The sequence below is a fragment of the Triticum aestivum genome, chromosome 4B, assembly GCF_018294505.1.
Source record: "Triticum aestivum cultivar Chinese Spring chromosome 4B, IWGSC CS RefSeq v2.1, whole genome shotgun sequence".
Lineage (NCBI taxonomy): Eukaryota > Viridiplantae > Streptophyta > Magnoliopsida > Poales > Poaceae > Triticum > Triticum aestivum.
Window position 1 is genome coordinate 229572758 of NC_057804.1, and position 72089 is coordinate 229644846.

The window sequence follows — 72089 nt, forward strand, 5'->3', positions numbered from 1 at the left end:
AGCAGGAAAATGAATGCTCCCTATGGTACCTTGTGCAATATCCCTGGATTCTCCCACAGTAATACTAGCAACGAAATCTCTAAATTCAGATTTGTGGGGATCATTAATATTTCCCCACTACGGAAGTTTGCAAGCAGTTGTAAATTCCTCTAAGTCCATGGTATAAGATGTATCATAGATATCAAATAGGACACTAGGAGAATTATGTGTACAGTTATATTTGAACCTCCGCACAAAGGAATCAGTCAATTGATAGTACTGAGGACACTTATCTTGTAAGAAGTCCTCCAGATCCGCATTACGCACATATGCGTCAAATTCCTCCTTAAAGCTTGCTTCAACCATAAATTCCTCCTTATATTCCTCCTTTGTCTTGGATGGTTTAGGAGGAAAGGGCATGGGTTTCTGAACCCATGGTTCTCTTTCTCTACCGTGCTTCCTAGCAACAAAATCTCTCTTATCATAACGTTGATTCTTTGATTGTGGTTTATCAAGATCAACAGTAGGTTCAATCGCTACTTCGTTGTTTTTGCTAGGTTGAGCATCAACATGAACATTATCATTAACATTATCACTAGGTTCATGTTCATCACCTGATTGTGTTTCAGCATCAGAGATAGAAATATCATTTGGATTCTCATGTGTGTCTGCAATAGGTTCACTAGAAGCATGCAAAGTTCTATCATTTTTCTTTTTCTTCTTTTTAGAAGAACTAGGTGCCTCTAAATTGTTTCTCTGAGAATCTTGCTCGATTCTCTTAGGGTGGCCTTCAGGATACAACGGTTCATGAGTCATTCTACCAGTTCTAGTAGCCACTCTAACAGAAAAGTCATTTTTATTATTTAATTCATCAAGCAAATCATTTTGAGCTTTAAGTACTTGCTCAGCTTGAGTAGCAACCATAGAAGCATATTTGCTAACGAGTTTGAGTTCACCTTTAACTCTAGCCATATAAGTGCTCACGCATCCTATCTTGAAAGTATTATTCTTTAACTCTCTACCAACATAAGCATTAAAACTTTCTTGTCTAGCCATAAAGTCATCGAATTCATCTAAGCATGGGCTATGAAATTTAGTAGAGGGAATTTCAACTTTATCATATCTATAGAGAGAATTTACCTTTACTACCTGTGTCGGGTTATCAAGACAATGTGGTTCTTTAACAGGCGGTGTATTAAGACCATGTATTTCTTCAATAGGAGGTAAATTCTTAACATCCTCAGCTTTAATACCTTTTTCTTTCATTGATTTCTTTGCCTCTTGGATATCTTCAGGACTGAGAAATAAAACACCTCTCTTTTTCTGAGTGGGTTTAGAAATAGGCTCGGGAATTGGCTCAATTGGTTTAGGAATTGCCTCAGGAATTGGCTCAGGAAGAGTCCAATTATTTTCATTATTCAACATATTATTCAATAGTAATTCAGTTTCATCGACTGTTCTTTCCCTGGAAACACAACCAGCACAACTACCCTAGTAGTCCTTGGAAGCATCGTTTAGTCCATTATAAAAGATATCAAGTATTTCATTTTTCTAGCATTAAGAGACTGTTGCTTCCGTTTAACTAATAATTTCTTAAGATCATATCTATCTTTAAAAGCAAAGATAGCTCTAGCAGCTTCCTCTTCCATAACATAACCCTCAGGAACAGCAGGCAATTCATAATCATTGGGAGAACTTTCATCATCACTATCATCAATAATAGCATCTTCAATAATTTCATTCTCTCTAGCCATAGCAAGTTGTTCATCAAGAAATTCACCTAATGGCAAAGTAGTATCACGCACAGAAGTATTTTCATCATAAGTATCATGCATAGCAGAAGTGGCATCAGCAATAACATGCGACATATCAGAATTCATGGTAGTAGCAGGTTTTGGTCTCGCAAGCTTACTCAAAATGGAAGGAGAATCTAGTGCAGAGCTAGATGGCAGTTTCTTACCTCCCGTCGTAGTTGAGGGAAAAATCTTGGTTCTTTCGTCTTTCAAGTTCCTCATAGTGATCAACAGATATAAATCCCAAGTGACTCAAAGAATAGAGCTATGCTCCCCAGCAACGGTGCCAGAAATTAGTCTTGATAACCCACAAGTGTAGGGGATTGCAACAGCTTTCGAGGGTAAAAGTAGTCAACCCAATTTTATTGATTCGACACAAGGGGGGCCAAATAATATTACTGAGTATTAGCAGTTGAGTTGTCAATTCAACCACACCTGGATAACTTAGTATCTGCAACAAAGTATTTAGTAGCAAAGTAGTATGATAATAAAGGTAACAATAGCAAAAGTAATATTTTTGGGTTTTGTAGTGATTGTAACCGTAGCAACGGAAAAGTAAATAGGCGAAGCAGAAGATGTGAAAAGCTCGTAGGCATTGGATCAGTGATGGATAATTATGTCGGATGCGATTCCTCACGTAATAGTTATAACATAGGGTGACATAGAACTAGCTCCAATTCATCAATGTAATGTAGGCATGTATTCCGTAAATAGTCATACGTGCTTATGAAAAAGAACTTGCATGACATCTTTTGTCCTACCCTCCCGTGGCAGTGGGGTCCTAGTGGAAACTAAGGGATATTAAGGCCTCCTTTTAATAGAGAACCAGAACAAAGCATTAGCACATAGTGATTACATGAACTCCTCAAACTACGGTCATCACCGAGAAGTATCCCGATTATTGTCACTTCGGGGTTGTCGGATCATAACACATAATAGGTGACTATAGACTTGCAAGATAGGATAAAGAACATCAGATTTGAAATCATGGCACTCGGGCCCTAGTGACAAGCATTAAGCATAGCAAAGTCATAGCAACATCAATCTCAGAACATAGTGGATGCTAGGGATCAAACCCTAACAAAGCTAACTTGATTACATGGTAAATCTCATCCAACCGATCACCGTCCAGCAAACCTATGATGGAATTACTCACGCAAGGCGGTCAGCATCATGAAATTTGTGATGGAGGATGGTTGATGATGACGACAGCGACGAATCCCCCTTTCTGGAGTCCCGAACGGACTCCAGATCAGCCCCCCTGAGAGAGATTAGGGCTTGGCGGCAGCTCCGTGTCGTAAAACATGTTGAAACTTTCTTTCTGATTTTTTTCTCCGCGAGGCGGAATATATGGAGTTGGTCTTGAGGTCGACGAAGCCTCAGGGGGCCCACGAGACAGGGGGGCGCGCCCCCACCCTCGTGGACAGGGTGTGGGCTCCTTGGTCTTGGTTCTTTCGCCAGTATTGTTTATATTTTCCAAAAAGTGCCTCCTTGGATTTTCAGGACATTCCGAAAACTTCCGTTTTCTACACATAAAACTACATCATGGCAGTTCTGCTGATAACAGCGTCAGTCCGGGTTAGTTTCATTCAAATCATGCAAGTTAGAGTCCTTAACAAGGGCAAAAGTGTTTGGAAAAGTAGATACGTTGGAGACGTATCAATGTGTCCTTCTTCACCACATGAATAACACGTCTTGGGGCAGGGTTTAATGGTTCCTCTTCGGGTGTGTCCTCCACCTCTACCTTCATCACAGGTTCTTCTAAAATTTCCATGAGGTCTCCTTTCATTGTTTCTTTCTTCTGCTGGATGGTTCTTTTTACCATGGGGTAAATGTGACACTGAGCAGGGTAGTGGGTAGTTCCTTCACACTAGAAACAAGTAATCTGCCTAGTTGGGCATTCTTCAGCTGGGTGACTTCCTTCACAATTAGGGCATTCATCCTTGTGTTCTTTATTGTTATGTCCTATTTCTCCACAAAGCTTGCATGCACATAGTTTCTTCATATCCTTTCCATAAGGTTTCAATTTCTGGGACATAAACCGAGACTTTGGCAAAGTCGAATTAAATTCTTTCCAATTGGTTACACCTTGCCATCCATTGATGTTTTGGTACATCCTCCACCAAGTAGGAACTCCTCTTTCAATGCACTGAAGAGCATGCTGAGTCATATCCGTTCTGGCTATAGTGTTATTCTTCATATGATCTTCCATGTTCTGAATCCATCGGTCTGTCTCCAATTGACTCATCGGTCCAGAAAATATAAGCTCATCTGCATTCATCCTCTATTTGGTCCATGGGTTTGGGGTGAGATAAAAGAGATAGAGAGGGATGCACACAATACAAACAAAAGTTTTTAAAAGACAGAATTTATCTTGTGGCTGTCGGAAAACAACAAACAAATGACAGCTCACAATCGTCGCATCTAACGTAGGTATATAACAGGGGTTTTGGTCTCCTAGAAGTCAATAAATCTTCAAAGTCGAAAACTCTTCAAGTCTTGTTTATGTCTCTGATGGCTTCTTCCGATCGTGCTTGTCCTTCTCATGTTCTTATGCCAGATCATCTATTGACACGAAGTCTCTAGTGACATCCTTTAATATTTCCGGAGTGGCATTCCAAACTTCTGGGTTTCAACATCCTTGGCAGGAGTCATGGTCCTACTGTCCTCTAGTTCCTTACAAATCTTCGGTATCTCGTGGTTTTAGCTCTTCCAGCTTGGCTACATTCAGCTTCTGGTTCCTGAGTTCTTCACGAATTGCCTCCTGATCAAATATGACTTCCTAAAGGTCCCTCTAAAATTCTTCATGTAATACTCCAAATCCTGGAGATACACCAGCTAAGGTTAAAACTTCATCTTTTGCTGATAGATGCTCCATCAGCCTTCTACCATCCAATCCTTCCAAAAAAATGCATGCTTAACTCAACACGATGACAATAGCATAAGCGGGCGATAACATCATGGATATCCATATTTCTGCCCTGGTCATTGACATGAACTATTATTCCATATTTGATATCTCCTACCTTAGGGTTTTCTTGACAAAACTTTGAGTTTTTTTAACTCTCCTTGTTCCGGTCTTTCTCCAACACCTTAATCTCAGGTATTGACAGCTTCAATAGTCTGCCAAGTTCCATAAGGGTAGCCTTCCTAGGTCATACTAATCTGGAAATTCTTCCAAACCTTCAAATTCTCCTTGTTTTCGGAGTTTCAACCGTTGTAGTTTCCATCATTGTAATGCACGGTAAAATCCTATTCATTCCGAAGTGGTCTTAGTTGTCCGATATCTTGTACTTCTTGGAGTGATCTCATCCGTCGAATCTCCGAGTGGTCAAAAGGGAAAAGGGGTATGGTCTCACTAAAAGGGAATATTTGAATAAGCTCAGAAGAGACGAGAGGTAACAGATCTTTTTGAAAAGAAAGTTATAGAGAAACTCTTTCCTATGGGCTTTCCAATTTCTAGGGGTCACGTCCTACAGTCAACATGTGCTCGGATACCATCTTGTAGCAACCCGACCAGAATGGATTGAAGTCTCTGTGCTTTAGTATCATCCCTGGATCGGTATGCTGACACACACAGTACTCGAGGATTTATAACAGAGGTAAATCACATGTATAGTGTAACATAAATACTATTACCTCAATCCAAATAGCGGAAGTAACAACAAGGTTGTGGATTCCCATCAACACCAACGGCAAAGTTGAGTGTAGAAATCGCAATTCTAGTGTATCACTTACTCATCATAGGAATCCTGCAACATGAGACGTTGCAGGCACAAAGTGTCAGTACATTGAATGTACTGGCAAATGCACACCATAGGATAATGATGAATAATGGCTATTACTACATGCATATATGGCTGGTGGAGGCTCTATGGTTATAAGGTTTTTGCGAAAAGCTAATTTTTCCCTACTACAAAGGAATATATTTTATTAACTACAAAGTTTGTTGAAAAACATTGAGAATGGTAAACCCCATCTCAATCCCAATTAAAAAGTAATTAACCCCAATCAAATTAATTAAGTAAGGTGTTGAGATCAACATGATAATCCAAGAACTAGATACTCAAAACATCCATAACTGGGGACACGGCTAACCATGATTAGTTTGTACACTCTGTAGAGGTTTGCGCACTTTTCCCCACAAGACTCGATCTCCTCCATTGGATTTCTCACACTACATGGTGTTTGAGAAATGGATGACCGAGACACAGTCTTTCAGAAGCGTTAGCACCTTATGATGGGTAGACAGTTACACCTACTTTCCCCTACATCTGCTAGTCTACCATAATAGCTTGTGGCTGCACACGGAAGTTTCTAGCATGAATAATCTTATGATCCCTTTGAGCCTGGGTGGCAGTTCAAAGGAGAATCACACGGTACCCCGGGATTTCCAAAAATACAAGCAACACTGGGTTCCCCAGGTGCCTCAATCCACCCAAATGTGTATTAATGTTGCCACCTTAAGTTGAACCATTGATAACAATCTCACATCTGTCATGGATACACTCAAACCCAATCCATGTCTACTAGCATAGCATAGCAATATAAGCAACATAGAAATAACTCCCAAGGTTTGAATGCAGGACAATAGGTTCCTACCTCATCAACCACTTCCCAATACCCACATGTTAATCAGATCCTATTCATGCAATTGTTTGAGGATGAAACTAATGCATAAAAACTGGGTATGAAAGGGATATGATCAAAGTGTGAACTTGCCTTGTACTGTTGATGAAGATGATTCACACTCATAACTCCTAATAGTTCTACTCGTCACACTCCGGTCAATCTATCGTAAGCAAGCAATAGTAACCACACATAAGCAATCACTCAAAAGATCAGAAAGAACGAAGAAAACAATTTGGAAAGCATAAAAAACCAAGCAAATAACTCTTGCAACATAATTTTTTTTTTCACAGTACCAAAATTATGTGTATTTCGACTTATCAGAAAGTTTAGGTCAAGAGCTTTAATTTGCAAAAAGAATCAACTGAATCGGAGTTATAAAACTCAAGTTACGATCAAACGAAGTTCAAATACAAAACGGTTTGAATTCAAAATTTAAAACTTTCAAAAACATGTTTAAGTTGTTTTACTGGATAGAGGGGATCATAACGAAGAAGAGGGTGTTGCTTTCGTCTAATTCACACAAATGAGCAAAACGTTGTGCTAGTCCGAAGAACAGGGACTGTTTTGTAAATAAACTAATTGCAAACGGGTCCCTAGCAGAAATAAAAAAAGAAAAGGAAAAATCCAATCTAACGAACGTTCGCTACAGAACGCTAACAAACGAATCCATTCGCTATGAAGACCTAACCAGTGAACTTCTCTAACTAACTAGGTTAAAAAGAAGAAACCATTTTTAAATGAAAAACCGAGAAAAACCAGGAAACTGATCTAGGGTATGGTTATACCGGTCCACGGAAAAGATCGGCGGGTCAGCGGAGCGGGTCGGGCGGACCGGGGTGGCGGAGGTCCGGCAAGTCGTGGCTCTGACGGCGGCGGGGCGAAGTGGCTCCGGTGGCGGCGAGGCACGGTGGCGGCGATAGAGTAGCTGGGGAGGGGCGGCATGGCGCGACGGTGAGGTGGGTGGTGGCTGCGGGGGTCGGGGAGTTGAGGGGCGACGGCGAGGAAAGTCGGCGGCGGCGACAACTCCGGCACGGCGGCGGCAGATCCGGTGAGGGGCGGCGGAGGGATACAGGGCGGCGAAGAGGAGAAACGGGGCCGAGGCGGCGGCTTTTATAGGAGGGAGGAGGTGCGACGGCCTTGGGGAAGGGGGCACGGAGGAAGGGGCGGACACGGCGCCGGCGAGCCGTGGCGGCGGTGGACTCCCGCCAGGAGTCAGTCACGCGGGGATGACGAGAGCGGCGCGCTGGGCTGGGCTAGCCTGGCGGCTAGGTGGGCCGGCCCAATTCGGCAGCGGGGAATTAAAAAAAAGATTTTTACAGATAGCTAAATAAATAAAAGCGAAAAAGCTAAGAATAAAACATTGGCATATTATATATCAAAATTTTCAGAAAAACATTTCTACAACACAAACATCATTCTAGCTCCAAATAAAATCCAGAAAAATTCAAATGAAACAAAGAGTGCTACTGCTCTACTAAAATCCAATTAAAATGTATTTAAAAATACTAAAATTAATTCAAATTTATTGCTCTCCAATTTTTTGATGTAGGGAATCATTTTACCCTATTTTCTGTATATTTTATTTTTAGATAAAAATAATTTGAATTAAAACCCAGATAACTCCAAATTATAAAATAATTTCAAAGGGACTTTGAATTTGATCCTTTTAAACTTTCAACTCATATTTCATATGTTTTGAAGAAGTCAGTTTATCTTCTCTCATGAAAATCATTGAGTTGCTTGAAGTTTCTGAATTTGAAAATATGTCCAAATAAAATTCAAATATTTTCGAAACCCTTTTCATTTATTTAAATGGAAGAAGTCATGTCATCTTCTCTCCAGGGTTTTGTGGTGAAAAGAATTTGAATTTATAAATGTAAAAATGAAAGTTTGGGAAAGTCCTTTTATTCCCTCTCATTTAACTTTTCAAATATTTTCGAATTTCACTCAATTTCACACAAGCAACCACACCACAATCAAACAATCAATCAAATCTATCTATTTAATATAACATTCCAAAATTTAGAATTTTGGGATGTTACAATTGAATGCCCTCGACCGTCGCCACATACATAGTTTCACGGAATTATCGCATGTAGTACAAAAGTACAGTGCAATGGAAAGCAGATGGAGGGCCCGGAAAACTCAACTGGAGCCTGCCACCTCGACACAGTGTGCGTCCCGGGCTAAAAGAATATATCCCTGCGGGTCAAACGACCACCGAGCTATAGGCAGGAAGAACAAACCCTTCACGGGACACAGGTCCGTTCTTGACGAACTATTTGACAAGCCCTGCCGGACCAGTAGCCTCCGCACACAGTCCCAACCCATAACCTCCGGGCATGCTGGGTACTCCGAGAAGTAGCAAAAAGTGGAGAGGCCATCCTAACTCCAGAAGTATACTCACCGGAGAAGGACAACTTTAAAGTCCTAACAGTCTTCGAGAGTTTCTCTTCTAACAACCGACGCAAACAGGCGCTCTGCGACCTCGCTGAAGCCCATCAAGTTACCGCACTAAGCCCATGGAACGACACGGCGGTAAACTTTACGGCCGAAGATGAACCAAAGGTTCGGTTAGTCCGAGCACCCGCTGCCTTAGTGCTAAAGCCCATCGTTGATTGTTTTTGGCTTACTAAAGTGCTTTTGGACGGCGGTAGTGGACTTAACCTCATCTATGAGGACATGCTCGACAAAATGCATATGGATAGGTCACGCATCGAGCAAAGCAACACCACCTTTCGAGGTATTATCCCAAGTCGAGAGGCATACTGCTCGGAAAAATAAAACTGGATGTGGTGTCCGGCACGCCTAAGAACTATAGATCCAAAGAGTTGCTCCTTCATGTGGTCCCCTTCAATAGTTGGTATCACGCTATCCTCGGCCGGTACGCTTTCTCACGCTTTCAAGCTATACCCCATTATGGGTATATGAAGCTCAAAATGCCCGGCCCTAATGGAATCATCACAACCTCGAGAGAGCCGGACAAAGCCCTTCGTGTCGAAAAAAAATTGCATCCTTGGCCCTTGAGGCACTATCCGAAGCCCTAGCGGTAGAAATTAACCACCTTATGAGCTACGGTGGATAGGGATGATGTGATCCTTGATAAGATATCCAAGGCCACCTCTTTCAAGCCAGCTGAAGAAATAGTGAAATTCCAAGTGCACCCGACGGACCCTAATAAAACAGCATCTATCGAAGCACAGCTGGATCCGGCACTAGACGCCGCCCTACACGCATATCTGCGTGAGAATTGTGATATGTTTTCTTGGAACCCCTTAGACATGCCCGGTATCCCCCGAAGACTGGCCGAACACAGTCTCAGCATAAGGAAAGGATTCAAACCCATAAAGCAGACACTACGGCGATTCTCCGAACCCATGCGTTAAGCCATGGGAGAAGAGCTATCCAAGTTATTAGAGGCTGGGTTTATTAGGGAAATCAAACATCCGGATTGGTTAGTCAACCTGGTTATGTGTCAGGACCCCGACTCAATGCCACATCGATCTAGCATGTAACACCTCATATCACTTTGCGGCCTCACGCACGGTATTCCCACGGGTGTCGCCTTACCTTTACCCGGGACCGTTTGCGCCTTTTGGCACACGTATATGACAGTGTCGCTAGCATCCATATGATAAGGAGCCCGGGCTGACATGGCTAGTCGTAAACCCAAAGTGGCACAAACTTACAGGGACAGGCATCCATGACCCAGCATCGAACGTGTCGGTCATCAGCGAGTGAATCCAGGCTGTAGCACTGGGCTAGCAGGACTCCGGTGAACCGGGCTGTAGCGGGCTAACAGGACTCCGGTATTCATCGCGTGACATTTCCCCCAAGGGACAGACACAGGAACAAAGAAGGACACATGCTGGCCAGCCTAAGTGTTCCGGAGCAGTAGCAAGCTACCATGGCTCGGTGGAAACACTAGGAGACATTTCCCGGTAAGAGAGGCTACTAAAGATAAACAACTAGATAGTCAGATCCCACACATACCAAGCATTTCAATAACATACACACAATATGCTCGATATGTGCAATACAACATGGCATCACAAAATGACTCTACGACTCAAGTAGTTTATTCAATAGGCTCCGAGGAGCGAGATATTACAAACATGGGTCTCATGACCCAGCATTCAGAGCATACAAATCAAAACACAAGCGGAAGCTATCATGTCTGAGTACAGACATCTATAAATGAAAAAGGCTGAGAAGCCTGACTATCTACCAGATCCTGCCGAGGGCACAAGATCGTAGCTGAGGTAACAAGCTAAACGTCGAAGTCCACGCGGAACTACTAGCGAGACCGAAGTCTCTCTGCAAAAACATAAATTAAGCAACGTGAGTACAAATGTACCCAGCAAGACTTACATCAGAACTAACTACATATGCATCATTATCAACAAAGGGGATGGTGGGGTTTAACTGCAGCAAGCCAGCTTTGACTCGGTGGCTATCCTGAACTACGACTGCAAGTAACTCTTTTGAGGTGGCGCACACGAGTCCACATATTCACCATATCAATACACCACTATGGATCCGCTCCCGTCTCCCTACGAGAACGCCATCCATAGCACTCACACTTATCTTGCGTATTTTAGAGTATCCACTTTCACTTGTCTATGAACTGATATAAGCAACCCAGAAGTCCTTTACCGCGGACACGGCTATTCGAATAGATGATATTAACCCTGCAGGGGTGTACTTCTTCATACATGTTTCCACCACTTAGCGTCTGCACACGACATGTGCTCGGCAGACTTCAAGCGAAAGCCGACGTGGGTGTAGACCACGACCTACCTAAACACTCAAGTCTCTAGTCTAGGTTTATCGCCTATCCGGGTTCCATCCATGAGGAGATCCGGCTGGAGTTTCGCTCATAGCCCCAAATGATGTGAACAGGGTTCCGTGACACCAAACGGGCGCCCGGTATACCCGGCCACGTGCCTACCGCATCACAGCCCACCCCTCCGGTCAGCGCTGCCCACGGCCTCCAGCATACTACAAACACCAGAAACTACTTGCAACTCCTGGACAGAGGACAAGGGTGATTAAGAAGTCGAGCGGGGTCATATTTCAGGGCCCAATGTATGGTAGTAGCTGAGTCATGGATCACAAACACGGAACTCAGTTCCTAAGGACGGCTTCAATGAGACAACCCACCATGTACTCCTACATGGCCTCTCACCGCTACCTTTACCAAATCATGTTCACACACTTAGCTCTCAATGGTAGGACATGTTCACACACCTCTGATTCATTCCCGATGAATCAGACCTGACACAACTCTAAGCAGTAGCAGGCATGACAAACAAGCAAGAATGAGTAGGCACAACAGGGCTCAAACAACTCCTACTCATGCTAGTGGGTTTCATCTATTCACTGTGGAATGACAGGTCATGCAGAGGATAAAGGGGTTCAGCTACCGCAGCAGGTAACAGATGAATCGTTGTTGTCCTAATGCAGTAAAAGAGAGCAGGAGCAAGAGAGTCGGTTTGTATCGGAATGAACAAGGGGGTTTTGCTTTCCTGGCACTTCTGAAGATAACATTGAGTCTTCATTAGTGTCAACGGTCACATCATCGAAACATCGTCTACTGGGAGGGAACAGATACCGGCAACAAAGAAGAAATGCAATCAATGCAATGCACAATATGATGCATGCTCATGACATGGCAATATGAATGTGTTTTGAGCTAATGCAACTAGCAACAGATTAAATGAAGTTGGTTTGAATACAAGATTCAAATTCAAACTCCATATGTGATTATTCAAATGCCATTTAATTGATTTGTGCTAAACAGCAGCTATAAGTTGTTCTAACATGCATGAAAATGGTACAGATGGATTCCTTGAATTTTTCTGATAATTTTTCATATATAATTTGTTTAATTTGGAGTTACGGTTGAATTTCTATGAATTTTAGAAGTTTATACAATTTTCTGGAATTTTCTGAATAAAAATAAATCCAGAAAACCTATTACTACGTCAGCATGACTTCACGGTGACGTCAGCAAGTCAACGGGCGTTGTCCAGGTAAAATCTGACCTGTGGGACCCATATGTCAGTGTCACAGTTAGTTAACAGGGGGTTATCTGCTTAATTAAAGGATTAAGGGGGTCGGGGCCCACTGGTCAGTGCTAGTGGATAATTAGGTTTAGTTAATATTTAACTAAAGTTAGCAGGGCCTGGCCCCACTAGTCAGCGACCCTGGGGGTCAAACCCCAGGTCGATCAGGTCAAACCTGCCGGCGACTTGTCGCCGGCGACGACAGAAACGGCGGGGCGGCTCGGGATTGCGATACAGGGAACCATTCGAGGCGCCGTTGGGCTCTACGGAAAGCTGGCGATCCCGCGCATCCAACGGTGCAACCGGGGCGAGCTGGGGTGGCCGGAGCTCAGTGGAATGAAGCTCACGGTGGCGCCGGCGTTCGGGTGAACTGGGTTTCGGGGTTAGGGAGCACGACAGGAGGCAAAGAGGGGTGTTACGACCTCCTGGGGTTGCACTGAGCACGGCCGCGTGCTCGGTTGCAGCTCTAGGCAACGGTGGCTACGGCGGCGACATGGCCGGCGGCGAAGAGCTCTCGGCTCCGGTGGATATTGGCGTTAGTGGGAGAAAACGTGCCAGGGGAGGGAGGGGATCGACGCAGCAGCTCACAGCGGATCGAACGAAGGGGTTGGTGAGCTTGGGGGCGTCCTCGTTGCTGCGAATCGAGCGGCGACCATCGGCGGCGGTCGAGGATGAAGACGACAGCGTGGAGGCGATGCAGAGCTTCCTGAGGGGCTTGGCTTGGTGGGGAGGAAGAGGGGGTCGAGGCGGAGCTCCTGGGCTGCTCAAGGGGACGAAGGAGGGGCCATGGCCGCGGTGGTGCAAGTCAGCGGCGGCTGGCGCGTTCGGTGATAAGAGGGCGGAAGAGCAGAGGAGGGGAATGAGCTCGGTGGGAGAGGGGAGAGGCACCAGAGGGTTTGGGGGAGTGAGGGGGAAGGTGCTGGGCGTCTCCGTGGTGCGGATTAGGACGAAGGGCGGCCTCCAGCGCGAAGCAGGAGGTGGCCGGGGCTCTCGGGCGCGCGCCACGCCTCGGTCCTTCTGGCGAGGAGGAAGACGACAGGGGGGGGAGTGGAGATGGGCTGGGCCGGTTTCTGCAGCAGGCCGCACAGGTAGGCGCCAGGTAAGTGGCTGGGCTTCTCTCTTTTTTTTTTATATATCTGTTCTGTTTTCTATTTAATTGCCACTGTATTCAAATTCAAACAAATTTGAAAACAGTGCCAAAACTCCCCTGGATAATTTTATGTCACTTAAGGTCTACTCCTCATAAACATAAAATATCTCAAGGCATTTGAAAATATATTCATTATATATTATGAATATAATTCCAAATTCAAATAAAATATTGATTTAAAATCAGAGCCCAAATAATTCCTTAGAAATGTCCCAAAATTTTGGTTTGATTTATAACTCTTGCCAAAATTGTCAGAGCTATTTCTAGGGCATTTTGGATTTACTGATTGCAATTTTAGGGTTTCTTGCCCCTTTATTAAAATGATTTCCAAGGGTTTCAATTTCCTCATTTCAACTTTCGGAATATAGACATGATGCACACATGAAGCTAGCCTAGAGCATTACCAGAAGCTAGGGATGTGACAACTCACCCCCACTAAACAAGAATCTCGTCTCGAGATTCAAGCGTAGGGTAAGATGAAGGGGAAACGCAAACTAACATAATCTTCACGATCCAGGGTGCACTTCAAATGAACGTTGATTCGATCACCATCATTGTCTCGAATCTTGCTGTGAGAACTCCAGCTAACACGACCACGAGAGGAGAAGGAGACTCTAGAAGGATCGATCTTCTTGAAGCTCGAACAACTTAGGATCAACTCACAGAATGAGGCATAGTAACACCACTTGAGCTAAGACACAAAACACACATCTAGAGGGATGGAGTGGAACAAATGACGAGGGTTCACTAGGTAGATAACAATTCCACGCTAAAAAGGGTGGTGAATGGTTGTCAACATAGAGAGGAGTTGAGTTTCCATGATACCATAACGATGCACCTTAGGGAAGGTGACTCGTAGAAATATCCCCTTAAGTGGCAAAAAGAATTACCTTTGATTCAGAGATCATTGAAACTCTTTAAACCAGCCTAAGGCCATTCTCGAGCGATCGTTTGGAGGGGGTCGGTAGAATGGCATACTCGGACTTGGATGATGTGGATTACCTTGTTGAAGACAACGTAATGAATGAATTTGCTTACCACCGGAAATGGAAGAGACCCATGGAACAATGGCACAGTGGCGGTGCAAGCTGGGAACAAAATGCAAATGCTGGGAATGATTCTGGTAACTGGGGAAGAACCCAACAACAGAGAGTGAATTCACTATTTGAAGGTTATAGCATAATCGAGGAAACTGAGAGCAATCCCAGTTAGTGCCGATGATAACACCTAGCGCTTGCGCGTGCTCTCAAGAACTTGTGCATTTCCATATTCATCAAGGTTTTACCAACATCCGTGTCAAGGATCCTGGCAACACAACTTACTACCATGATGAATACCGGTGGAAGATGTAGATGCAAAGGAAGATAACACCTTCTCAGATTTCACCTTAGCGAGGCCAAGGAAACAAAATCTGGATGATCGACCGAGAGACATTTAGCACTCCGCTTCTAATGTTCTCCTTGATGTGCTAGCGTAATCCATAGATAATTATGGTTTGATATCTAGAACATCAAGTAAAAGGTCGGACTTCGGGAGCACAAGAATCCATAAGGAACAACTACTAGAATAAGTTCTACGAGATCCTTATGGGGAGGTGGCCAACTTCTCCAATCAAGATACTACAATATTAGGTCTCCCGGCGGGGTGTGTTGGCCACGACATCCACTTTACCGGTTTCCGAGGGACCGATATTATAGTTCTTGGGAAATGTTCCAACCATCATATCTGCCTGAGATTCAGATCTGGTTGGTGTCAGGATATTCCAGACTCATCGAGTCTAGGAAGAAAAATGAAAGTTTGCAACACAAATTAACTAAACGATGTTGCGAGAATCTCGGGGAATGAACTACGGCAGTAAGCTCCAAGACATGAGCTGGTTCTGCTACAACATGTGAACACGTTGTCCCAGACAAACATGATCCCATGGTAGTCTTACAATAAAACACTACCGAGTTCAAGTTGGGAACCATCAATGAGGGTATCGAAGTCCTTACATAAGTCCGGATTAGCTCTTATGAAGGAACTCCTTCTCCTTGAACAAATCAATCAGTGGCTTGGTGTGCTAGGGATACATATAGATTGAAGGTTGCAAGTCTTCAAACCACAGAATTCTTCGCACGTGTGCATGACTGATTTGGAATGATTCCAAAGAAAGCAACATTGACTTTCTCGAATCCACGGCGGCAACTTGCATCAGATGCACATGAATTAAAGGAAGTCACTACCTTCATCCAAACATATGCTTCATGAACGAAACACGAAGAAATGCTTACACAAGTTTCCAACACTAGGTTGATGTTCAACATGACTCATGGGAGAGACAAAATGCTGCTGATGGTCTCAACAACAACTCATCGAGATTTCCATGTAAATGGAATTCCATAATTATGTGAACAAGTGATAGCATTGGTCAGACCCAAAAGATATAATGGTGTATGCTCGAGGGATCAACCACGAGTAAGACAACATTACGAGCATCGTTGGTACTGATTTGACTTGACGATAGCCCACACTCAAATCAAAGGATTGATAAGACAATAGGTCCAGCAACTGATCACAGGGACCAATCGATGAAGATATCATCTTTCTTCAACACACACTACACAAGAATATCCCTTTAGAACGAACTAAGTCAGGAAAGCTTTTATCTTCCAACTCTCCAAGTTGTTGTCTAGCTTAACCAACTAGCTCAGGGATATCTATCACCGATCTTGGAGAGAGGGTGGTTCACAAGAAACCAACTTGATCACGAGCTCAGCACAGCGGTCAGGTGACAACCTGGTAATACTTCCGAGAAGTTCTTCGGAAAATCACGAACCACCGCTATGTTGCTAAGCTCGAGAACAATCTTGCTTTCCAGGGCAAGACGATATGATCAAATAAGCAAGGATTGGCACTATCCTAACTCACTAATCGGAGAGTGCACCAGAAATAAGAACTAGGTAGCACAATCAACCTTAGGGTGACGATTCAATAATCAACACGCTAAGAATGAGGTTATCGTCCATTTAACTACCAAGCAATGGAGTTGCTAGCAGTATTGATTTCACACACCACGATTCACTTGTCGGCATTCCGGTTACGAAAACACAGGAACCGAGGAATGAACAATGATGGCAAGAAGTATCACTGTACCAAGAGTTCATAGGATGGTGTGCAATTCCTATAACAATCCCGATATAAAGATGGTAATACTCCAAGGTAGAGCAGAGCAAAAGCAAGATTAGCAATTTGATCTGTGGAGTACGACTTCTTTGACCCAATCCTGGAAATGGAAGTGGTACTGGAGTTTGTTTCTCCTAGTCATTCCGGATAGAATGGCTTGACGGACCACAAGAATAATAGGCATCGATGAACGAACGCACACATACTCTTGACTATCAATTGATAGACGAAGGTCAGTAGACAACTAAAGAGGGACAACTCAAAGGAACATATAACTTTCTGAGTTGTGGATGCATAGATTAGTATGTCGAACCATGTTCAACATAATTCTTCCGGATAACCCATGCAGAAAGGTTGAGCTGGCAGAGTCACAATATAGCATGGAGAACTCATCGAGAGCACTCTTGTTGTCATCTTTTGGTTCAGAAGAACTCCTGCCAAGAATGGTTCATGGTAATTGGAAGAAGGATGTACCACGAACCTCGAGGACTATCGCAAAGGTTACTAATATCCTAAAGGAACTAGCAAACCCTATCAACATGAAGTAAGTAGAGTGAATCTCGGGTTCAGAACCCAGGAGTAGAATGCCTACTACTAAGTAGCACCACGGGATGCTTTCGAGAATGATGGCCAGAATCTTCACACTGGGAACACAAAACATTGCTAGATTACTAGGTGACTCCCTAAAACACCTAGAGTCATAATAATAACTCCAACATAAATGTCAAGGCAATAGAATACCTCCACTCAACAATTAGTGTGATTGAGCTGGCATAAAGGAACACCGAAACCAGAGGGAAAGGATTTTGCAAATGCATCAGACTATTTAGAAACCTGGGATGACTCGGACAGCATAACGGCTATAAATGCTCAGAAAAGATTTGAGACATTCACAAAAATGGTGGCATAACCACTCAGAAGCACAATATCAAGGTTTCGAGATCAATAATTAACATAAAGAGGTAGAAACTGAACTGAGTCTTAAATCCAACAATCTTACAAGTCTACAGATTAGTAACACGTGATCCTGATAGAAAGAGGAGAAAGCCTAGTTCTTAACCCCCATAGAAGAGAAGATGATGACTCAGATCAGAAGGCCATGAGGTATAAGGAGTAAAAGAGCCTTACGTTCCATCCACAATCAATTCCCCTACATAACTAAAGAATTTCTAGACTCAACTTCGACCAGTTTGGCTTGGTAATCCTACAGGCAGTCAAGCTCTGATACCAACGCTGTCAGGACCCCGACTCAATGCCACATCGATCTAGCATGTAACACCTCATATCACTTTGCGGCCTCACGCACGGTATTCCCACGGGTGTCGCCTTACCTTTACCCGGGACCGTTTGCGCCTTTTGGCACACGTATATGACAGTGTTGCTAGCATCCATATGATAAGGAGCCCGGGCTGACATGGCTAGTCGTAAACCCAAAGTGGCACAAACTTACAGGGACAGGCATCCATGACCCAACATAGAACGTGTCGGTCATCAGCGAGTGAATCCAGGCTGTAGCACTGGGCTAGCAGGACTCCGGTGAACCGGGCTGTAGCGGGCTAACAGGACTCCGGTATTCATCGCGTGACATTTCCCCCAAGGGACAGACACAGGAACGAAGAAGGACACATGCCGGCTAGCCTAAGTGTTCCGGAGCAGTAGCAAGCTACCATGGCTCGGTGGAAACACTAGGAGACATTTCCCAGTAAGAGAGGCTACTAAAGATAAACAACTAGATAGTCAGATCCCACACATACCAAGCATTTCTATAACATACACACAATATGCTCGATATGTGCAGTACAACATGGCATCACAAAATGACTCTACGACTCAAGTAGTTTATTCAATAGGCTCCGAGGAGCGAGATATTACAAACATGGGTCTCATGACCCAACATTCAGAGCATACAAATCAAAACACAACCGGAAGCTATCATGTCTGAGTACAGACATCTATAAATGAAAAAGGCTGAGAAGCCTGACTATCTACCAGATCCTGCCGAGGGCACAAGATCGTAGCTGAGGTAACAAGCTAAACGTCGAAGTCCACGCGGAACTACTAGCGAGACCGAAGTCTCTCTGCAAAAACATAAATTAAGCAATGTGAGTACAAATGTACCCAGCAAGACTTACATCAGAACTAACTACATATGCATCATTATCAACAAAGGGGATGGTGGGGTTTAACTGCAGCAAGCCAGCTTTGACTCGGTGGCTATCCTGAACTACGACTGCAAGTAACTCTTTTGAGGTGGCGCACACGAGTCCACATATTCACCATATCAATACACCACTATGGATCCGCTCCCGTCTCCCTACGAGAACGCTATCCATAGCACTCACACTTATCTTGCGTATTTTAGAGTATCCACTTTCACTTGTCTATGAACTGATATAAGCAACCCAGAAGTCCTTTACCGCGGACACGGCTATTCGAACAGATGATATTAACCCTGCAGGGGTGTACTTCTTCATACATGTTTCCACCACTTAGCGTCTGCACACGACATGTGCTCGGCAGACTTCAAGCGAAAGCCGACGTGGGTGTAGACCACTACCTACCTAAACACTCAAGTCTCTAGTCCAGGTTTATCACCTATTCGGGTTCCATCCATGAGGAGATCCGGCCGGAGTTTCGCTCACAGCCCCAAACGATATGAACAGGGTTCCATGACACCAAACGAGCGCCCGGTATACCCGGCCACGTGCCTACCTGTCAGGACCCCGACTCGATGTCACATCGATCTAGCCGGTAACACTTCATATCACTTTGCGGCCTCACGCACGGTGTTCCCACGGGTGTCACCTTACCTTTGCCCGGGACCGTTTGCGCCTTTTGGCTCACATATATGATAGTGTCGCTAGCATCCATATGATAAAGAGCCCGGGCTGACATGACTAGTCGTAAACCCAAAGTGGCACAGACTTACAGGGACAGGCATCCATGACCCAGCTTCGAACGTGTCGGTCATCAGCAAGTGGGTCCGGGCTGTAGCACTGGGCTAGCAGGACTCCGGTAAACCGGGCTGTAGCGGGCTAACAGGACTCCGGTACTCAAAGCGTGACATTTCCCCGAAGGGACAGACACAGGAACGAAGAAGGACACATGCCGGCCAGCCTAAGTGTTCCAGAGCAGTAGCAAGCTACCATGGCTCAGCGGTAACACTAGGAGACATTTCCCGGTAAGAGAGGCTACTAAAGATAAACAACTAGATAGTCAGATCCCACACATACCAAGCATTTCAATAACATGCACACAATATGCTCGATATGTGCAATACAACATGGCATCACAAAATGACTCTACGACTCAAGTATTTTATTCAATAGGCTCCGAGGAGCGCGATATTACAAACATGGGTCTCATGACCCAACACTCAGAGCATACAAATCAAAGCACAAGCGGAAGCTATCATGTCTGAGTACAGACATCTATAAATGAAAAAGGCTGAGAAGCCTGACTATCTATCAGATCCTGCCGGGGCACAAGATCGTAGCTGAGGTATCAAGCTAAACGTCGAAGTCCACGTGAAACTACTAGCGAGACCGAAGTCTCTCTGCAAAAACATAAAATAGGCAAACGTGAGTACAAATGTACCCAGCAAGACTTACATCAGAACTATCTACATATGCATCATTATCAACAAAGGGGTGGTGGGGTTTAACTGCAGCAAGCCAGCTTTGACTCGGTGGCTATCCTAAACTACGACTGCAATGTAACTCTTTTGAGGTGGCGCACACGAGTCCACATATTCACCATATCAATACACCACTATGGATCCGCTCACGTCTCCCTACGAGAACGCCATCCATAGCACTCACGCTTATCTTGCGTATTTTAGAGTATCCACTTTCACTTGTCTATGAACTGATATAAGCAACCCAGAAGTCCTTTTCCGCGGACACGGCTATTCGAATAGATGATGTTAACCCTGCAGGGGTGTACTTCTTCATACATGTTTCCACCACTTAGCGTCTGCACACGACATGTGCTCGGCAGACTTCAAGCGAAAGCCGACGTGGGTGTAGACCACGACCTACCTAAACACTCAAGTCTCTAGTCCAGGTTTATCGCCTATTCGGGTTCCATCCATGAGGAGATCCGGCCGGAGTTTCGCTCACAGCCCCAAACGATGTGAACAGGGTTCCGTGACACCAAACGGGCGCCCGGGTTACCCGGCCACGTGCCTACCGCATCACAGCCCACCCCTACGGTCAGCGCTGTCCACGGCCTCCAGCATACTACAAACACCAGAAACTACTTGCAACTCCTGGACAGAGGACTAGGGTGAATAAGAAGTCGAGCGGGGTCATATTTCAGGGCCCAATGTATGGTAGTAGCTGAATCATGGATCACAAACACAGAACTCAGTTCCTGGGGACGGCTGCAATGAGACAACCCACCATGTACTCCTACATGGCCTCTCACCGCTACCTTTACCAAATCGTGTTCACACACTTAGCTCACACACAGTAGGACATGTTCACACGCCTCTGATTCATCCCCGATGAATCAGACCTGACTCAACTCTAAGCAGTAGCAGGCATGACAAACAAGCATGAATGAGTAGGCATAACAGGGCTCAAACAACTCCTACTCATACTAGTGGGTTTCATCTATTTACTGTGGAATGACAGGTCATGCAAAGGATAAAGGGGTTCAGCTACCGCAGCAAGTAACAGATGAATCGGTGTTGTCCTAATGCAGTAAAAGAGAGCAGGAGCGAGAGGGTAGGATTGTATCGGAATGAACAAGGGGGTTTTGCTTGCCTGGCCCTTCTGAAGATAACATTGAGTCTTCATCAGTGTCAACGATCACATCGTCGGTATCGCGTCTATCGAGAGGGGACAAATACCGGCAACACAGAGAAAACAATCAATGCAATGCACAATATGATGCATGATCATGACATGGCAAAATGAATGTGTTTTGAGCTAATGCAACTAGCAACAGATTAAATGAAGTTGGTTTGAATACAAGATTCAAATTCAAACTCCATATGTGATTATTTAAATGCCCTTTATATGATTTGTGCTAAACAGCACCTATAAGTTGTTCTAACATGCATGAAAATGGTACAGATGGATTCCTTGAATTTTTCTGATAATTTTTCATATATAATTTATTTAATTTGGAGTTACGGTTAATTTTCTATGAATTATTAAAGTTTTAGGCATTTTCTGGAATTTTCTGATTATTTAGAATTAAGATAATTCCAGAAAATGAATTATGGCGTCAGCATGACATCACCTTGACGTCAGCAGGTCAACAGGGCGCCCCCAGGTCAAACCTGACCTGTGGGACCCATATGTCAGCGTCACAGGTTAACAGGGGGGTTTATTTAGTTTAATTAAAAAGGTTAGGGGGGGGTCGGGCCCACTGGTCAGCGTCAGGGGGGGGGGTTTATTTTAGTTTAATTAAGGATTAGGACAAAAGGGCCCACATGTCATTGTCCGCAGGGGGGTTATTTAATTAAACTAAACTAACTAATTAACAGGGGGCTGGCCCCACCTGTCATCGACCCAGGGGGGGTTACGCCGTGGTCAAGTGGTCAACCCCACCGGCGGCTTGACGCCGGCGAGGCCAGCCGCGGTGGTGAGCCTCGGGTTTTGCCCACAGGGCTCAGTTTGGCGCGCGGAGCACAGCTTCGGGATGCGGACGCTCGTCCGCATCCAACTGTGGTGGTGGCGCGGCCGGGGAGTGGCCGGAGTGGTGCCGGCGACGAGCTCGGCGGCGGCCGAAGCTCGGGTGCAAGTGGGGATGGGGCTGCGGTGCGCAAACGAGCGCGGCGAGGTTTCACGGAGGCTCTACGCGATGCGGGGAGCGCGTTGGGCGCATGCCCGGGACCAAATGGTCACCGGAGCTACGCCGACGTTGAGCTCAGGCGGCGGCGCGTTTCGGCCATAAAGGGGGCGACGGCTACGGCGATCAAATGAAGCGGGGAAGAGGGGGAAAGGGTGGAGGAGCTCACAGCGATCACGAAGAGGGGCTCGGCTTGCTCGGGGACGGCCGGAGTTCCACGAATTTGGGCGACGGCGACCGGCGGGTCTGAGGTAGGAGATGAGCTCGGGGAGGATGTTCGGGGCTTCTGGAGGGGCGTGGCTCGGTGGAAGAGGAGGAGGGGGTCGAGGCGAAGCTCGAGGGCGTGTCGGAGAGGCTGCGGGATGGCTGCGGCCGCGGTAGCGGCGTCGGCGGCGACGAGCTCCGCTCGGTCGCGGGAGGGAGAGGGAGCAGAGGAGAGGATGGGGACGAGAGAGTGAGCGACGGGTTCCAGGAGGGGTGCGTGGCGTCGCTAGAGAGGCCGGGGGGAAGCAGGAGGTGGCCGGAAGCAGGAGGTGGCCGGGGCGCGTGGCCGCGCGCGCCGGGCGCGTGCCCGTCCTCCTGGCAGAGGAGGAAGGCGACAGGGGAGGCGCTGGTGGGCTGGGCCGGCCAGGGGGGGGGGAGCTGGGCCGGCTCGTGGCGCCAGGTAAGCTGGGCTTCTCTCTCTCCTTTTTTTCTATTTACTGTTCTGTTTTATTTTTTTTTCTATTTCTGCAATTTGTTTTTGATTTGTTTTAATATCAAATCATTTTATAAAATCCTGGAAATAATTGTGGGTGCTTTCTGAATTATTCCAGTGACCCTTATCAATTTCCAACATTTATTTGAGCATTTAAATTATTTATAATATTTAAATGCCCAAGTCAAATACAATATGATTTAATTCAGTGACCAAATATGCCCTGCAAAAATATAAACCATTTTTGGTAGATGCTTCCACCTCAAACCAGAAATGTTGAACATTTTTAGAGGACATTTTGAGTTCAATGAAAAGGGTTTTATTTTGACCCTAGTTGAATTCATTTGGTGTTAGGGCTTAGTCCATCCCCATCTCAGGTTTAATGAAATTTAAACATGATGTAACACCCTAATGCATGCACTAGACATTGTCAGAACTAGGGATGTGACAACTCACCCCCACTAAACAAGAATCTCGTCTCGAGATTCAAGCGTAGGGTAAGGTGAAGGGGTAACGCAGACTAGTATAATCTTCACGATCCAGGGTGCACTTCAATTGAACGTTGATTCGATCACCATCATTGTCTTGAAGTCTTGCTCTGAGAAATCCTGTCAACATGACATGGAGGGAAGAAGGAGACTTTAGAAGGGTCGATCTTCTTGAAGATCGAACAACTCACGGAATGAGACATAGGACCATCTCTCGGGTTGAGACACGAGATACACATCAAGAGGGGTGGAAAGAAACGGATGACGAAGGTTCACTAGGTGGACAACAATTTCACGCTTAAGAGTGTGGTAATCGGTTGTCAACGTAGCGAGGAGTTGAGTTGCCATGATACCATAACGATACACCTTAGGGAAGGTGACTCGTAGAGATATCCCCTTAAGTGGCAAAAAGAATTACTTTTGATTCAAAGATCATTGAAACTCTTTAAACCAGCCTAAGACAATTCTCGAGCGATCGTTTGGAGGGGGTCGGTAGAATGGCATACTCAAACTTGGATGATGTGGATTACCTTGTTGAAGACAACGTAATGGATGAATTTGCTTATCACCAGAAATGGAAGAGACCCATAGTAGAATGACACATTGGCGGTGCCAGCTGGGAACAAAATGCAAATGCTGGGAATGATTCTGGTAACTGGGGAAGAACCCAACAATAGAGAGTGAATTCACTGTTTGAAAAGGTCATAGCATTGCCGAGGGAACTGAGTGCAAACCCAGTTAGTGCCGATGATAACACGTAGCGCTTGTGCGTGCTCTCAAGAACTTGAGCATTTCCACAATCATCAAGGTTTTATCAACAACCGTGTCGAAGATCCTGGCAACACAACTTGCTACCATGATGAATGGTGATGGATGATGCAGATGCAAAGGAAGATAACACTTTCTCAGATTTCACCCTAGCGAGGCCAAGGAAACAAAATCTGGATGATCGACCGAGAGACATTTAGCACTCCACTTCTAATGTTCTCCTTGACGTGCTAGTGTAACCCATTCTTAGATATGGTTTGCTAACTAGAACATCAAGTAAAGGTCGGACTTCGGGAGCAATAGAATCCATAAGGAACAGTTACGGAGGTAAATCCTACGAAATCCTTATGGGGAGGTGGCCAACTTCCTCAACCAAGATACTACAATAATAGGTCTTCCGGCTGGGTGTGTTGGCCACGACATCCACTTTACCGGTTATCGAGGGACCAATATTATAGTTTTTGGGAAATGTTCCAACCATCATATCTGCCTGAGACTCAGATCTGATTGGTGTCAGGATATTCCAGGCTCATCGAGTCTTAGGAAGAAAAATGAAAGTTTGCAACACAAATCGACGAGATGACGTTGCGGGATTCTCGGGAGATGAACTACGATAGCAAGCTCCAAAACATGAGCTGGTTCTGCTACAAACATGTGAACACGTTGTCCCAGACAAGCATGACCACGTGGTAGTCTTATAATAAAACACTACCGAGTTCAGGAGGGGGAACCATCAACGAGGATATCGAAGTTCTTTCATAAGTCCGGATTAGCTCTTATGAAGATACTCCTTCTCCTTGAACAAATCAGTCGGTGGCTTGATGTGCTAGGATACTCATATGGAATGAAGATGATCAGTCTATCAAACCACAGAATACTTCGCACGTGCGTAACTGACTTGGGATGGTTCCAGAGGAGGCAAAAAAAAACAAACCTTCTCGAGTTCACGACGGCAACTTACATCAAAATGCACGTGAATCAAGGAAGTCACTCCTTTCATCCAAACATATACTTCATGAACGGGGCATGAAGAAAATGCTTTCAAAAGTTTCCAACACTAACTTAATGTTCAACAACATCATGGAGGAGATAAGAATGTTGTTAATGGGCTCAACAACAACTCATCGGAATTTCCATATCACTGGACTTCCACCATCGTGTGAACATGGTGATAGCATTGATCAGACCCAAAAGATATAATGGCGTATGCTCGAGGGATCAACCATGAGTAAGACAACATTACGAACATCGTTGGTTCTGATTTGATTTGACGATAGCCCACACTCAAATCAAAGGATTGATGAGACGATAGGTCCAGCAACTGATCACAAGGACCAATCGATGAAGATATCATCTTTCTTCAACACACACTACACAAGAATATCCCTTTGGAACGAACTAAGTCAGGCAAGCTTTTATCTTCCAACTCTCCAAGTTGTCGCTTAGCTTAACCAACTAGCTCAGGGGTATTTAACACCGATTCTTGGAGAGAAGGTGGTTCACAAGAAACCAACTTGATCACGAACTCAACATAGCGGTCAGGTGACAACCCGGTAATACTTCCGAGAAGATATTCGGAAAATCACGAACCACCGATATGTTACTAAGCTCGAGAACAATCTCGCTTTTGAGGGCAAGACGATATGATCAAATGAGTGAGGACTTGACAAAATCCTAACTCATCAATCAAAGAGTGCACCAGGAAATAAGGACTAGGTAGCACGATCAGTCTTAGAAGGATGATTCGAAAACCAACATACTAAGAATGAAATTATTATCCTTTAACTACCAAGCAACAAGGTTGCTAGGAGTATTGATTTCACACATCACGATTCACTTGTCGGCATTCCGGTTACAATAATACAGGAACCGAGGAATGAACAATGATAGCAAGAAGTATCACTGTACCAAGAGTGCATAGGGTGGTGTGCAATTCCTATAACATCCCGATATAAAGATGGTAATACTCCAAGATAGAGCAGAACAAAAGCTGGATTACCAATTTGATCTGCGGAGCACAACTTCTTTGACCCAATCCTGGATATGGAAGAGGTACTGGAGTTTGTTTCTCCAAGTCATTCCGAACTAGAACAGCTTGACGGACCACAAGAATAACGGGCATCGGTGAACACGAATGCACGACATCAACTTGGCTATCAACTGATAGACGAGGGTCAGAAAACAACTAAAGAGGGACAACTCAAAGGAACATACGATTTTCTGAGTTGTGGAGGCATGGTTTAGCATGTCGAACGAATTCCACATATTTCTTCCGGATAACCCATGCAGAAAGGTAGAACTGGCAGAGTCACAATGTAGAATCGAGAACCCATCGAGAGCACTCTGATTGTGATCTTTCGATCAGCGAGGAACATCTGCCATAAGCGGTTCATAGTATTTGGGAGAAAGGAATACCACGAACATTGAGGACTAATGCAAAGGTTACTAATATCCTGAAGGAACTAGCAATTACTATCAACATGAAGTAGGTAGAGTGAATCTCGGTTCAGAACCCAGGAGTAGAATACCTACTACTAAGTAGCATCACGGGATGCTTTCGAGAATGATGGCCAGAATCATCACACTGGGAACACAAATCATGGCTAAATTACTAGATGATCCCCTAAGACACCTAGAGTCATAATAATAACTCCAACATAAAGGTCGAGGCAGTAAAGTACCTCAACTCACTGAGTTGTGTGATTAATCTGACCAAAGGCACATCGGAAACAGGAGGAAGGGATTTGCAAATGCATCAGACTGTTTGGAAACCTGGGATGACTCGGACAGCATAACGGCTGTAAATGCTCAAAAAAGATTTGAGACATTCACAAAAATGGTGGCATAACCACTCAGAAGCACAATATCAAGGTTTCGAAATCAACAGCTAACATACGGAAGTAGTAGGAGCTGAACTGAGGCTTGAATCAACAATCTTATAAGTCTACGGATTAGTAACACGTGATCCTGATAGAAAAAAGAGATAGCCTAGTTCTTAATCCCCGTAGGAAAGGTAAGATGACTCAGATCAGAAGGGCATGAGGTATAAGGAGTAAAAAGAGCCTTACGTTCCATCCCACAATCAATTCCCTTATATAACTAAAGAATATCTAGACTCAACTTCGACCAGTTTGGCTTGGTAAACCTACAGGCAGTCAAGCTCTGATACCAACGCTGTCAGGACCCCGACTCGATGTCACATCGATCTAGCCGGTAACACTTCATATCACTTTGCGGCCTCACGCACGGTGTTCCCACGGGTGTCACCTTACCTTTGCCCGGGACCGTTTGCGCCTTTTGGCTCACGTATATGATAGTGTCGCTAGCATCCATATGATAAAGAGCCTGGGCTGACATGACTAGTCGTAAACCCAAAGTGGCACAGACTTACAGGGACAGGCATCCATGACCCAGCTTCGAACGTGTCGGTCATCAGCAAGTGGGTCCGGGCTGTAGCACTGGGCTAGCAGGACTCCGGTAAACCGGGCTGTAGCGGGCTAACAGGACTCCGGTACTCAAAGCGTGACATTTCCCCGAAGGGACAGACACAGGAACGAAGAAGGACACATGCCGGCCAGCCTAAGTGTTCCAGAGCAGTAGCAAGCTACCATGGCTCAGCGGTAACACTAGGAGACATTTCCCGGTAAGAGAGGCTACTAAAGATAAACAACTAGATAGTCAGATCCCACACATACCAAGCATTTCAATAACATGCACACAATATGCTCGATATGTGCAATACAACATGGCATCACAAAATGACTCTACGACTCAAGTATTTTATTCAATAGGCTCCGAGGAGCGCGATATTACAAACATGGGTCTCATGACCCAACACTCAGAGCATACAAATCAAAGCACAAGCGGAAGCTATCATGTCTGAGTACAGACATCTATAAATGAAAAAGGCTGAGAAGCCTGACTATCTATCAGATCCTGCCGGGGCACAAGATCGTAGCTGAGGTATCAAGCTAAACGTCGAAGTCCACGTGAAACTACTAGCGAGACCGAAGTCTCTCTGCAAAAACATAAAATAGGCAAACGTGAGTACAAATGTACCCAGCAAGACTTACATCAGAACTATCTACATATGCATCATTATCAACAAAGGGGTGGTGGGGTTTAACTGCAGCAAGCCAGCTTTGACTCGGTGGCTATCCTAAACTACGACTGCAATGTAACTCTTTTGAGGTGGCGCACACGAGTCCACATATTCACCATATCAATACACCACTATGGATCCGCTCACGTCTCCCTACGAGAACGCCATCCATAGCACTCACGCTTATCTTGCGTATTTTAGAGTATCCACTTTCACTTGTCTATGAACTGATATAAGCAACCCAGAAGTCCTTTTCCGCGGACACGGCTATTCGAATAGATGATGTTAACCCTGCAGGGGTGTACTTCTTCATACATGTTTCCACCACTTAGCGTCTGCACACGACATGTGCTCGGCAGACTTCAAGCGAAAGCCGACGTGGGTGTAGACCACGACCTACCTAAACACTCAAGTCTCTAGTCCAGGTTTATCGCCTATTCGGGTTCCATCCATGAGGAGATCCGGCCGGAGTTTCGCTCACAGCCCCAAACGATGTGAACAGGGTTCCGTGACACCAAACGGGCGCCCGGGTTACCCGGCCACGTGCCTACCGCATCACAGCCCACCCCTACGGTCAGCGCTGTCCACGGCCTCCAGCATACTACAAACACCAGAAACTACTTGCAACTCCTGGACAGAGGACTAGGGTGAATAAGAAGTCGAGCGGGGTCATATTTCAGGGCCCAATGTATGGTAGTAGCTGAATCATGGATCACAAACACAGAACTCAGTTCCTGGGGACGGCTGCAATGAGACAACCCACCATGTACTCCTACATGGCCTCTCACCGCTACCTTTACCAAATCGTGTTCACACACTTAGCTCACACACAGTAGGACATGTTCACACGCCTCTGATTCATCCCCGATGAATCAGACCTGACTCAACTCTAAGCAGTAGCAGGCATGACAAACAAGCATGAATGAGTAGGCATAACAGGGCTCAAACAACTCCTACTCATACTAGTGGGTTTCATCTATTTACTGTGGAATGACAGGTCATGCAAAGGATAAAGGGGTTCAGCTACCGCAGCAAGTAACAGATGAATCGGTGTTGTCCTAATGCAGTAAAAGAGAGCAGGAGCGAGAGGGTAGGATTGTATCGGAATGAACAAGGGGGTTTTGCTTGCCTGGCACTTCTGAAGATAACATTGAGTCTTCATCAGTGTCAACGATCACATCGTCGGTATCGCGTCTATCGAGAGGGGACAAATACCGGCAACACAGAGAAAACAATCAATGCAATGCACAATATGATGCATGATCATGACATGGCAAAATGAATGTGTTTTGAGCTAATGCAACTAGCAACAGATTAAATGAAGTTGGTTTGAATACAAGATTCAAATTCAAACTCCATATGTGATTATTTAAATGCCCTTTATATGATTTGTGCTAAACAGCACCTATAAGTTGTTCTAACATGCATGAAAATGGTACAGATGGATTCCTTGAATTTTTCTGATAATTTTTCATATATAATTTATTTAATTTGGAGTTACGGTTAATTTTCTATGAATTATTAAAGTTTTAGGCATTTTCTGGAATTTTCTGATTATTTAGAATTAAGATAATTCCAGAAAATGAATTATGGCGTCAGCATGACATCACCTTGACGTCAGCAGGTCAACAGGGCGCCCCCAGGTCAAACCTGACCTGTGGGACCCATATGTCAGCGTCACAGGTTAACAGGGGGGTTTATTTAGTTTAATTAAAAAGGTTAGGGGGGGGTCGGGCCCACTGGTCAGCGTCAGGGGGGGGGGTTTATTTTAGTTTAATTAAGGATTAGGACAAAAGGGCCCACATGTCATTGTCCGCAGGGGGGTTATTTAATTAAACTAAACTAACTAATTAACAGGGGGCTGGCCCCACCTGTCATCGACCCAGGGGGGGTTACGCCGTGGTCAAGTGGTCAACCCCACCGGCGGCTTGACGCCGGCGAGGCCAGCCGCGGTGGTGAGCCTCGGGTTTTGCCCACAGGGCTCAGTTTGGCGCGCGGAGCACAGCTTCGGGATGCGGACGCTCGTCCGCATCCAACTGTGGTGGTGGCGCGGCCGGGGAGTGGCCGGAGTGGTGCCGGCGACGAGCTCGGCGGCGGCCGAAGCTCGGGTGCAAGTGGGGATGGGGCTGCGGTGCGCAAACGAGCGCGGCGAGGTTTCACGGAGGCTCTACGCGATGCGGGGAGCGCGTTGGGCGCATGCCCGGGACCAAATGGTCACCGGAGCTACGCCGACGTTGAGCTCAGGCGGCGGCGCGTTTCGGCCATAAAGGGGGCGACGGCTACGGCGATCAAATGAAGCGGGGAAGAGGGGGAAAGGGTGGAGGAGCTCACAGCGATCACGAAGAGGGGCTCGGCTTGCTCGGGGACGGCCGGAGTTCCACGAATTTGGGCGACGGCGACCGGCGGGTCTGAGGTAGGAGATGAGCTCGGGGAGGATGTTCGGGGCTTCTGGAGGGGCGTGGCTCGGTGGAAGAGGAGGAGGGGGTCGAGGCGAAGCTCGAGGGCGTGTCGGAGAGGCTGCGGGATGGCTGCGGCCGCGGTAGCGGCGTCGGCGGCGACGAGCTCCGCTCGGTCGCGGGAGGGAGAGGGAGCAGAGGAGAGGATGGGGACGAGAGAGTGAGCGACGGGTTCCAGGAGGGGTGCGTGGCGTCGCTAGAGAGGCCGGGGGGAAGCAGGAGGTGGCCGGAAGCAGGAGGTGGCCGGGGCGCGTGGCCGCGCGCGCCGGGCGCGTGCCCGTCCTCCTGGCAGAGGAGGAAGGCGACAGGGGAGGCGCTGGTGGGCTGGGCCGGCCAGGGGGGGGGAGCTGGGCCGGCTCGTGGCGCCAGGTAAGCTGGGCTTCTCTCTCTCTTTTTTTCTATTTACTGTTCTGTTTTATTTTTTTTCTATTTCTGCAATTTGTTTTTGATTTGTTTTAATATCAAATCATTTTATAAAATCCTGGAAATAATTGTGGGTGCTTTCTGAATTATTCCAGTGACCCTTATCAATTTCCAACATTTATTTGAGCATTTAAATTATTTATAATATTTAAATGCCCAAGTCAAATACAATATGATTTAATTCAGTGACCAAATATGCCCTGCAAAAATATAAACCATTTTTGGTAGATGCTTCCACCTCAAACCAGAAATGTTGAACATTTTTAGAGGACATTTTGAGTTCAATGAAAAGGGTTTTATTTTGACCCTAGTTGAATTCATTTGGTGTTAGGGCTTAGTCCATCCCCATCTCAGGTTTAATGAAATTTAAACATGATGTAACACCCTAATGCATGCACTAGACATTGTCAGAACTAGGGATGTGACACTACCGCATCACAGCCCACCCCTCCAGTTAGCGCTGCCCACGGCCTCCAGCATACTACAAACACTAGAAACTACATGCAACTCCTGGACAGAGGACAAGGGTGATTAAGAAGTCGAGCGGGGTCATATTTCAGGGCCCAATGTATGGTAGTAGCTGAGTCATGGATCACAAACACAGAACTCAGTTCCTAAGGACGGCTTCAATGAGACAACCCACCATGTACTCCTACATGGCCTCTCACCGCTACCTTTACCAAATCGTGTTCACACACTTAGCTCTCAATGGTAGGACATGTTCACACACCTCTGATTCATTCCCGATGAATCAGACCTGACACAACTCTAAGCAGTAGCAGGCATGACAAACAAGCAAGAATGAGTAGGCACAACAGGGCTCAAACAACTCCTACTCATGCTAGTGGGTTTCATGTATTCACTGTGGAATGACAGGTCATGCAGAGGATAAAGGGGTTCAGCTACCGCAGCAGGTAACAGATGAATCGTTGTTGTCCTAATGCAGTAAAAGAGAGCAGGAATGAGAGAGTGGGTTTGTATCGGAATGAACAAGGGGGTTTTGCTTGCCTGGCACTTCTAAAGATGACATTGAGTCTTCATCAGTGTCAACGGTCACATCGTCGGAACATCGTCTACCGGGAGGGAACAGATACCGACAACAAAGAAGAAATACAATCAATGCAATGCACAATATGATGCATGCTCATGACAGGGCAATATGAATGTGTTTTGAGCTAATGCAACTAGCAACAGATTAAATGAAGTTGGTTTGAATACAAGATTCAAATTCAAACTCCATATGTGATTATTCAAATGGCATTTAATTGATTTGGGCTAAACAGCAGCTATAAGTTGTTCTAACATGCATGAAAATGGTACAGATGGACGCCTTGAATTTTTCTGATAATTTTTCATATATAATTTGTTTAATTTGGAGTTACGGTTGAATTTCTATGAATTTTAGAAGTTTATACAATTTTCTGGAATTTTCTGAATAAAAATAAATCCAGAAAACCTATTACTACGTCAGCATGACTTCACGGTGACGTCAGCAAGTCAAGGGGCATTGTGCAGGTCAAATCTGACCTGTGGGACCCATATGTCAGTGTCACAGTTAGTTTACAGGGGGTTATTTGCTTAATTAAAGGATTAAGGGGGTCGGGGCCCACTGGTCGGTGTTAGTGGCTAATTAGGTTTAGTTAATATTAACTAAAGTTAGCAGGGCCTGGCCCCACTAGTCAGCGACCCTGGGGGTCAAACCCAAGGTCGATCAGGTCAAACCTGCCGGCGACTTGTCGCCGGCGACGACAGAAACGGCGGGGCGGCTCGAGATTGCGATACAGGGAACCATTCAAGGCGCCGTTGGGCTCTACGGAAAGCTGGCGATCCCGCGCATCCAACGGTGCAACCAGGGCGAGCTGGGGTGGCCGGAGCTCACCGGAATGAAGCTCACGGCGGCGCCGGCGTTCGGGTGAACTGTGTTTTGGGGTTAGGGAGCACGATAGGAGGCAAAGAGGGGTGTTACGACCTCCTGGGGTTGCACTGAGCATGGCCGCGTGCTCGGTTGCAGCTCTAGGCAACGGTGGCTATGGCGGCGACATGGCCGGCGGCGAAGAGCTCTCGGCTCCGGTGGATATTGGCGTTAGCGGGAGAAAACGTGCCAGGGGAGGGAGGGGATCGACACAGCAGCTCACAGCGGATCGAACGAAGGGGTTGGTGAGCTTGGGGGCGTCCTCGTTGCTGCGAATCGAGCGGCGACCATCGGCGGCGGTCGAGGATGAAGACGAGGGCGTGGAGGCGATGCAGAGCTTCCTGAGGGGCTTGGCTTGGTGGGGAGGAAGAGGGGGTCGAGTCGGAGCTCCTGGGCTGCTCAAGGGGACGAAGGAGGGGCCATGGCCGCGGTCGTGCAAGTCAGCGGCGGCAGGCGCGTTCGGTGATAAGAGGGAGGAAGAGCAGAGGAGGGGAATGAGCTCGGTGGGAGAGGGGAGAGGCACCAGAGGGTTTGGGGGAGTGAGGGGGAAGGTGCTGGGCGTCTCCGTGGCGCGGATTAGGACGAAGGGCGGCCTCCAGCGCGGAGCAGGAGGTGGCCGGGGCTCTCGGGCGCGCGCCACGCCTCGGTCCTTCTGGCGAGGAGGAAGACGACAGGGGGGGAGTGGAGATGGGTTGGGCCGGTTTCTGCAGCAGGCCGCATAGGTAGGCGCCAGGTAAGTGGCTGGGCTTCTCTCTTTTTTTTATATATATCTGTTCTGTTTTCTATTTAATTGCCACTGAATTCAAATTCAAACAAATTTGAAAACAGTGCCAAAACTCCCCTGGATAATTTTATGTCACTTAAGGTCTACTCCTCATAAACATAAAATATCCCAGGGCATTTGAAAACATATTGATTTAAAATATTGATTTAAAATCAGAGCCCAAATAATTCCTTAGAAATGTCCCAAAATTTTGGTTTGATTTATAACTCTTGCCAAAATTGTCAGAGCTATTTCTAGGGCATTTTGGATTTACTGATTGCAATTCTAGGGTTTCTTGCCCCTTTATTAAAATGATTTCCGAGGCTTTCAATTTCCTCTTTTCAACTTTCAGAATATAGACATGATGCAGACATGAAGCTAGCCTAGAGCATTACCAGAAGCTAGGGATGTGACATTATGGTACCTAAAAAGGACAAATCGTGGTGCATGTGTGTCGACTTCAAGGACCTCAACAAGGCTTGCCCTAAAGATCCCTTCCCATTTCCTCGCATCGACCAAATCACTAACGCAACTGCAGGACACGATTCTTTGTGTTCCCTTGACGCCTATTCCGGATACCATCTGATTAAGATGAACGAATCAGACTAGGCTGCAACTGCATTCATCACCACTTACAGTCCCTTCTGCTTCAACACTATGCCCTTCAGGCTTTAAAACGCTGGGGCTACTTACCAGCGTATGGTCCAAACTTGCTTGGAAAAACAAATCGGCAAAATAGTTCAAGCGTACGTGGATGACATGGTCATTAAGACAAAACACATCGAGACACTGGTAGATGATCTCCGCCTCACCTACGACAAAATCCGGACATACGACATACGACTTAATCCGAAAAAGTGTGCCTTCGGAGTGCCAGCCGGAAATTTGCTAGGCTTCATTGTTTCCCATAGAGGAATTGAGGCAAACCCGGCCAAGATCCGAGCTCTGTCACAATTGGCCATCCCAATAGACCTAAAGTAGGTCCAGAAGCTAGCTGGATGTGTTGCGGCCTTAAGCCGATTTATCTCCAAATTAGGAGAAAAAGCATTACCACTCTACAAGCTACTGTGCTGCACTGACAACTTCAAATGGACGGATGCATCCATAGCCCGATTGGAAGAAATCAAGGCCCTCCTCGCAATCAACCCAATCCTGGCAGCATCACGTATTGTAGAGGCTATGTTATTATATATTTCAGCAACTAATCAAGTATTAAGCGTTGTCCTCATCGTCGAACGAGGGGTGGAGGAGCAAAAATTCCCCACCCAAAAACCAGTCTACTATGTATCAAAGGTCCTTACACCTTGCAAATCCCGATACCCCCCCCTACCAGAAGATAGCCTACACAGTCTTCATTGCATCCCGCGAACTTTGACCCTACTTTGAGGAGTGTTCGATCATAGTGGCATCTGATGTACTGCTCAATGACATTGTCAATAACAAGGATGCCACTGGCCGCATAGCCAAATGAGCCATCGAGCTATTACCATTCAAAATCATATACAAGCCATGCCGGGCCATTAAATCCTAGGTATTGGCCAACTTTGTCCCTGAATGGACGGAAGCCGAACTCCCTAAAGAGTACATCTCATACTCCACTTGGACTATGTACTTCGATGGCTCTAAAATGCTGGCCGGACTAGGGGCTGGTGTAATCATCACATCCCCAACTGAAGACACGGTCCGCTACATAGTACAAATTATGTATATGGATTCTAACAATGCCGCCGAATACGAGGCGCTACTACATGTTCTTCGCATGGTTGTCTCCATGGGCATACAACGCTCGGAGGTGCGCGGTGACTCGAACCTTGCAATTTCTCAGGTCAATGGAGAGTTCGAAGCAAAGGACCCAAAAATAGTGGCATATCAAAATGCCATATTAAAAATATCCGCTCGGTTTGAAGGACTCGAGTTCCATCACGTCGCTCGAGAAAGCAATCAGGCGGCCAACATCCTTGCTCGTATGGGTGCTGAACGCGACCCTGTGCCACCGAACACCTTTGTTGAATGGCTCTTTAAGCCATCTGTAGTGTGGCAAGCTGAAAGCCAGGAAAGCAGTACGGACATGATCACACCCCTAGCTGCCGAACACAATGCAGACACTGTCAATGATCCGGATATCGAGATAACACCCTCCACCCATGAGATCATGGCGGTTATCGCCCCCTGGACCAAACCCTTCCTGGCCTACCTTAGTTGACAGGAGCTCCCCGATGATTAAAATGAAGCTCGGTGCATAGTTCGGCGCACTAAAGCTTTTAAAGTACATGAGGGTGAATTGCACAATCGAAGCACTACAGGAGTGCTCCAAAGGTGTAGCTCCGAAGAGGAGGGAAGACAACTCTTGGCAGAAATACATGTCGGTCTCGATGGTCATCATGCTGCAGCCCGCGCCCTCGTAAGTAAGGCACTCCAGACAGGCTTTTTCTGGCCTACAGCTCGAGCTGTCGCTCAAGACCTTGTCCAATGTTGTGTGGGTTGTCAGCTTTTGCCAATCAAAGCCACATGCCTCCTACCGAATTAAGAACAATCCCCATTAGTTGGCCCTTTGCAGTCTGGGGGCTTGACATGGTTGGACCCCTGAAGGGGGGAAGCCACAAAAAGAAATACTTGTTGGTCATGGCAGATAACTTCACTAAATGGATAGAGGCCAAACCAGTAAAAAAAGCTGAGCCTGGACCAGTGATTGACTTTATATCCAGCGTAGTTCACTCTTATGGTGTCCCGCACAGTATCATCACTAATAATGGCTCTAACTTCACAGCTGATGAGGTGAAAACTTGGTGTGCTAACTTGGGCATTAAACTCGACTATGCATCCGTATATCACCCTCAAACAAATGGCCAAGTCAAACGGGCCAATGGTCTAATCATGAGTGGTATTAAGCCCGGACTAGTGTGCTCTTTACGAGAATCAGACAAGCACTGAGTTGAGGAACTCAATTCCGTACTCTGGGGACTCCGGACCACGCCCAATCGAATGACCGAATACACACCTTTCTTTATGGTGTACAGCGCAGAGGCCGTACTGCCATGCAATATTGTTCATGACTCACCTAGATTGCGCATGTATGAAGAGAAAGAAGCCGATCTTGATCGACAGGATGACCTAGATGTACTCGAAGAGGAGCGTGACATTACCAAGGCCTGTTCCGCATTCTATCAACAACATGTGAGGCATTACCAAAGAAGAGAAGTGCTGGCTCAAACATACAATGTCGGAGAACTCCTTCTATGCCTCCCGGAGAAGAAAAGGATAAGCTCAATCCTAAATGGAAGGGCCCCTTCATAATAGATGAAGTCCTTACTGGAGGAGCCTATCGCCTTCACAATGCAGAGGATAATCGCCTTGAGCCGAACCCATGGAACGCCACCCGGCTCCGAAGATTTTACACATAGTTCGGCCTCCTTAGGTCTCATTTTAAACTAGGTTTTTCTATTTTCTCTCCCCTTTTACTTTTTCCCTTTTCCTCTTAATTGTATGTTTGGATCAACCGCATTGTTTGGAGTACGCATTTTTAAATGTATACACCCCACCATACATGGGGGTTTATTTTAAAAGAAGCATTTTATTGAAAAGCTTACAAGCTTCTTTTGTCCGTACTATCTGTTGTTTCTGCCTTTTTACGCACGTCTATGACTTAAGTTTTTGCCATGCTGGGTTGCCTTGCTCCTATGCTTGTACCCTACATTCCTGATTGTTCGGCTAGGGTGTAAAGGGAGCACCTCTGCGAATGTTACAACCGGATTATCCGGCCTTGTACCTCAGACGGGTGAAGCTGAAAGCTAGCGTTCTTAAGGGAATAGTTGGTCAGCACATATACAACAGGCTACTTCTGGAAAAAATTATGAAATTTGTTGTTTGTACTTTAGATACAAGCCCAGCCCAAGGAAAGGAACCCCTAACAGAACTATTTTTCTTGGAAGATGTTTCTTACGTTAAACAGTAATATAACATAACTCCACCGAACACATTTTGTCTGTTCGAGCAATATGGTCGGATTGCATGGTTTCCGACAATACTAAATGTTTCCTAGTCAAACATAGTATACAGAAACACTCCAACTTCTAGGTTCGGAGGTAGAAGTCGAAGGTCTGCGACGACAAAATTTTCATACAATTCAGCAGAAGATAAGTTCAGTCATAAAGTACATGGGTACATCAAATCGAACGCCTACTCCCTTTCTACGCCATCCAGTAGACTATCCAATTTACAATCTTGCTGTGAAAATTTTGTCGCTGTCATTACTTGGTCGTATACCAAGCTTACGGGAACTTCCTTCCTGTCAGGTCCCTGTGGTCCAACTATGGCCGTATGTTTTGGGTCAAGACCGGTATAGCGTGTCTTCACCATTGCCCAAGCCTCTTGAGTGCCTTCACGGCATGTGGACATCTTCCACAGCTCGAAATAACACTAGGCACCCTTGAATAGATCAGCCAACCCCTCCATACTTTCTGGAGGAACATCAGAAGGCCATAAGGTTTTCGCCATATTCTTCATAGCTTTCCAAGCATGCTCGTGCATCTTTGCCAGCTCCTTTAGAACATCGCTTTGTTGGACGAGCATTTCCTCTTCCGGGCGGCCGGTCAACATACCTGTATCAACCAAACTATAACATTCCGCATTATATGATTGTATCAATAATCCGGATGGTTCACAAGTCAAACCGAATATACCGCCCTTCAGCTTCTGGTTTTCCTGTTGTGCCTCCAAGAGGTGAAACTTTAAGCTCTTAATCTCTTTGTCATGTTTCTTCACCTCTTCTTCTAGTTTTTTTATCTTTGTTATAATACATTGGGGCACTCTTTATCTCTTCAAGCTCGGAGACAGTGGCATTTAGCTGTGTCCGGCTTGTCTCGAGCTCCTGGGACAACGCACTGTTCTTCTCCTTGAGAACATGTGGTCATCAAACGATCCTGAAATCTGATTTGTCCACCCGCTTTAAGTCTAAGGGCTACTACTATCTATCCACTAAGTTCATAAATATTCGTACCTGCATATCCTTTGAGAACAGGCGAGCAACCCCGGTGAGTCCGTCATAGGCAGCTCGGATATATGCACCTATAGTTCTTAGGGCGGTAAACTCCGGCTCCATTAAGGCAGGGGCACTGTCGGTGTCAAAACCGGCGGATCTCGGGTAGGGGGTCCCGAACTGTGCGTCTAGGCGGATGGTAACAGGAGACAAGGGACACGATGTTTTTACCCAGGTTCGGGCCCTCTCGATGGAGGTAAAACCCTACTCCTGCTTGATTAATATTGATGATATGGGTAGTACAAGAGTTGATCTACCACGAGATGAGAGAGGCTAAACCCTAGAAGCTAGCCTATGGTATGATTATTCTTCGTCCTACGGACTAAAACTCTTTAGTTTATATAGACACCGGAGAGGGCTAGGGTTACACAGAGTCGGTTACAATGGGTGGAGATCTTCATATCGAATCGCCAAGCTTGCCTTCCACGCCAAGGAAATTCCTATCCGGACACGGGACAAAGTATTCAATCTTGTATCTTCATAGTCCCGGATTCCGGCCAAAGGTCATAGTCCGGCCATCCGGACACCCCCTAATCTAGGACTCCCTCAGTAGCCCCTGAACCAGGCTTCAATGACGACGAGTCCGGCGTGCAAATTGTCTTCGGCATTGCAAGGCGGGTTCCTCCTCCGAATATTTCATAGGAGATGTTGAACACAAGGATAGTGTCCGGCTCTGCAAAATAAGTTCCACATACCACCGTAGAGAGAATAATATCTGTACAAATCTAATCTGCTGACGTATTCCGCAGCGTGACATCACGCCACGGCCAAGCCTTTATTCGAATCGTTTTACTGTTCCGCCTCAGCGCGTTTAGCGAGGCGGTTTTCTTGGTATGTCTTGTCAAAGCAGAGATCGTGTCCCCTTATTCCGGGATTCTCATCAATACGAGCGTGGGTAACCCAACCGTGCCTTTGGTATGACTCCCTAATTGAAAGCGAGTCCCAAATGGTTATGGGGAGGGCTCTTGGTATTCAACCTCTTTATAAAGAGACCAAGGCTTGACTCCTTTCTTTTCAATTCAATCGAATCCGCCCCTCACCTCGAGTTCCAACACCCAAAGCTCCAGTTTTAGGCGCTTCGGACCTTCGATGATGTCCGGCTCCGACCTTCAAGGCCGGTGGATTCCTTCCTCTGTTACGGAAGAAGACGTGCGAAAGCTGAGAGATGCCAGGTATCTAACCAGCGAAATCTCGCATAAGCTGCTTGCTCAAGGGCAGGCCATTCCCACTCCCCAGCCCGGTGAGAGCATGGTGTTCACATCTCACTTCCTTCGGGGGCTAGGCTTCCCGATTGATCCCTTCGTGAGGGGGCTTATGTTTTATTACGGGCTGGAATTTCACGACTTAGCTCCAGAGTCCATCCTCCAAATCTCATCGTTCATTGTCGTGTGTGAGGCTGTCAAGAAGGGAGGAATCAAGAATTCTCCCAACCAGGGAAAGAAAAGGGCGTCCTTTGAAGACCCGGAGGGGATGGCCTCAAAACAGGGGAAGAAATCTTCGCCAGAGCATCCGGCTCCGGAGAATGCCCCGGTCGCATTGCGCCCCCAAGGGGATCATCTTTCCCCCGAGCCGTAAGTAAAGAGAGGGGTTCCAAAATGAGTGACATCCTTGTTTTATTTCTGAGGAAGATAACCGAAATATTACCTTGCAGTTCAGATCTCAACCCTTCTCAGCAGAGCTCATCTTTAGGGGATCTTCGTCCGGAGATGATAGAGAGCAAAACGCCTCCCCTAGCTGCACCGCCTTACGAGGCAGGCGACCCCGAGGTGTCGTCTCGAAGGGTTTCTCCAAGTCCGGACCCTGAAAAAGGTCGTCAGGCTAGTCTGGCACCCTATGGTACATGGTCGGAGGGGCTGAAGGATCTGCTCGGGCGAGCGTCCATCTCAGAAGAACACCGTATGTTGATGAACACGGTGATTGGAAGGATTTCATCCACGGAAAGAGGATTGTACGAGGCCACCAGTAGTTTACTGACAAGCTTTGAGGTACGTGAAAAGGTGTACCTTTTGGTAGAGCCGCATATATAAAATGCGCCCTGTATAATAGTAGCCCCTGAGACTCTGTGTGTTGTCAAAAGTGACGGCGCACAGAGGATCATAACCCCATGTATAATATGTCACCTTTTTTATGAAGGTGGCGAGGCGTTCGGTGGCTAGCCGGACTGATGAATTTGCCGAGCTAAAGCGGCAACTTGACGTAGCAGATGTCGACATCGCGCCTATAAATAAGCGACTAGACGAGGCACAAGGTATGTTCCAAAGACATCTGATAATAGGAGTTTGATGCTCGTACCTTATAAGATATGTCCTTAATGTAGATGGTGCTTCTGCCGTGGATAACCTTCGGGTGGAACTTGCCCGAGCCAAGGAGCAAGCAAGGAAAAGTGATGCGGCTGCCGTTAAGGCGGCTGAAGAGCTAAAAGCCGAACAGGCTGCTCACTGCCAGAGCAAGAAAGTAATAGCCGAGATGGCTATAAAATTGAAGGATGCTGTCGACCGCTGTAAATTTCTTGAACAAGAAGATAGGGTGGCTCAGAAGGACCTTGAAAAGATCACTGTCGAGGCCAAGAATACTCGCTCTGCAACGAGAGCTATGAAGGAGGAGCTACGTCAGGCCGGAGATATCACGGCTGGAAAGCCCTATATGCTGCGGATGAAGTTCGGGGATCCTAAGTATGCTCCGTTACGCCGACAGTGGAGTGCGGAAGACGCGACCGAACACTTTCGGGGTCGAGGTGACCATGAATTGGAAGAACTTTTTTGGTTGCAGTTCCACAATCCAGAACGCCCACTTTCGGTATCCGACCGTTTGGCCGCGTGGGCGGAGCTGAACAGGTTATCCGGACTCGCCATGAGGTATGTTGCGAGTCGTCTGTGGTCGGAAGAGCCAGAGCTGAAGAGTTATTTTAGCTTGGTGCAGTAGTTCCTTGGTTCGGTGCCACATGTTGATGCAATGAAGAGGTCGGCGTGCATAGAGGGTGCACAGATGGCTCTTGCCCGTGTCAAAACATACTGGGCGGATATGAAGGCCAGTGTTGTTGTATCCCGGGATTCAGACGAAAGCCGAGTACCTGCCAAGCACTACTTTGAGGAAGTTCTTCAGGGCGCTCGTTTAATAGAGGCGCAGTCCTCGAAGGATGTTGTGTTCAAATAGCATGTGCTATTGTAAAATGAATATTTTGATAGAATATAAAAGCCTTATATACTTGTGCTTGCAAGAATTATAATGCCTCCTGTGCTGCCGTTAATGTATATGTGTATTTAACCTGAAAGATGGCAGTCGTTGGCTTCAGCCCCCACGCATATAATGCGGGGGTGTTCGCAAAAAGGTGCCTTTTCACACTTAATCCAATGTCTTGGTCCTATAAAGGAGGTGATAGCACAGCGAACTAGGCAACCGGACTATAATGCTTTATCACTTTCACTTAGCCATAGGAGTTTGACAGTGGGGCTACTGAATAGCCCCTAGGGGCACCACGCTCGCCCGAATTCGGGGCGCGTGTGTGCCTGACTGGGAAGCGGCCCTTCATTAATGCGGAGGAATCCTAAAGATTCCGAAAGTCATCAAGTGGTTGACCAGTCTCTCGCTATATCATGACAGTCAGTTTTCGGCTTTCTCTACTGAGGTGATCGCCTGGCCGAACCGGGGCACAATCGCAGTAGTTCTCCTGGTGCCGCCTTACCCGATAGAGCGGAACGTAAGGCAGCAAAACACAGGAACCGGGCAAACCCAACATTTGACCAAAGACATGATTCGGAGCTGATGCATATAAGGCCAAACTCGCGACGCCGAACACTCCCTAAGGTATTCGGTCTTTATGAAAATGGGCTGAACAAAACCCTTGGTAAAAAGCCCCTGGTGCCTAGGAACGCGCAAAATTCTGGCGTGCCCACATGCCAAGACGCCAGCCTCATCCTCGGTTATAGCGAAAACCGGGGGATGTTATCAACAAGAGACAGTAAAAAAGGTTTACGCAGGGTCTTAATATGAAAAGAATCCTTAAAACGGGTCCCTACTACACGTCTGCGCCTGTGTCTCCGTTGTGCCGTATCCTGGACGGGTGTAGAACGGTGTTCGTCTGTGAAAGAGAGGAACTTAGTGAAAAATAATCGTGCGAGAAATCTATATTAAAATAAACAAAATATAATACAGAGGCATGAGTGGAATTGAGCTGTATTGTCTCCTGGTGTAAACATGTGGAGCCCCTTGTATAGGGTTATGCGGCAATTAAGCTTTTGTACGTTTACGCCGGACTCGTCGAGCCGGGTCCGGGGTAGTAAAGTTGGTTTAGTGTGCGGCTGTCAAGGCAGCTGCACCATTATCCACACTTCGGGGATCACTTGATATTTCCCTTTAATGAGATGATGCCTCGTGGACCGGGCATTTTGAGTGTGAGGGATGCATAATGCGGTATTGCGTTAAAGCGGGCGAAAGGTTCATGTCCTAGTAGTGCTTGATAGCGACTTATGAATGGGGCGATGTGGAAGGTTAGCTTTTCGCTTCGGAAGTTGTCGGATGAGCCGAACATGACTTCTAATGAAAGGGAACCCATACTCTGTGTATCTGGGCCCGGCGTGACTCCTTGAAAGGAAGTGTTGCCATGGCGAATTATTGCTAGGTTTACCCGCAGTTTGCGGATTGTGTCCTGATATAACAGGTTTAGGTCACTGCCGCCGTCCATTAGGACTTGTGTAAATTGGAGTCCGTCAATAATCAGGTCCAAGACCAAGGTAGTCTAGCCTGCGTTACGGATACCTCTAGAGTAATCCTGATGATTGAAGGTGATTGGCTGTGACAACCAGTGGCGGGGCTCCTCTGGGGCAGGCCGTATGGCACGGATCGTAGGCGCCATTCTGTTTTTCCCTTTTGTCACCTCAAGTGAATTTACTGTTTTGACATCTTGTGGGAACTTCTTTTGTTCTCCGTTGTTCTGCTTGTGGGGTGCATCGTCATCCTTGCTTGGTGTGTCGAGCCCCTTATGTTCGGCGTTGAGTTTGCCGGACTGCTTGAAGACCCAGCAATCTCTATGGGTGTGGTTTGCAGGTCTCCCGGGAGTACTGTGGATTTGACATATTTTGTCCAAGATTTTGTTGAGGTTAGATAGCTCGTCCCTGTCATCTTTGGGGGGCGGCTTTTTCTGATTTTGCCGAGAGCTTTTGAATCCGGCGTTGACTGACGTGCTCATCGGGCTGTTATCCTTGATCCTATGCTGTTCTTTGTTACGGCGCGGTTTCCCATTTCCATCTCTGAGTTCGGATGTACTTGGGTCGCTGGTGCTGCTTCTAGCCAACCAGCTATCCTCTCCTGCGCAAAAGCGGGTCATGAGGCTTGTTAATGCGGCCATTGTTCTTGGCTTTTCTTGGCCGAGGTGTCTGGCGAGCCATTCGTCTCGGACGCTATGTTTCAAAGCTGCTAGGGCTTCAGCGTCCGGACAGTCGACTATCTGATTCTTTTTAGTAAGAAATCTGTTCCAGAGTTTCCGGGCGAACTCTCCGGGTTGCTGAGTTATATGACTCAGATCGTCTGCATCCGGAGGTCGGACATAGGTCCCTTGAAAATTTGCCCAAAAAGCATCCTCGAGCTCTTCCCAACTTCCTATGGTGTTTTCGGGAAGGCTTTTAAGCCAATGCCGGGCTGGCCCTTTGAGGTTAAGGGGTAAGTATTTTATGGCGTGAAGGTCATCTCCTCTGGCCATGTGTATGTGGAGGATATAATCCTCAATCCAGACTCCAGGGTCTGTTGTTCCGTCGTATGCTTCTATGTTTATGGGCTTGAATCCCGCTGGAAATTCATGATCCAGTACCTCATCGGTGAAACATAGGGGATGTGCGGCGTCCCTGTATGTAGGTATGCCGCGATGTTCGGATATTTTTTTCGTTGCATTGCTCACTAGAGCTTGCTTTCTTGGTCCGTAGATGGATCTGGTTGGACCGGTTTTTTGATGCGAATCCTTGGGCGGGTCGCGTGCTGTATTGAGTGCGGCGCCCTTTGTCGCTTGAGGTCGATCGTGGGGTCGTCTATCCGACCTGGTGGCTTCCTTGTTTTTTGACTGTGGGGGCTCTAAGTCCTCTTCATCAAATTCTGGTAGTAATTTTCGCTTCGGATAGCTCTTTGTGTGATGACTATTGCCGTACTTGTGTGCGGTATTGAGTACTTTGCACCATCTGATTCTAAGTGCATCTTCCGCTGTTTTGAGCTTCCGCTTCTGCTTTTTCAGGCTACGCACAGTGGCGTCGAGCCTTTGGTGGAGGTTCTGGTGCTCCAGCGACTTGTCCGGCGTGAGGTCGTCCGGACTATTATCTTTGTCGGGGACGGATTGTTCGGTTTATCTGCCCTGTTTGGACGGTTGCTCGATGGCATGGTCGTCTTCCGTTGATTCGCCCTGCTCTATGGCTGGGTCTCTGTCGAGGTGGGGCTTGGCATGGCGCTGTGATTGTTTTTCGAGGGAGCGATCTCTGGTTGCGCCCTTTTGATCCTCGTCGTTGCTTCTTTTAGGTGTGTCCACCATGTATACATCGTGTGATGATGTGCTTGTTCGGTGCTCTATAGGCGTTGGTTGTCGATTGTCTCCTTCATCGGTGTCCATACCGTCGATGTCTTCGGAGTCATAGTCGAGCATGTCGGTTAGATCGTCGAGAGTGGCTATGGAGTGGGTGGTGGGCGGGGTTCGAATTTCTTTGTCGTCCGCATCCCAACCTCGCTGAACATAGTCCGGCCATGGCTCTCCTGACAAAGAGAGAGACTTTAGTGAATTCAGGATGTCGCCAAAGGGTGTGGGAGATTCTGAGTCCGTAAAGGAGTCCGGCACCTTGGAGTCATAGGCCTCACAAAGGACTAGGCCGGTATCCGGCTCGATCGCCGTAGAAATTGCGGCTCTTTGGGCGGCGTCCAACCATCCGTCCTCGGCTGGCGTGGTTGGCTCCGAGCTAAGGGTCGGAGTGGACACCTAAGCGGCGCTCTAGGCGCTGTCCGGCTCCAAAGCTAGATCATGCCCATCGTGACAGTGCGGCGCGCTCGGCCGTGGCTCAAATCCGCCGAAGATCAAGTCCCCGCAGATGTCGGCTGTGTAGTTTAAGCTTCCAAATCTGACTTGATGGCCAGGGGCGTAGCTTTTGATCTGCTCCAGATGGCCAAGCGAGTTGGCCCGTAGTGCGAAGCCGCCGAATACGAAGATCTATCCGGGGAGAAAAGTCTCACCCTGGACCGCATCGTGGTTGATGATCGAAGAAGCCATCGGGCCTAAAGGTGACGACACAGAGGAACTCTCAATGAAAGCACCAATGACGGTGTCAAAACCGGCGGATCTCGGGTAGGGGGTCCCGAACTGTGCGTCTAGGCGAATGGTAACAGGAGACAAGGGAAACGATGTTTTTACCCAGGTTCGGGCCCTCTCGATGGAGGTAAAACCCTACTCCTGCTTGATTAATATTGATGATATCGGTAGTACAAGAGTTGATCTACCACGAGATCAGAGAGGCTAAACCCTAGAAGCTATCCTATGGTATGATTGTTCTTCGTCCTACAGACTAAAACTCTCCGGTTTATATAGACACCGGAGAGGGCTAGGGTTACACAGAGTCGGTTACAATGGGAGGAGATCTTCATATCGAATCGCCAAGCTTGCCTTCCATGCCAAGGAAAGTCCTATCCGGACACAGGACGAAGTCTTCAATCTTGTATCTTCATAGTCCAGGAGTCCGGCCAAAGGTCATAGTCCGGCCACCCGGACACCCCCTAATCCAGGACTCCCTCAGGCATGCAAGGCTTCTTTCAAGTGACGATGATTCATCGCACTCTTGGCTTCGGAGTTAGTAATGGACATCTCATCCAGCTCTTCGTGAGATGAACAAGTCTGTGCTGCATCAGCATGCACCCCCATCCTAGTTGGTATCTCCACCGCCGTATTTTCCGCGGCTCGGCTGGCTGGGATCTTATTCACGGTTCAACGTATACCCCTCCCGCATTGATAGAAGGAGGATGCGAGCGACATTTTGGTTTCATGCCCGAATATTAAATAAGAGGAATATACCTTTTCGGTGATGGAGTAGGTTCAATGGTGCTTCTAACTTCCTTTCGTTTTGCGTGACCCTTTCACGAAGGTGCTGACCTTCTCTTGGTCGCCCACCCCTGAGTATTGCACGCTGAGCGCCAATCCTGCGAAACATGGTCCAATGCGGAGGATAAAGAGACGACCAGAAGTATCTCTCTTCCCTTAAAATAAAATTTCTGAATACTTACCTTCACGAAAGATAGATTTCTGGGTAGTCAGCCGCAATGCCTACCTCCGAGCCATCAAGGCTCACCTGATAATAGACTGCATCTTCAAACTCTACAAATATGTCCAGATCCTAATGGAATCCGGGTCCTCATTGTGATCGTGGTCCTCTGGCTGGGGGGCGGGGCAGTTAATGTTCTCGACTATTTTCCTCCATGACTATTTAAAAAGCAACTAGGGTATTCGGTTAATGCATCTCAATGAGTAAAAAACTACTGAACGGATAGAAAACTTACCCATTCAATGGGATTGTACATGGAGAAGGCCTCTCGGCAATTTAAATGAGAAAGTCTTCTTCTTCTCCTTTATAAAGGTCGGTCAGTGTGTCAGCAAATGTGGCTTGGCTATCCGAACCCTTTCGCCTATAGCGGGATGCGTCGTCCTCCCCGTTATAGTTCCATAAGGGGGTTACCCTGGATTGAAGTGGCTCGATGCACTTGTATATCGCAATGGCCATAACTTCAACTATGGAGAGTCTGGAATGGGTCAGTACCTTGACCTTGTTTACCAATCTCATCACTTCCGAGTTGTCTTCCTGATTAGGGGACTTGGGATGCCAGTTATATAGCTCCTTCAAGGGGGTGCTGGAAAATTCTAGTAGTCCATGCAGAATAGGGTCCGGAAGAGGTACATCCTCGATATAGAACCATTCCAAAGACCATTCGGCGGATCCCTTCTTCGGATTCCCGACTGGGTAGCCGGATCCGGCTATGCGCCATACTTCGGTGCCGCCCACTTCAAAAATAGACCCGCCGCCCTGATGGCAAGGTATGAGGCAGAAGAACTTTTTCCATAGTTCAAAGTAAGCTCACAGCACCAATATAATTCGCAACGGGTGACGGAACCAGAGATATGTAAAATAGAACCTGGTGTGAGGTTGTGCAGCTGGATGCCGTAGTGTTATAGAGAGCCCCTAAGGAAGGGGTGGATTGGGAATCCCACACCCATCAAGAGGAATGAGATGAAGCACACCCTCTCCCCTTTGCTGGGATTGGCAATATTCTCCACCAATGCATCAACGCCTATGGAAGTTAACCTCGCCCGTACAGAGACTAGATCTGAGGGAGGGAGATATCCTTCCGTTTGGAGTTGACTAAGCTGGACATGGGATACGGAGCAACTCTGGCAGTCCCCTTCTTGAGGGCCATGAGGGCGCGAGGAGGAGCCAGGGGCACTCGCCATGGTCTAAATTTTTGTATGGCTTGCTCTGTTGCTCTTGGTGTGATGCGAGATGGCGTTTTGAAGATCTCACCTTGTTTTATAAGCGCGGCTTTTGCTTGTCAGAAATATTAAAATACAGGGATAACAAACCGTTTGCATTCACTTAGACGCATGGAAATCGAGGCGACGGCAGGGAGGAATCATAAATACTGGACACGGAAACCGATGCCAGACTACCATCAATCCGGAATATAATGGAGAACCCACCTTGCAAAGCCGAAGACTTGCATCCGCATACTACATCGTCATTGAAGGCAAGTTTGGGGGCTACTGAGGGAGTCCTGGATTCGTGGGTCCTTAGGTGTCCGGCCTAGGAGTATGGGCTGAGTTGCATGGGCCGTACATGATCAAGCTGAAGATTATCTACCGTGTCCGGATGGGACTTCTCAATACATGGATGGCACGAATAGAGTCCGGAGGTTTCCTTCCCTGATAAACCAAGCTTGTACAAACCCTAGGCCCCTCTGGTGTGTATATAAACTGGAGGGGTTAGTCTGTAGGGGCTACCTTCTTCACCATCATTGGAATCCGCATAGGCTAGACATCTAGGGTTAGCCATTATGATCTCAAGGTAGGTCAAATCTTGTAATCTTCATAATCATCGAATATAATCAAGCAGGAGTAGGGTTTTACCTTCCTTAAGAGGGCCCGAACCTGGGTAAACACTTTGTCCCCTGTCTTGCTGTTACCATTGATCCTTAGACGCGTAGCTTGCGCCTCCCTACCCGATATCTACCGGTTTTGACACCGACACATGTTGTGTCCCCACTGTCAGCCTCTCCAATTACAGTCATCTTACGATGACTCTCGTTTGTTGACGACGTTGACCACAGCATGCAGAGCGCACAAAGACGGTGGACAATGGCGAGGCCCCAGACTGGAACACCCCGAAGATGAGGATGATGCGGCAGTGGAGTCGCAGATGGAGAGGAGTGGGCAACTTGACTGTTTCGGGTGAGGGGTTGGCCTACACTCGGCAAAGAATAATAGTAGGTGCAGAGGAGTGGAGGGATGGCCTGGCCATCGGTGGGGTAGCATTCCGCTGCAAGACGCGCAAAACAGCCCCGCTAGACGCCGGAGGCTGGAGCAGGCGGTCCCGACAGCGCTGGGGGAATAAGACGAGAGATTGAAGAAGAATGCCGGTCATTGGATGTGAATCCAACACCTTGCTTAGGCTTGGACCTTTGTTTTTTTTGCAAAAGTGCTTAGGATTTGACCTACTAGCCCACATGTCTGCCAGTCCATTTGTTTTTTAGTCCATTTGGTGGGCTGGGTGAAACAATGATGTAGCGCCTATGCTGCCCGTTTATATATTATGGTAGAATTTAAAGCCTTTTTGCATTTTTCTCAAAATCCACGGACTTGCTGGGCTGGGTGAAAATATCATGTTGGGCTGGACGGAGAAATGTTATAAAAACATAAACGCATGATTGCACATCTATTACTGCATTGACCAGTAAAATCTTTGCAAGCTTATGTACGCAATCACCAGGAGTTAACTTGCCAAGTTATATGTAAACATTATTATTATTATTTTGTAAGAACTTTGGATTTACAAAATAAAATACCATTTTAATTTGATGAGTTACAAGGACGTGGGGTATTATTATTTTTAGGCTATACATGGGACAGATGAGTTGGTTCTAGGGAAAAGTACAGGGAGAAAACTTATATTACATCGAAAAATAAAGTGGGAGAAAATTTAGATATAGGATTAATGAAAATGAAAAATAAAGGAAGTGGGAAGGTCTATAAAATGGTTGGACGAACGACAGGTTTAACGGAACCTTATGTTGTTGATATTATATATATGTAATAAAATAAGATATAAATATAATATTATATACTATTGTAGAAGGGAAAACATCGGTTCAGTTTTGCATATTATAGCAAAATAGAACTGAGTTTTGCGTCGTCTTGAAAAAACAAACATAACTTGGGCTGCTGATGTTATAGACACAGGCTTGCAGGCCCAAAGGCTAATTGATACATGCTGGACCCAAAAAAAGTTGAAACATGTCGTGGGCTGCGCATGTTAGACAACAAAACCTAGGCCATGGACTTGGTGGGCCCGGGACTATTAGCCTCTCGACGAACAGTCGTCTCTTGATTCCTCTTGTTTTGCTGACCATGTTTGGAATGACAGACGGCGGCGCCACAGCGAGAGCACCAAGGCGGAGGACGACATCGAGACATCGGACCAAACGAACAAGAGCGGGGGAACACGCAAGCAGAGGGGAGTACGAGGGTTGACTTGTTCGGTGCAGGGTGGGCCGGTGGAGCTGCCGCCACCAGAAAATGTGTGGGAGTAGAGGGATGGTCTGGACCATGCCATAGGCTATGATGTGTCACTGAGGCGTGCGTTCAGGTCCTTGGTATCGTTGTCTTCTTTCATGTTGGCGTAGCAGGGGTTGATGATGGTCTCGGCGAGGTCAACCACGGAGTCCTTCTCCTGCCCATTGTTGATGATCTTGTATTGCTTCTAGATGTCCACAAGTCTGTTGCACCAGATGGCCGAATCATCGCGTTCTTCTTTCTCTCCAACGTAGCGAAGGTGCAGTCGGCGCTGCCAATGAACGGGCGAATGCTCTAGAACCTCCAATGGCCCAACAGTAGTGGTAGACGAGAACCTCATCCTGCACGCATACCTAGGCGACGGCGATCAGCTAGTCCCTTTCAGGAGACTGATGGATGGGCAGGAGGACTAGTCCTGCGACCTTGTGCTTTCTCGTCCTGTGAGTTATTTACCAAAAACCACCACACTTGGGGCTAGGGTAACAACTTCATACCACATTGAAGGCAGGGCACAAAAAACCACTGAAAATGCGCCTAATGCGTAACGCGGAGCACTGACGCTCCAATTTGGACTTGAAAGCAGCAAAACCAATAGATGAGGCCCACTTATCGGTATGAGGTGTGCTTGTGTGGACAATATGCTGAGTTGGACGAGGGCCCCACTTGTCAGTGACTCAAGTGTTTATTAATTTTTCCCCTTTCCTTTCTCGTTCTTCCTCGTTTTCTGGCATTTAGCCGAACAGGTTGTGAGCGCTAGAACATGGACATCACCGGCGCAGCCACCAGAGAGGACGTGCGCAATGACGACGCCTGACTAAGCCGTCGTGCCAGGTAACCAGGTTGTGTATGCGGGCCGCATCCTGGAAGTGGCAGCCTGTCGGAGGTGGATGCGGACAGATCCAGTGCAGGATCTCGCCGGAGCTCGGTGTGCCGCCACTGAACCTGGCGCCTGGCCACAGAGAGGCACGGGGGGACCACAATGCTCACGCAGTGCGAACAGCAATGGCGGTCGGCGGTAAGGCGTGTCCATGAGGAGGCGAGCAGGAAACATAGTGAGCACGCACAACACGAACACCAATGACGGATGGCGGCAAGGCGTGGCCATGGGGAGGCACACGAGAACAGCAGTGCGCACGCGCGTCATGAACACCTATTGTGGTTGGTGCTACGTCTTGAGCTTGCATGGGTTTTCCTTGAAGAGGAAAGGGTGATGCAATAATAGTAGCGTAAGTATATCCCTCAGTTTTTGAGAACCAAGGTATCAATCCAGTAGGAGGCTCCTCAAAAGTCCCACGCACCTACACAAACAAACAAGAACTCGCAACCAATGCAATAAAGGGGTTGTCAATCCCTTCAAGGCCACTTGCGAAAGTGAGATCTGATACAGATAATATGATAAGATAAATATATTTTTGGTATTTTATAATATAGATTGGAAAAGTAAATATGCAAATAAAAGTAGATTGAAAGCTTATATGATAAGAGATAGACCTGCGGGCCATAGATTTCACTAGTGGCTTCTCTCAAGATAGCATAAGTATTACGGTGGGTGAACAAATTACTGTCGAGCAATTGATAAAAAAGCGAAGAATTATGAGATTATCTAGGCATGATCATGTATATAGGCATCACGTCCGTGACAACTAGACCGACTCCTGCCCGCATCTACTACTATTACTCCACACATCGACTGCTATCCAGCATGCATCTAGAGTATTAAGTTCATAAAGAACAGAGTAACACATTAAAAAAGATCACATGATGTAGAGGGATAAACTCATGCAATATGATATAAACCCCATCTTTTTATCGTCTATGGAAACAATATAATACGTGCCTTTCTGCCCCTGCTGTCACTAGGAAAGGACACCGCAAGATTGAACCCAAAGCTAAGCACTTATCCCATTGCAAGAAAGATCAATCTAGTAGGCCAAACCAAACTGATAATTCGAAGAGACTTGCAAAGATAACTTAATCACACATAAAAGAATTCAGAGGAGATTCAAATATTTCTCATAGATAAACTTGATCATAAACCCACAATTCATCGGATCTCGAGAAACACACCGCAAAAAGAGTTACATCGAAAGGATCTCCAAGAAGATCGAGGAGAACATGGTATTGTGATTCAAAGAGAGAGAAGAAGCAATCTAGCTAATAACTATGGACCCAAAGGTCTGTGGTAAACTACTCACAACTCATCGGAGAGGCCTTGGTTATGATGTAGAGGCCCTCCGTGATCGATTCCCCCTGCGGCGGAGCGCCGACGAAGACTCCAAGATGGGATCTTGCGTATACAGAAGGTTACGGCAGTGGAAATAGTTTTCCTGGGCGCTTCTGATATTTTCGGGGTACATGGGTATATATAGGAGGAAGAAGTAGGTTTGTGGACTCCCGAGGGTCCCACGAAGGTGGGGGGCGCGCTTAGCCCTAGGGGTTGCGCCAGGCACCCTCGTGGCTGCCTCGGTTGTTTCTTGACTTCCACTCCAAGTCCTCTGGATCACGTTTGTTCCAAAAAGATCGCTCCCGAAGGTTTCATTCCATTTGGACTCCGTTTGATATTCCTTTTCTTTGAAACACTGAAATAGGCAAAAAACATCAATATGGGTTGGGCCTCCGGTTAGTAGTTAGTCCCAAAAATGGTATAAATGTGTAAAGTAAAGCCCATAAACATCCAAAACGAGTAATATAATAGCATGGAACAATCAAAAATTATAGGTACGTTGGAGACATATCAAGCATCCCCAAGCTTAATTCCTGCTCGTCCTCGAGTAGGTAAATGGTAAAAGCAGAATTTTTGATGTGGAATGCTACATATCATAATTCTCAATGTAATTTTCTTTATTGTGGCATCAATGTTCAGATCCAAATTATTCAAAATAAAAGTTCATATTAACATAAGAAATAGTAATACTTCAAGCATACTAATCAAAGCAATCATGTCTTCTCAAAATAACATGGCTAAAGAAAGTTATCCCTACAAAATCATATAGTCTGGTTGTTGCTCTATCTACATCACACAAAGTATTTAATCTTGCACAACCCCGATGATAAGCCAAGCAATTGTTTCATACTTTATTAATCTCATACTTTTTCAACTTTAACGCAATACATGAGCGTGAGCCATGGACATAGCACTATATGTGGAATAGAATGGTGGTTGTCGAGAGGACGAAAAAGGAGAAGATAGTCTCACATCAACTAGGCGTATCAACGGGCTATGGAGATGCCCATTAATAGATATCAATGTGAGTGAGTAGGGATTGCCATGCAACGGATGCACTAGAGCTATAAATGTATGAAAGCTCAAGAAAAGAAACTAAGTGGGTGTGCATCCAACTCGCTTGCTCACGAAGACCTAGGGTATTTTGAGGAAGCCCATCATTGGAATATATAAGCCAAGTTCTATAATGAAAAATTCCCACTATTATATGAAAGTGATAATATAGGAGACTCTCTATCATGAAGATCATGGTGCTACTTTGAAGCACAAGTGTGGTAAAAACGATAGTAGCATTGTCCCTTCTCTCTTTTCTCTCATTTCATTTTTTATTCTTATTCTTATTCTTCCTTTTTTTTTCTTTTGGCCTTTTTTCTCTTTTTTCTTTTGGCCTTTTTTTTTCTTTTTTTTCTTTGGTGGGCTCTTTGGCCTGTTTTTTTTAAAGTTCGAAGTCTCATCCCAACTTGTGGGGGAATCATAGTCTCCATCATCCTTTCCTCACTGGGATAATGCTCTAATAATGAAGATTATCACACTTTTATTTAGTTACAAGTCAAGATTACAACTCGATACTTAAACAAGATATGACTCTATATGAATGCCTTAGGCGGTGTACCGGGATGTGCAATGAATCAAGAGTGACATGTATGAAAATTATGAAGGTGGCCTTGCCACAAATACAATGTCAACTACATGATCATGCAAAAAGCAATATGACAATGATGATGCGTGTCATAATAAACGGAACGGTGAAAAGTTGCATGGCAATATATCTCGGAATGGCTATGGAAATGACATAATAGGTAGGTATGGTGGTTGTTTTGAGGAAGGTATATGGTGGGTGTATGGTACTGGCGAAAGTTGTGCGGCACAAGAGAGGCTAGCAATGGTGGAAGGGTGAGAGTGCGTATAATCCACAGACTCAACATTAGTCATAAAGAACTCATATACTTATTGCAAAAATCTACAAGTCATCAAGAACAAAGTACTACACGCATGCTCCTAGGGGGATAGATTGGTAGGAAAAGACCATCGCTCGTCCCCGACCGCCACTCATAAGGAAGACAATCAATAAATAAAATAGTGCTCCAACTTGATCACAAAGCGGTTCACCATACGTGCATGCTACGGGAATCACAAACTTCAACACAAGTATTATTTAAATTCATAATCATCCAACTAGCATGACTCTAATATCACCATCCTAATATCTCAAAACAATTATCAAGCATCAAATTCATCATAGCATCCAATTCACTTTCTATGATAGTTTTTATTATACCCAACTTGGATGCCCATCATTCTAGGAACAATTTTATAACCATAGAAAATACCATGCTGTTCTAAGAGACTCTCAAAATAATATAAGTGAATCATGAGAGATTAACAATTTCTACAAAATTAAGCCACCGTCGTGCTCTAAAAGATATAAGTGAAGCACTAGAGCAAAAATTATCTAGCTCAAAAGATATAAGTGAAGCACATAGAGTATTCTAATAAATTCAAATCAAGTGGGTTTCCACCAAAAGGTGTGTACAGAAAGGATGATTTTGGTAAACTAAAAAGCAAATACTAATATCATACAAGACGCTCCAAGCAAAACACATGTCATGTGGCGAATAAAAATATAGTTCCAAGTAAAGTTACCGATAGACGAAGACGAAAGAGGGGATGCCTTCAGGGGCAGCCCAAGCTTAGGATTTTGTCTATTCTTGTATATCTTGGGGTTCCATGGGCATACCCAAGCTTAGTCTCTTGCCACTCCTTATTCCATAATCCATCAAATCTTTACCCAAAACTTGAAAACTTCACAACACAAAACTCAACAGGAAATCTCATGAGCTCCGTTAGTGCAAGAAAGAAAAACCACCACATAAGGTACTGTAATGAACTCATTCTTTATTTATATTGGTATTAAACCTACTTTATTAAACTTCTCTATGGTTCATACCCCTACATACTAGCCATAGATGCATCAAAATAAGCAAACAACACACGAAAAGCAGAATCTGTCAAAAACAGAACAATCTGTAGCAATATGTACCTCTCGAATACTTATGGAACTCTAAAAATCCTAAAAAAAATAGGAAGTCCTGGGAAATTTGTCTATTGATCTATATCAAAAAGAATCAACGCAGAAGCACGTTTATGTGAATTACCAAAATTATTTTCGTGCGTGCAAAGTTTCTGTTTTTCAGCATAATCAAATTAACAGTCACCATAGGTTATCCTATAGGTTCTACTTGGCACAAACACTAATTAAAACATAAAAACACATCTAAACAGAAGGTAGATGCAAAATTTATTGAATAACATAAAGGAAAAATATTGGGTTGTCTCCCAACAAGCGCTTTTCTTTAAAGCCTTTTAGCTAGGCATTGATAATTTCAATGATGCTCACATGAAAGACAAAATTGAAGGATAAAAAGAGCATCATAAAACATATTATAAACACACTTAAGTCTAACATACTTCCTATGCATAGGCATCTTATAGGCAAACAAATTATCATAGCAAGCAAAAACTAGCATGTGCAAGGAAGCGGAAATAAACAATAGCAATCTCAACATAACGAGAGGTAATTTATTATCATGAAAATTTCTACAACTGTATTTCCCTCTCTCATAATAATTCCATGTAGGGTCATAAGAAAATTCAACAAAATAGCTATCACATAACAAATTCTCAACACGATCCACATGCATGCAAAGTTGACACTCTTCCAACATAGTGGTAACATTAACTAAAGTCATGACCTCTCCAAACCCACTTTTATCAAAAATATCATAAGATTGAACATACTCCAAATATGTGGGATCTAAAGTTGACACTCTTCCAAACCCACTTTAAATATTATTTCAAACACTATTATCAATCTCATATTCATCATGGGGGTTATATAAATTTTCAAGATCAAAAGAAGAATCACCCCAGTCACGATAATTGCAACAAGTAGTAGACATAGCAAAACTAGCATCCCCAAGCTTAGGGTTTTGCATATTATTAGCACAATTGACATCAAGAGAATTTATAGTAAAATCATTGCAATCATGCTTTTTATTCAAAGATCTATCGTGAATCACTTCATAAAGTTCTTCATCACAATTTTCAGATTCACGAATTTCAAGCAAAACTTCATAAAGATAATCTAGTGCACAAAACTCACTAGCAATTGGTTCATCATAATTGGATCTCTTAAAAAGATTAGCAAGTGGATGAGGATCCATAAATCTTAGCTTCTTTGTTTAGTAATAATTACGCAATTATTCCAACCAAACGAGCAAACAAGCCAAGTAAGACATTAAGGTAAACGAAAAGACGAACGGAAAAAGGGCGAATAAAATGACAAGGGTGAAGTGGGGGAGAGGAAAAAGAGAGGAAAATGGCAAATAATGTAATGCGAGGGAGATGAGTTTGTGATGGGTACTTGGTGTGTCTTGACTTGAGCGAAGACCTCCCCCGCAATGGCGCCACAAATCCTTCTTGCTACGTCTTGAGCTTGCATTGGTTCTCCTTGAAGAGGAAAGGGTGATGCAACAATAGTAGCGTAAGTATCTCCCTCAGTTTTTGAGAACCAAGATATCAATCCAGTAGGAGGCTCCTCAAAAGTCCCACGCACCTACACAAACAAACAAGAACTCACAACCAACGTAATAAAGGGGTTGTCAATCCCTTCAAGGCCACTTGCAAGAAGTGAGATCTGATAGAGATAATATGATAAGATAAATATATTTTTGGTATTTTATAATATAGATTGGAAAAGTAAAGATGCAAATAAAAGTAGATTGAAATCTTATATGATAAGAGATATACCCGGGGCCATAGGTTTCACTAGTGGCTTCTCTCAAGATAGCATAAGTATTACGGTGGTTGAACAAATTACTGACGAGCAATTGATAGAAAAGCGAATAATTATGAGATTATCTAGGCATGATCATGTATATAGGCATCACGTCCGTGACAAGTAGACCGACTCCTGCCTACATCTACTACTATTACTCCACGCATCGACCGCTATCCAGCATGCATCTAGAGTATTAAGTTCATAAAGAACAAAGTGACACATTAAGAAAGATCACATCATGTAGAGGGATAAACTCATGCAATATGATATAAACCCCATCTTTTTATCCTCGATGGCAACAATACAATATGTGCCTTGCTGCCCCTGCTATCACTAGGAAAGGACACCGCAAGATTTAACCCAGAGCTAAGCACTTCTCCCATTGCAAGAAAGATCAATCTAGTAGGCCAAACCAAACTGGTAATTCCAAGAGACTTGAAAAGATAACTTAATCACACATAAAAGTATTCAGAGGAGATTCAAATATTTCTCATAGATAAACTTGATCATAAACCCACAATTCATCGGATCTCGACACACACACCGCAAAAAGAGTTACATCAAATAGATCTCCAAGAAGATCGAGGAGAACATGGTATTGAGATTCAAAGAGGGAGAAGAAGCCATATAGCTAATAACTATGGACCCGAAGGTCTGTGGTAAACTACTCACAACTCATCGGAGAGGCCTTGGAGATGATGTAGAGGCCCTCCATGATCGATTCCCCCTCCGGCGGAGCACCGGCGAAGGCTCCAAGATGGGATCTCACGGATACAGAAGGTTACGACGGTGGAAATAGTTTCTCATGGGCGCTTCTGATGTTTTCGAGGTACCTGGGTATATATAGGAGGAAGAAGTAGGTTGGTGGACTCCCGAGGGGCCCACGAGGGTGGGGGCACGCGCAGCCATAGGGGGCGCGCCGGGACCCTCGTGGCTGCCTCGGTTGTTTCTTGACTTCCACTCCAAGTCCTCTGGATCATGTTTGTTCCAAAAAGATCGCTCCCGAAGGTTTCATTCCATTTGGACTCCATTTGATATTCCTTTTCTTTGAAACACTGAAATAGGCAAAAAAACAGCAATACAGGTTGGGCCTCCGGTTAGTAGGTTAGTCCCAAAAATGATATAAATGTGTAAAGTAAAGCCCATAATATCCAAAACGGGTAATATAATAGCATGGAACAATCAAAATTATAGATACATTGGAAACATATCACCCGGGGGCATGTTTGGACCACGCGAGCACGCATGGAGTGCATCCATGCGGCCGAGGTCAGCCATGGCCGACGACCAAGGTCAGCGCAAGACAAGCTACTGCCGAATCTAGCGGGAGTGGTTCTGGGCACATGTAGGTGAGTGTGTGCTCGTGGCGTGGGGGCGCGTGTAGGTGTATTTGTGCTTGTGGCGTGGGGCGTGCTCGTGGCAGTTGCTCGGCTGCTATGGCCATGGTGGCCATGGAGCTCAGAGCTCGCACGCGGACAGAGAGCTCGGGCGTCCACACCAAGGGGAGCAGTGTCGGGTTGTGAGGTCTCACGGCGCACCCCCCCCTCGCGATGCTCGCTGGTGTGGGCATAGTCGCCGGAGTCCAGTCGTCTGTAAGCTGCTCGATGTAGTGTCGCATAGAAATATAAATGGGAAGAATATGATCATGTAGTCACAGACAGGCGGGGTCCACATCTCATTTGCCACCTCAGCTGGTCAAAGCTTTTTGTGTGCTTGGTCTTTGCCACATCAGCCCCGACAGGCGACCCCCATCTGTCAGTTTTGCTGTTTTCACGTACAATTTGCAGCGTTAGTGCTCCGCGTTATGCATTAGGAGCATTTCTGGTGGTTTTTGGTGCCTTGCCTTCAATGTGGTACTAAGTTGTTACCCTAGCCTGAAGTGTGGTGGTTTTGGGTAAATAACTCTCATCCTGTAGATACAACTTGAACTCAGCGAGGCAGAGCTTCACCGAGTCTGGATCGTTGCTGTACATCACATTCAACTTGGTGCAGCTATGGGACTGAACGAAGAACTCAAAGGTGAACTCCTTACTGAACTCCATATCCAGCAGGCTCACCCCTTGGATCGCCATTGGAGTTTCTTCAAGTGAATGAGTGAGTAGGCAGCAATAACAGTTTGTTTTTCAGCTATTGGGGAACTAGATTCAACAGTAAACTGAGTGTGTATAAGCGGCAACAGTTACTACCCCTCCCTCGCCCGCTGCACACCCGGCAGAACATGCACCCTCAGCACATTCAAATGCCTCCATTAAGAAACCTATTCCGGCCACACACACACATCAGTTCACGAGCGGGTCTGTATGGTACTGTAATAACAAGTGTTAGTGGTCACTTTACTTAAATTTAATTAGCTTTAATTATAATTTTTCTTAAAACAAGCAATGCATTGGCTCGTTCTATTAGTGCCACAGGATCAACATGCACAACAATTATAATTAGTATTCTCAGGACGCACATGATCAACACATTTATCGCACTTTCACACAGACATTAGTATCATGTTTGAACAGTTTGTTATGGTTGTTGTCCTCTGCATTATCACGTTGTGTTTCCTAGATTGCAAGATTGAGAACCAACAAATAAGATTCAAATAATATGTACAACAAAGATGCCTACACATCTCATTGATTCCAAGCTTCCAAGATTCAGAACCAACAAATAAGATTCAAATAATAAGTACAACAAAGATGCCTACACATTTCATTGACTCCCAGCTTGCAAGATTCGGAACCGACCAATTAGGGCCTTTTGATAAAGTGAATATAGGTATTAAATCAATCTTGGCTAGCCATAACATACAACCCAAGGTGAATGCTCTTGACCATCACAACATTTGTAATAGAGTATTCCCGTTTGCACACATAAGAAAGAGCATGAATTTAGGGCTCTAGCAGCCGTAGAGATGGTTGTACAAACATTGGCCTTTTCTTTTGGCTGCCAATTCTATCTATGTTCATGATGCATCAATGTTTGACACATCCCTTGAAACTAATATAATAGTGGTATTAGTTGAAGCAAACTTTATTTCCAAAACAAGAAAAGATTGCGATAGAATAGCTTTATTTAAAAAATACAACGTTGGCACAACATGACAAAGCACAATCATGTCGATAAACGATAGTACTGACCGGTGTGAGGGGCCCTATGCCACCACGACTCGATGTGGTAACCCTGAAACTCCACTTGGATGAGGCGAACCTGGAGATCCATGATTCAATTCATGCGCCTTTTTCTGCAGTTCACCTGAAATGAAGCAAAGATTGCATCATTCAGCTATAGCAAGAAGTACTTGCTCTCGTGAGCTAGCAGGTTCTTCTTTAGTAGTTGCACTAAAATTGAGCAACATTAAGGCTGGATGTCCTACTCATGTAAGGTGCAACTATAATTTACTTATCCTTTTGTGCAGTTCCAACAAAATAAAGTGCCACTATGGTGACAGTGATGGCTCATATTGCAAAGGCTAATAAAATGTCGCACGAGAGTACCATCAAAATTTGACGGAGTTTTGGAAAATCTAGTCACCACTCTATGCAGTTCCACCAAAGTTGAGAGATGTTGCCCACGTAACATTTTAGTTGAACTGCACAAGACACTCATTCCAAAAAAAGTATTTTGTACAGTTCACCAAAAGGTCACAATAGCAACAAGGTGAAATGGATATCCCTATCTGCACAAAAAGATAGAAATAAAACAGTTCCTGGTCAACATGGAGATACGAAACATACACGAAATGAAAAGAGGCATCTTGATTATGTTCATGGCAATCACACAAGGACAGTAGAAATTTTAAAACATTAGCAATGCTTCATGTTACTAGAAGCATTACGATCAACAATGACATTCGTCAAATATGGGATTACTTTAATGGTGGCATTGCTTGTTTACCAGATACAGTATATCAAGAGCAGCTAAAGTGTTGGTTTAAGGGCATGGGGCCGTGGGGACACCAAGACACTCAGCAGCGTAATGAAGCATCTTACTTATCATACTGGGGAAAACAGCAGGAGTACCATCTGTAACACAGTTTAATTGCATCATATCACTGGAGGCATTAGATTAACAATAACACTGGTTAGACATGTCCTTAAGGTAACATTGTGCTTGCTTAATTTTACCTGTGCCCTTACATTAACAACAGCAAAAAGTTGGTAGAAGGACATGCGACAGTGGACGCATCAGCACAATGTACCTACAAGGAGGCATAAAGTGGTGATGCCGAGTTTGTTCATACTCTGTGAGGGCAGCAAATCTAATCATGGAGACCTTTTACTATGTGAGGGCAACAAATCTAATCGTGGACATACTTTGTTGACTTCTGCACCAGCCTCCACTTTCTACCCGTTTTTCAACCAATAATAGATATGTTACTTATCCAGTTTGTACTGCCTTTTCCCTTTATTTCCCTGTTCAGCCAAGAGACCGGTTGGGTATCCAGTCTCTACTACTTTCCCCCTGTTATTTCCTCTTTGAATCAAGTCCTAGATTCATGCTACGACTTTCCCCCCTTTCTTCGTTGTTTGAACCAAGTCCTTGATTCGACTTCATGAAGTAGCTCCCGCGCTGCCTTGCCCTCTCCTAAACCACTCCCCACCGCCGGTCCGCCGACGCCCCGGCCATCCCTCTACCCCCCACCCCCCCGCGCGTGCCAAGCTTTTTCTCCGGCGATCCCCGCACCACCGCGCCCCCCACCGCCGGCGACCACCGACTCCACCCTGAACCCTAAGATATATAGTGGGGTACCTCTCCGGCAAGCCCCTCCCGGCTGCGGTTGGTTCTTCCTTAACTTTGGCGAGCCCGCCACCCCCTGAAAATCAACTGGCCCAAAATTTGATCCAGTCAACTCAATTGTAGCTAAATAGAAAAGATGCACATGTAGACACGTGGGGAGCTGGGGCAGTAGAGCAAGGCCGCTTTCAAAGAACTTATACCTGAGGGTCGTCGAGATGTCGGTGGCGGTAGGTCGGATTTGTACACAATACGGCTGGGAGGAGGAAGGGTCAGAGGACCTCCCGAGTCGGCGCTGTATCGGAGAGAATGGCACGGGCAGAGGATCGGGACCCGCTGGTAGATGTGGGTTTCCTCCCTCGCCGCCATTGACCGCGTGAGCGATGCACTAGTCCTCTACACACAACGGCCGAAGGGATCTGGTCGGATCTGTGACTAGAAGTGAGCAGAGAGAAAATGTCGCTACCGCTATTTTGTTTAGATCTGGAGAGGATGAGAGAATGAAGAGAGCAACCCTAGTAAAGCAAGGCCTCAGTCCCCTGCCTATATATATAGTGGAGTGATTATCTTTTTCTCTCGACAACAAGCGTTTCAATTTGTGTTCGTGGCATTAAAGAAAAGAAACTCTCTATTTAATGTGACTAACTGTACGACTCCTACTTACCTAGTACAGTAGTAGTATTGTTTCATTGTGCTCCCCGGCCTCTATGCATTGAACAACCCCACGGGTGAATAAACATACAGTACTAGTATTTATATAGAATGAACAAGCTCGAACTATTTTGGCTCTAAGATATCGATCGTCCAGTTTGACCACATTGCATCAATGGACTCAATACTCCTACTTTTAAGTAACCTATACGTATATGCACGGTTTACATTCCGAATCGCTAGCTAGAGCTTGAACTTTACTTGTTTAGATGTACCACATTTTTATTTTGGTTTTCGGCTCCACGGCACAATTCATCGATACAAAATTATACTATTAGTAGTTAAAAGTTGAGGGTGGGGCTTCTCCCGGGCAGTACATGCAGCAGTTTTTGCATAGGCGGTTTGACAGAGAGGCGAGGAGGGTGAGGGAGTAGAAGATTCAACTTACTGCTGGAAAGGTAGGGTTGTGTGATTTGACGGTGCGTTATTACCAGAAAGACGGGGTCTGGTGATATGACTACTCACTATAGTCATGAATTACTGGCGCTACGACTAGGGTGATGCCACCCCATCCGTTCCCCACTCTAATCTAGTGCATGACACGTCGACCCGGATGCTGGGTCTCCCACATGTCGGTGAAGTACGTAAGAAGGAGCAAAGAATAATGTGGTATATATACTGTATATACTAGTACTACTACTCATGTTGGAGGAGTGCGAACCACGGCAGCCCAGTAAACTAGCATGTGATAGGCCATAGAAAACAATGTGGTGATATGGCCATACAAAACAATGTGTTATAGTCCAGTCTGTAGCATGTACAGTACTACACCTCTTCCTCCTCGTCTCGGTTCATCGCCATCTTACTTTCCCCATTCCTATGTTTGCAGTATCCTGCGAATGAAAGAGGCCCTTAGACTGGTTTTGGTCTAGTCTTTTTTTAGACTAGCCACAATGGGTTGTAACATAGACTAGTAACATGCATATGTTACTGGGATATGTTACTACCACTACAAAATAAATACACTTCTGTGATGATACGTGTTTGTCACAGTAGGTCGCATTTTTTTCATGCATGTACATCCATGACAATTTTATGACAGAATCAAGATAGTCATACTTGTGCTGTCGTAGAAGTGTTCCATGACATTACCAAAATTATCATCACGGAAGTGTCCACTTCCATGACGATGAATAGCGCGTCACAGAAGTGCTTTTGTCAAGGGTGACCGACACGTGGCATCCACTGTAATGGAACATCGTTAAGCTATCGAGTCCGGTTTTGGATCCGATAACCCGTTAATAGCCCCGACCAATGGGGATTTTCCACGTGTAAAATCATCATTGGCTAGAGGAAACACGTGTCGGCTCACCGTTGGGACAGATGTCATCCACTCATTGGACGAAGGCGCCTATGATACGCCGACACGTGGCACGGCCCAAACAGAGGCCCATTCATGTGAAAAGGCCGGCCTGTTTGACTTGGTCAAAAGGTGGCGGGCCGGCCCACGAAAAGCCTGTTAATGGCCTGTTCGCATATAGCCCATTTACAACCCGCTAACCCAGGGCCCGTTACGACCTATCAGAATTAGGCCCAGTAGCGTCATTTGGGCCGTCCAATATAATTCTCGACATTTTAAGTTCCGGCCTATCTATGGCCCATGACGTCTTTCGGCCCATAGTAGGCCCTTTTTAACTGTTGGCCCATTAACGGCCCCTGGTGAAACTGGCCCATAATGAACAATGTATCACTATATACCCATTAACGGCCCATTAAACCATTGGGCCGTTTGCAGCCCATGTTATCTTTCGGCCTTCTCAGGGCCCATTTATTCTTGCGCTCATTTCCAGCATTCGGTTACTTACGACCCATTACCGTCATTTTCTGCTTGTGGGCCAAATTCAGCCCGGGATTCCAGTCGGCCCGTTTGTGGCCCATTAATACGTTGGGCCATTTTCATAGCGTCATCAAATATGGCCTATTAACGATGGCCCGTTATGGTCGGCCCATGAACGGACGATTCCAACTCTAGCCCGTTTACGACCATAATGCAGTCTATTATTGGCCCATGTTTGGCCAATCGATCAAACGGCCCATATAAGGCCCATTGATGATATGACCCGTAGAAAGCCCATTGTTTCTACAGCCCATAGAAGGCCGATTGTTTGTACGGCCCGTAGAAGGCCCATTGTTTCTACGGCCCGTAGGAGGCCAGTGTCACTACACTAAATAAGTAGCCCATCGTTATTGTGGCCTAGTTTTAAAAAATAGGTTATTGCGGCCACTAGCAAACCGTAGAAAAAGAACTGCACTGACTACAAGCAAACAAACAAACAAGACAACAAGGAAATAATTAAGCAAGCAACTTATGCTAGGCTATCACGGCTATTACACATATTACATCCACTGGGCATCAAAGTTTGCCACAAGTGCAAATAAACGCACCGACAAAAGAATATACAAAACTAAGAGCACTTCAGAAGGCACTAGGCCTGGCCAGGTCAGGCCCCCTGTCGGTGTGAAAACCGGCGGATCTCGGGTAGGGGTCCCGATCTGTGCGTCAAGGCTGATGGTAATAGGAAGCAAGGGACACAGATGTTTACCCAGGTTCGGGCCCTCTCGATGGAGGTAAAACCCTACTTCCTGCTTGATTAATATTGGTGATATGGGTAGTACAAGAGTAGATCTACCACGAGATCGTAGAGGCTAAACCCTAGAAGCTAGCCTATGATGGTATGATTGTAATTGTGATCGGCCTTCTAAGGACCAACCTGTCCAGTTTATATAGACACGGGAGAGGGCTAGGGTTTACATGGAGTCGGTTACAAGGAAGGAAACACAATATCCGGATCGCCAAGCTTGCCTTCCACGCAAAGGAGAGTCCCATCCGGACACGGGCCGAAGTCTTGAGTCTTGTATCTTCACGCTTCAATAGCCCGGATGTTGTGCACAGTCCGGCTATTCGGATACCCCCTAATCCAGGACTCCCTCAGTATCCCCTGAACCAGGCTTCAATGACGATGAGTCCGGCGCGCAGTATTGTATTCGACATTGCAAGGCGGGTTCCTTCTCCGAATACTCCAAAGTACCTGTTACGAAGAATAGTGTCCGGCCTCCAATCAATGTTGCGCTCCTTGGCTTCAGTGCCTCAATAATGACCACCTCCACGTGTCGAGCGAATGCGAGGAGCCGAGGCCTTTTTGCATTTGACACGCTCAATCCTCCGGGATGACCGCCTATTTGAAGGGACGGGGATTCTCAGATCCAAACCTCACTCACTCTCCCCAAGCTAGCATCCCGGAGAGCGCTCCGCGAAAAACCATCCCAACATGGCCGGCCGTCGCAGCTCTTCTGCTTGCGCTCCTCGCTCTAAGTTGGGTGATTGGGGAGAGTGTTCAGTTCCTCATAGCCGTTTGATAAAGCTACAAACCCAAGGGTTTCTCCCACTGGCGTTCATGGTCCCCATCCGAGCCGGAATAGCTACTTATGATGGAGGGGAACAAGCGGAGGGATCCCCAAACCCATCTCTAGAGAGTGCGTATGCCTCATCCCGCATCTGCTAAGGGGCGTCGGGTTTCCTATCCACCCATTTCTTCACAGGATCTTGGAGTTCTATGGCCTCCAGTTGCACGACCTCACCCCAGCCTCCATTCTGCACATAGTAGGGTACGTCGCACTTTGCGAGCTGTTTTTAGGCTGCGAACATCACTTCGGTTTATGGAGGAAGTTGTTCTGCCTTGTTCCCCGCACCCAGGGAGAATCCCTATGCCGGGCGGGGCCGAAGTATGGCGTATTGCCGAGACCGGATACCTGTCCGGCACTCCCGAGAAGGCACCAGAAAACTGGCCTGCAGAATGGTTCTACATTGATGATGTTCCCCTTCCAGATCCAGTCCGGACAGGTCTCCCCTAGTTCAGTAACGCCCCGCTGAAGGCACGCCTAACCTGGCGCCCCTGGGGCCATCAAGAAGAGGATACGAGGGAAATACACTTCCTGATGAACAGGATAAAGTTACTGGCCAAATCCGCACTAACGATAGTCAAGGTCATGGCGATATGCATAAGGCGGGGAGTGCAACCACTTAAATATCGGGGGAATCCCATGTGGCACTTCAACGGGGAAGACGACGCCACCCGCTGCGGTCATAAGGGTCCGGACTCCGCCAATGCTTTGGCAATGATATTGTCCGATTTATACAAAGGGGAGGAGGAGGAATTCCTTCGCATTAAAACTCGGGATGATTCTCATGTACAACCCCCCAGAGTGGGTAAGTTGCCATTATTTTCCCTGCTTCACTTAATTTAGCGTCCTTCTGCTAAGATTACTTGCATCAATGCTTCCGAGCAAGAACTGAGGAGGGTCGTAGAAGGAATCTTCAGCCCCTCCCCGCAACCAGAGGACCCCGAAAGGGCCCTAGATGCAGGACTCAAAGAAGATCCGGATATCACTGTGTAGCTTGTCAACGGGGTATTTTATCAGGCGAGTTGGAATGGTGTCTTAGTGGCCATTACGGCCGACTATCCTGGACTGCTCCCTGCATCGCGTGTAAGCCGAACTGAAAACCCTATCCTCCTAAGAGGACTCCCCCCAGGTATTATGATTTACCCTCGAGACGTCGTACTATTTGCAGAGACGACGGTCGGAGCGAGGGGCCAAGCCCCTAGGGACTCATCAACCACGGGCGTCTGGATCGGGCAGGCTCAAGAGGAAGGCGGTGAGGGTTGACACACCGCTGCAGAGGTAAAGTAATAACCTGTCCTGCGATTATAGAATTTGAAATATGACGGCACCCTTTGTGTCTGGCATGAAGAGGAACAACCGTACTATATCCAGGGATCCCTCCAATCACGCCTCCACCAGCCGGGTACTTGTGACTTAATGGATCGTCGTGGTTTGTATATTATGTCGAACAGCAGGAGCTCAATAGCCCATTTAGCAATCTAGCCCGTAGCGTCGCGGTTATTAATTATGTCATTGAGTGGTACTTCGGAGGCCACCGTAATCGAACACTCTTGAAAGTAGTGTCGCAGCTTCCGGGATGCCATGAAGACCGTGTATGCTATTTTTTGATAGTGTGGGTATCGGCATTTGCATGGGGTGAGGACCATGGATACGTAATAAACCGGATTTTGAAGAGGGAATTTGTATCCGTCCACCTCTCGTTCGATGACGAGCACTGCACTTACCACTTGATGTGTTGCAGCTATGTATAATAGCATAGGTTCGCCGGTATTTGGCGCTGTTAGGACTGGATTACTGGCCAATAAGGTCTTTATTTCATCTAGTCCGGCCGCGGCTGCATCCATCCACACGAAGCGTTCGGTGAGCCGAAGGAGGCGGTAAAGAGGCAATGCCTTTTCTCCTAACCTGGATATAAAGCAGCTCAAAGCGGCTACGCATCCAGCTAGTTTCTGGATGTGCTTGAGGTCTGTTGGTATATCTAACTGCGACAGAGCTCGGATTTTTGCCGGATTCGCTGCAATTCCTCTATTGGAAACAATGAAGCCCAACACCTTCCCCGAAGGGACGCCGAAAATGCATTTTTCCGGATTCAACTTGATGTCGTATGTCCGAAGGTTATCGAATGTAAGCCTCAAGTCGTCTATTAGGGTTTTGACATGTCTTGTTTTTATGACCACGTCATCCACATATGCTTCTACTGTTTTGCCGATTTTTTTCCAGGCATGTTTGAATCATGCGTTGATAGGTTGCGCCGCCATTCTTAAGCCCGAAGGGCATAGTGTTGAAGAAAAAAGGGCCATATGGCGTTATGAAGGCTGTTACAGCTTGGTCGGACTCTGCCATCTTTATTTGATGGTATCCAGAGTATGCGTCGAGAAAACACAGTGAGTCGTGTCCAGCTGTGGCATCGATGATTTGATCGATGCGAGGGAGGGGAAAGGGATCCTTGGGGCAAGCCTTGTTGAGGTCTTTAAAGTCGACACATATACGCCAGGACTTGTCCTTCTTTGGTACCATCACCAAATTTGCCAGCCAATCCGTATGTTTAATATCTCTGATGAATCCGGCTTCGAGTAGCTTGGCTAGCTCTTCCCTCATTGTTTGTCTTTTGGGCTCTGAGAATCGCCTTAGGGTCTGTTTGACAGGTTTGTATCCCTTTAGTATATTGAGGCTATGCTCGGCTAATCCATGCGAGATACCCGGCATGTCCGATGGGTGCCAGGCAAAAATATCCCAATTCTCGCGTAAGAAGTCCCATAGTGCGGTGTCTATTGCGGGGCTCAACTGTGTCCCGATGGAAGCTATCTTCATGGGGTCCGTTGGATGGACTTGGAATTTGACTATTTCGTCTGCGGGTTTAAATGAGGTGGACTTGGGTCGCTTGTCGAGTATCACGTCATCCCTGTCCACGGTGGCCCATAGCGTTGTTAATTCTTCGGCTGATAGGGCTTCGGATAATGCTTCCAGGGCCAGTGTTGCGGTTTTGTTTTTGGCGCGGAGTGGAACGTCCGGATCACTGGCTAGAGTGATGATTCCATTGGGCCCGGACATTTTAAGCTTCATGTACCCGTAATGGGGTATGGCTTGAAAGCTTGTGAACGCGTCCCGCCCCAAAAGGGTGTGGTATCCGCTGCTAAAAGGGGCCACTTGGAATGTGATTTCTTCGGACCTGTAATTTTCCGGAGTGCCGAACACCACATTGAGTGTGATTTTTCCCGCACACCGTGCTTCCCGACTGGGGATGATTCCCTTGAAGGTGGTGCCGCTTTGCTCAATGCGGCTTTTGTCAATTTCCTTTTTGTTGAGTGTTTCTTCATAAATCAAGTTCAATCCACTTCCGCCATCCATGAGTACCTTAGTGAGACGGAAGCCGTCCACGATTGGGCTGAGGACCAGGGCGGCCGGCGCCCGGACAGTCTGGAATCGAGGCTCATCACTGGCATTGAAAGTTATAGCAGCGTCGTTCCAGGGGTTTGTCTTTGCCACCTGGCAAATTTCGGCGGAGCTTCGATGAGCTCGCTTGCGCCTAATGATTGAGGCGAAAGTCTCGAAGACAGTCAGTATCGCATTGTGTTCGTTGGTGGGATGTTGTTCTGCTTTATTGCTTGCGACAAGATCCTCGCCACTTTTTGCAACCTGTCGGAGTATCCAACATGCTCTAAGGCTATGAGTTGGTGTCGTGTCCGGGTTGATGTTGATTTGACATGGTCCATTGAGCCATTCTTCCAATACGGTTCCCTACCCTCGGGTGTACTTTGTTCTCTTGGGGACAGGATTGGCCAGCTTACGGGAGTTCTCCCGTTTAGTTCGGACAAAGGTCTTGGTGAGAGCCGTACTGTCCCAAAATTCGGTTTGGGTTTTCCAGGCGCTTTCCATCGGACAGTACTTCTGTACTATGATTGCCAAATCCGCGACGCATACTATGTCATGGCGGCTTATAGCATTGAGGAGTCCTTTGTCCGTGCAGTTCTTGCAGAAGAGTAAGACTATATTCTCCTCACGGCAGTCCTTGACCTTGTTAAGCGCAAGGGGGAATCTGGCCCAGTAGCGATGTACAGTCTCCTGGGGCTCTTGCCAGATGCGGGAGAGGCGGTTTATGTCCTTGTAGGCGCTGTTAGCTGAATCCGGATTCTGATCCGCTCTAACACCCAGGGGCGTGGGAAGCTTCGAGCCCGACAGCTCGAGATTCGGGGTATCGCCCAATTTCTTCGGCCCAATGTTCGGGACCTGGGTCATGTCTCCCTCTGAGCGGATTTTTGGCTCAAAGATTTCGGTGATCCGGACATGATTCGTCCTCAAAGTCGAGGGACGGTCCGTGTGAGGTTCCTCCACTATCGCAATCTCATGGGTGGCCGGCGGGGATCTAATGTCCCTCTGGTCGGGTTTAAGCACGATCCGGTCATAGTCGGTAGCGAGTCCCAGAGCGGCAATGCGGTCCAAGAGCTCATTGAGGGAGGAGAGCTCCATCGGATCCATCTGTTTGGTGAGTTCCGAACTAACGCAAAGGTTATGATTGATGACCTGAGAGGCCATCGTCGGCGCTACCGTCGATGGGGCGGCCATGATAAAGCCGTCGAGGTGGAGAGTTTGGCCTACAGCCAGAGCTCCTTCCGAGGTGATGTCGTCCTTGATGACGAGACAAGCCATCGAGCTTTGCGGGTAGACGAGCCATAGAGCCTTGCGGATGGAACTCTCAATGAAAGCACCAATGTCGGTGTCAAAACCGGCGGATCTCGGGTAGGGGGTCCCGATCTGTGCGTCAAGGCTGATGGTAACAGGAAGCAAGGGACACAGATGGAGGTAAAACCCTACTTCCTGCTTGATTAATATTGATGATATGGGTAGTACAAGAGTAGATCTACCACGAGATCGTAGAGGCTAAACCCTAGAAGCTAGCATATGATGGTATGATTGTAATTGTGATCGGCCTTCTAAGGACCAACCTCTCCGGTTTATATTGACACCGGAGAGGGCTAGGGTTTACATGGAGTCGATTACAAGGAAGTAAACACAATATCCGGATCACCAAGCTTGCCTTCCATGTAAAGGAGAGTCCCATCCGGACACGGGCCGAAGTCTTGAGTCTTGTATCTTCACGTTTCAATAGTCCAGACGTTGTGCACAGTCCGGCTTTCCGGATACCCCCTAATCCAGGACACCCTC